The sequence below is a fragment of the Photinus pyralis genome, unplaced genomic scaffold, assembly GCF_008802855.1.
Source record: "Photinus pyralis isolate 1611_PpyrPB1 unplaced genomic scaffold, Ppyr1.3 Ppyr1.4_LG10, whole genome shotgun sequence".
Classification (NCBI taxonomy): domain Eukaryota; kingdom Metazoa; phylum Arthropoda; class Insecta; order Coleoptera; family Lampyridae; genus Photinus; species Photinus pyralis.
In genome coordinates, this window is record NW_022170250.1 from 14,116,128 (window position 1) to 14,188,216 (window position 72,089).

The window sequence follows — 72,089 nt, forward strand, 5'->3', positions numbered from 1 at the left end:
TGGAATCATGTTCAGAAACCCCATTCTGCTCGGAACTGTAGCGCGCGCTCATTTATGCTCATAGCCGCCGGCTCAAATTTGCTTTTAGTGGACGAGGTTACATGAAAATCGAGATGAAAATACAATGCTTAGGATTTGCGCCTCGTGTTGCATAAGCTCGTAGCAGCTTGTTTTTGTTTCTAGTGGACGACCAGCATAAATCATGTTTGTATTTTGCATTCGAACATTTCTGTATTTGATCGTGGCCGGTAAATAGTTACTATTTGATTGATTTTATTCTACAATACATACAGTGCATTGAAAGCAAAGTATGAGCCCTAAAGCTAATAAGGGATCACTTGATTGGCGAGAATAAGAGCATGTTATATTATTGAAATTATATACAGAAATTCAATTCAACTTATTACACATTTAATGAATTAACAGCGTTCGTATAATGAAACCTATTTCATGAATCATGATTATTCCAATTCAAAGGTGTAATGTTTTTCACCCGGTTTTGGATATTGTTTCTCTGCAAGAGAGTGGAAAAATTTAACGTTTTCAAGACAACAATAAATTGTAAATAATCCCAACATCACTCCAACTGTTTGCAACACTTGAAGACGTATAGGTACACGAAGCCGTGCACTTATATCGTAGCGGTGCTCGGCATACATCTCTTCTTCTGCATGAATCTAAAATGAACAAATAAGGTAGCATAATTGCTAACAAGCTACGTTACCAATTCACCAAAGTTTCGTTTGGTTTCTGGGTGATCCCAAGGATAAAACGGATCTCGTGCATCCCCAGATACAATAGGTAGATTTGGATAATCGCCGCAACCAGATCCATCATCTTCATAAGGTTTATACTGCGATGGCATTACTTGGTATTTCTCAATCGCTGCCAAACGCTCCTCTTGTGTCTTCGGAAAAGGAGCGGGTGCATAGTCTTTATTCCAATCTTAACAAATAATATAGGTAATGCCAGTTATATAATATAACCTTAATTAAGATTAACTTACGATTTCTCACTGAAACATATATCATTGAATTATTTCTAGTACACAAATTAAATACATTTCTCATTAAAGCCATATCGACTTTGAGAAAATTCTAAATTTTTGAAACGAGTAAAGCCAAAAGAAGATTATTATTTGACAATAAATATTCGATTCGATAAAATGTCCATGTACAAGTACACTTGATTTATTTGATCTACAAAATGGCAAACGATCTACTCTGCGTACGGTGCCGCGTTTTATTCACGCACTGAATTGTATACCGGATGGTGCACGGTAAGTAGGAACATAGGGATTTAACATGGGAAATTAGTTTTATGCAATATCCTGCCCTCCTGTACATTTTACAGAAAAAAACTGTAAAGTTGTTCAGAATTAAAAGGTGCATACAAAACTGTTTTTACACGTTTTATTAAGCTTTTGGTATACTCGCAAATTTAGAAATAAATTTCAACATTTGTTATTCAGCCCGTTTGTAATGATCACTTATTTAGTCAAATTTTTAGTCTTTTTTTACTTCAATAAAGATAATGCTATCCTAAAAATGTCATAAATGATGAAACTGTATGTAACATTCCATAATATTGTCAATTTTTTAGTACCAGTAAACATTTTGTACATAACCTTTAGTTATATAAAATCTGGAGACTAAATATTTATTTGTAAACTAAGGTCTCTATCTACTGTCAACGTATTATAGTGAGCTTTAAAAATGAATATAAATTTAATTTTAATTTTACAAATTCCCTATCTGTCAAAAGTTACTAAAAAATTGAGGGAAAAATAGGACAGGTTCTAAACATTACAAAAATAGGGCAACTTTCAGTTCATAAAATAACTACCAAAAAATTGATCAAAGTTGATGTATGAAATGTTCAATTTTTTGTTCCTAAAAAAATTATTTAAAAATTGACTAGTGATCGTTACAAACGGGCTTTAGTAGCAATAGCCATGACTTTTGTTGTTTTATGAATTGCGGGGAAATATCACACTCCATATTTCTTTTTATTTGAGGGAAAACAAAGATTCCAGCTTTAATTTTCGCCCCTGAAAGCTTTCGATCAAATCGCTATAACTTTTGTAAAAGCAAATATTTTCGATGTCCAATCGCACTTTTTATTTATTTTTGCTTATTATAGTCAGAATATACCTATTATCTAAATCCCATGTGCAAAAAATATGTTTGTTGACCGTTGTTATAGCATAAAAAACGTTTATTCTCATACTTTTCTTTCCATTTAGTTGAGTTTCATCTCCTGAGGAGTCGTGAGGCCAACTGTACAGTTGTACGATTATTATTTCTATTTTTTTGATAATTAGGAAGAATTTCGCCCCATTTGCTTTTCGCCCCTGGCGATTGCCCATTTCGCCTTATGTATTCCGGCCCTGGTTACGCGTTACGCCAATGAACTGTAGACGGCCATGATTTGGGTGTAACAACAAACTAACTTGGGCTTCACTTTACGATCTGTAATTGTCACTCCCGACTCCTCGCTCTTTACTTCTCTAAGAATCGAACTACTTATGTGCCAACAAACAATGCCAGTAGTTCAAATATACATAACCTAGAAATAAGTGATTATAAATTTGATTATTTTATTGTACTTTTTTTATACCAATTGAATAATGATCCACAGTTTATTTATTATAAATGCATCAGGGTAAGGTAACACATACCATGTTAATAAAATTGATCGTATTTCTCTTTATACAGTGATGTATTTCTCGAAAAACATTGGCGTAGCGTAGTATCGCGATCTGTTTGCGATTATTACTTGGAAGCGCAGCGTGCTAATCCTAACGATGTTCCACCTGTTATTGCTACACCTCACCATTATTTATTATCTATTCAAAGGGGAGGAATTAGTTTGGTGGCTGTATGTATGCAAGAAGTACCACCCCTGTTTGTTATCGAATTTTTGCACAGAGTTGTAGATACTTTTCAGGTTTGTAGTATTTGCTCAGAGTAATGGGAATGTAATCATATTTAATCTGTTTTCTGGTGGAACTTCCCTATTACAATTTTATTTTGGATAGATGTTTATCTCAGTGTTTATGTAGATATGTGTAAATTTTTTACAGTTCATGGTAGGTTTGGACTAAGCAAATGTACACTGTAATACAGCAAATGTGTTCACATTAATTTCGGTTTCACATATCAGTCCGTATGATGTTTTTTACTCACCAATGATGGGAATGCGATTAGTCATTTTAAGTAAAACAGAATTACTTACATTTCCACTACTGTCTTGAGTGTAATTTTTAACTGCAATTAGCACATTTTTAGGATTACTTCTCGGATTGTACAGAAAGCATAATTAAAGAGAATTATGTGGTAGTTTATGAGGTAAGTGTACATCTAGAATGCCTTTTAATCATATTAGTTCAAGCCTATTTCAATGAGTTTCCCTTGAGGATAACTTACTTGCGGTCCTCTCTCTCGAAGCCATATATATTTTTTTTAGCTAACCCTTACCATTTTCTGGAGGTGCTGTCTTTCCAACCACTACATAAAAAGATAATTCGACTAATATACGTGAAAATGTACCGTACTTTTACCCACCAAGAACATACATTTCATAAATGTATTTCTTTTGTTGCTGTTTCTTACCTTTTCATCTTGCTTGTCATGGAGAGGTGAGGGGTTCTAGCCCTTATAAATCAAGACATGGGTCTGTACACAAAGTGTTAACTGTAATATACAATCATTCTTTTAAAGTAGTTAGAGCGCCTAGGTAAAAGTAACAGGAAGTTGGTGAAAATTTGGTCACTTATTCTCTGAGAGACGCACTTTCCAATGGTCAAAAGAAAAAAGTGTTCCTAATGTGCCGTTTCTGAGATATTTGACAATAAAAACAGGGTATTTTAACATGGGCTCTTATGGACAGACTCAGTTTTTCTGAGCTAGCGAAGGTTTTTGTATCAAGACTTAAATGAGATGGGTCTCATTAGAAGCGAAATTTTGTGACGAATCTAAATATGCACGGAAAAGTACATGTTCATGATGAAATGAGGAAGATATTTACCGCCGAAGCGGCGTCTGTTCTGACGCGGTGGCACGCTATGCAGCACGCGTTTCAATCTGATGACTTTTCCACTAGGTCTAGTATATAGCTGAGCTAGGACAATCTTTTCCTTCTTCTGCTGGGCACTTTTCTTCACAAAAGGCATGGTGTCTTTCAGAAAGAACACCAAAACCAGCGATATTTATCAAGGCCTGCACACGTCTTGTTGACACACTGATCGGATCGAGATCAAGATATCGGCTGGGGATCTCTGGCGCCAACATCGAAAAACCAAATCCACTACACCGATTTCACGTAAAACGCCAAATTATTTAGTTTCCCCGCTTTTACATACCTCTCGCATACGTTTTGATTAAAAAGAAATACATTCGTTTAGGATTTACCGCTTAACTGTGAATATTTAGTCGCGGTGTGTCGTCAACATTTAGTGTGCAAAGGTTTGAAACAGGGTCGAAAAGTAGGGAGACTAGTCAAGTTGACTACTGTATATACCTTTTTAAAAATCATGTAAGACGTTTGCATTGTGCTGAGGTACAAAATACCACTCGTACCGTATTTCTAATTATGTTTCCTTCATAACAACATTTTTTTGGGGACGGTTACCGTAAGTAATAGGTAGGCCGAGTACATCACTTGACTTCAGCCGAACGCGCTCTAACTACTTTAATAACAGTATGGATTAAATATATTAAAGTGCATTTTAATAGTTCGTCTGTCCGCGGGTTTGTTTATCAAACCACTTTTTACAGGGGAATTGGGGATTTATTCCAAATTGTTTCGATGTTGGGTGGCCACAGCGTCACAGTATTTGTTATCAACTTACGTGATTTGTTAAAGGAAATAAATGAAATTTAAAAATGTTTCAGAATACCTAATTGTTTCTGTTAAAAAGTGCTGTATTTCAGAAAAAATCTATAGTGCTGATTAAAATTCAGTGTGTCACAACTCACAGATTCATTAGAAGTGATGAACGCTTGAATTTCGCGCGTAAGGTTTTAGTATTTTTTGCATTGTTAGATTGACAGTTTGAATTTCGTTAGTAATTTTTTTCTGTCATGACTGTCATTAAAGAAACCAGTGTCGCCGTTAATTGTTGTGTGCCATTTGCGGTTTATTACTTTTTCCATTTTGAACAATTTTTAGAGTTGATGCACTAAAATATGTAAGAAACCTGACTGTCTAGTGTTAGTTTATAATTTGTGGTAAAACAGATTTACTGAATGCATGATGATACACTGCAATTAAATAAATGATCATCAGTTAGTACCAACTTCATAATTTTTTTGATTTGCGGAAAATTCAAATTGTCCTCACTTCTAATGAATCACCCGGTACGTAAAGAACGTATCAGTGTGTCACAGATATACGTTCTTTACGTATATCTGTGGTTATGTTTTGCTTCAACATAGTTGTCGTACTTACCGTTAAGTAAAACCTCAATATTTAAGAACTGGCGACATGGATTTTTGCAACACTTCTTTCCTGTACAATGGGTGTTTTTGTTAATTCGCCATTTTGCAGCGCCCTGTATATCGCCATCTTAAAGCGCCACCTAGCGACAAATAGTAACTCTTAAAAATTTTTGCAACAAAATTTCTTCAAGTACACTCTTGGAATGTTTCACTCAACTCTTCGATAATTCACGTAACAGAAACAGTTATTGCAAATGCGATAACTAAATTTAACCGAGCCTCACCATTTACAGCATTTTTTCCTTAATTTTTCCCTCGATTTTTATTTTTTTCAGTAATACCTTTATTAAGTAAATCGATACCATTTCAAATTTTGCTATTTTTCTCTTTTGGAAGCACTCCTAACACTGCTCATAATTTGTAACGTAAAATAGTGTCTGGCATTATCTCTCGCTTACATTTTTTTATAAGAAGAATACCCAGAAGCTGTATTTTTGTTACTTGAAATACTAATCCTCTCTTAGTACATAAAATGTCGGTTAGCTTTTAGATGAAATGCTAGATAACGGATTTCCTTTAGCCACTGAAAGCAACATATTAAAGGAACTGATTAAGCCTCCAAATATACTCAGGACTATTGCCAATACTGTTACTGGAAAATCAAAGTAAGGAGATTCACTTTTACATGTCAACCTATAGTCAACAATTGTTCATAGTGTTAGTGATTCATTACCAACCGGGCAGCTCTCTAATGTTCCGTGGCGTCGAACTGGCGTAAAATACACAAACAACGAGGCCTATTTTGATGTGGTAGAAGAAGTGGATGCCATAATTGATAAAGCCGGAGTAACAGTATTTGCAGAAATACAAGGATATGTATGAATTCATGTAGAGTGCATTCCAGATAAACCCTAAACAAGCTGGAGTGCGTCAATTGTGCATGTAATATAATCTATGTTATGTTTTAGATTGACTGTTGTATTAAACTGAGTGGAATGCCAGATTTAACTTTATCATTTGTTAATGCAAGGCTCTTTGATGATGTTAGCTTCCATCCCTGTGTTAGGTTCAAAAGATGGGAGGTAAGGTATATAGATTTTCTCAATGAACAGGTTCACTACATGTGATTAGGGCGAACGGGTTCTATCCTTTATTCCTCCAGACGGAAATTTTCGCTTAATGTCGTATCATATTGGTAGTCAAAGTGTTGTTGCAATTCCCATATACGTTAGACACAACTTGTCAATTAAAACTGGTGAACATGGTCGATTAGATTTAACTGTAGGTCCTAAGCAGACTTTGGGGAGATCTGTAGAAGGTAACTGAAAAAATTGAAACAACATTGCAATTTGTTTTTGTAGGCGTGAAGATTGAAGTTTTAATGCCAAAATGCATTTTAAATTGTTGTTTGACATCAAATCAAGGGAAATACAATTACGACCCCGTTTCTAAGATATTGCATTGGGAGATTGGAAAAATTGACGTGACCAAGCTGCCCAATATTCGTGGAACAGTTCAGATATTCACAAGTTTTACATTCAGATAAGTTAATGATATTTTTTTAGGTTTCTATTGCAACAGGCGCAAATACATCAGACATAAATCCATCAATAAATGTGCACTTTACAATTAATCAACTAGCTATAAGTGGATTAAAGGTGAACCGTTTAGATATGTATGGTGAAAAGTACAAACCGTTTAAGGGAGTGAAATATATCACTAAAGCGGGACGTTTTCAAATCAGAATGTAAAGTCTATACATCTGTTATCAATCATATTTACCCACCTATTCATTTATATGTAAGAAGGTTTATATACTTATGTTAATAATTTTTATTTACAATAAAATTCTATATACTTGTGAATAAACATAAGATCTGATTTCTTTTGTACTAAAGAATCACAGAATGGTACCAATACCTTATGCACGATATTTTACTACACCTTGCAACTGCACACATACCGTGTGTCCCAGGTAGAACGCACCATAGGGAAACCCCATTGTATTTTTTCGTGAAGGATCCACGAGGCTTTTGAAATGAATTTGAAGTTAGCTCCCAACGTACGTTATTGCGCTTGCCTGATGCTAGAAAGAGATTCATTCAAACTACGTAAAGGTAAAACATACTGAGAAGATTTTTAGTTTGATACCATTCATTATCATTGCAAGGTAAGGTACATGAAAAAGCGTCCTTTATTAAAATACGTTTATACTTATATTTATGATTATTATTATGTTCGAATTTCGACTGTTGACTTCCTTCGATTTTTGACTTCCGTCGATTTTGTCGAATTTCGCCTTTCGTCGACTATCGACGAACTTTCGACTGGTCGAATTTCGACTTTCATCGACTTTTGACTTTCGTCGAATTTCAGCTTTCGCCGACTTTTGTCGTATTTCGACTTTCTTCGATTTTCGACATTCGTCGACTTTCATCGACTTTTGACTTTCGTCAGTATCCGTCAACTTTCGACGACTCTCGTAAACTTTCGACTTTTGTCGATTTCCGACTTTCGACTTTCAACGACCTTTCGTAATTTCGACTTTCGACAACTCTCGTCGACTTTCGACTCAAATCGACTTTTGAGGTTCGTCTACTTTTGGCTTTCGTAGAATTTAGATTTTCGACTTCCGTCGAATCATCGACTTTTGACTTTCGTCGAATTTCGCCTTTCGTTAACTTTTGACGACCTTTCACTTTCGTGGAATTTTGACTCTCGTCGACTTTCAAATTTCGTCGACTTTTACCTTTCGACGAAATTTCGACTTTCGCCGAATTTCGACCTTCCTTGGATTTCGACTTCGTCGACTTTCAACTTTCGTCGATTTTAGAATTTCTTCGACTTTCGACCTGCGTCGATATTCCACTTTCGTCGACTTTGGACTTTATCGACCTTTCGACATTCGTCGACTTTTGACTTTCGTCTATTATCAACTTTTGTCGAATTTCGCCTTTCGTCCACTTTCGACTTTCGTCGTATTTCGGCGACTTTCGACTTTCATCGACTTTGACTTTCGTCGATTTTCAACGTTCGTCGAATTTCGCCTTTCGTCAATATCCGTCAACTTTCGACTATCGACGACTCGTAAACTTTCGACTTTTGTCGATTTTCGACTCGCCTTTCGTCGACTTTCAACGACCTTTCGTAATTTCGACTTTCGACGACTCTCGTCGACTTTCGACTTAAATCAACTTTTGAGGTTCGTCGAATTTCGATTTTCGACTTTCGTCAATTTTCGATTATCGGATTTCGTCGACTTTCGACGTTCATCAACTTTTGACTTTCGTCTATTATCAACTTTCGTCGAATTTCGCCTGTCGTCCACTTTCGATTTTCGTCGTATTTCGGCAACTTTCGACTTTCATCGACTTTGACTTTCGTCGATTTTCAACGTTCGTCGAATTTCGCCATTCGTCAATATCCGTCAACTTTCGACTATCGACGACTCTCGTAAACTTTCGACTTTTGTCGACTTTCGCCTTTCGTCGACTTTCATCGACCTTTCGACTTTCGTAATTTCGACGACTCTCGTCGACTTTCGACAAATCGACTTTTGAGGTTCGTCTACTTTTGTCTTTGTCGAATTTCGATTTTCGACTTTTGACTTTCGTCGAATTTCGCGTTTCGTTGACTTTTGACGACCTTTCACTTTCGTGGAATTTCGACTCTCGTCGACTTTCAACTTTCGTCGACTTTCACCTTTCGACGAACTTTCGACTTTCGCCGAATGTCGACCTTCCTTGGATTTCGACTTTCAACTTTCGTCGATTTTAGAATTTCTTCGACTTTCGACCTTCGTCGACTTTGGAATCGACTATTTTCGAGTTTCATCGAATATCGACTTTTGACTCGTCTACTGTCTACTTTCGATTTTCGTCGAATTTCGACTTTCATTGACTTTCGTCGACTTTCGCTTTTCGACTTTTGACATTCGTCGATTTTCAACTTTCATCGAATTTCGCCTTTCGTCGACTTTTGACGAACTTTCGACTTTCATCGACGTTTGACTCCTCGACTTTCAAGGTTCGTCGACTTTTGACTTTCGTCGATTTTCAAATATTTTGGGTACGTCTAGGTAGAGTCGAATTTTCCATAGGGTAGATTATGTGTGGTTACGTAGGGAGTGGGATTATGCGATGAGATGTGGGAATTCAATGATAACAAAGACACGTGTTGATAAAATAATACCATTGTATATTTATAGTAAATTTCTTGACAAGGAGCGTGCATAGAGGATGCCATTTCAATACGCAATGATGCTGTACCTGGGAAAATAATGGCTTGCTTGAATAGAATACTTGACCGCGCCACTATTTTTCCTATGTCATGACTTTATGAGCCATCTGAAGTGTGAAGGATGTAAATCAGACTTTTCAAGTTACCCCTCTTAGTTTAAAAACAGAGTATAAATCTGTGGTAACTGGTATCGTTGAATTTAATGCTGGTACGCTACTTTTGATACTCTCCTTACTTTGACGTAATATGTTTTGCCTACCTAACATTTCTTAATTAGACAACCTCTTAGATCTGTTATAATTCATATGAGTTCGATTTGCTCCAGTAGAGTAGTAAGCATGCATGAAGTTAAAGAGCAAAATGATGTAATGGTTCTAAAATCTGATCGTTGTTTACGTGGATGTAGGTAAATTTAAAATTTAGAAACAACGTGCAACGTCGTAGACTTCAAAAATGCAAGATCTCTCACGATTGCACAAGTAATTATTATGTTTATATTAACGTTAAATGGGTAATGTTTTTCAGTTTTGTGTGCTATTTAAAATTTCGTTAAAAAAATTTGAAAACCAGAATTTCCCAAAAATTATATATACCTATAATACTCCAAATGATTACAAAAGTCGCTTGTGTATTGACTTGAGATAAAAGCAATAACGGGCGATCGAAAATGAGTTGCTGTCGAGTCGCCTTTGGAAGTTCAAGTTAAATACGATTTCCTATGTAAACAAAAATTCCAAAGGTGACTCGACAGCAACTCATTTTTGATCGGATAGTAGGTACACGTGATTATTTACATCTGGAAATCGTCGAAAGCTCTGCAGTCGTTAGATTCCACACAGGTTAACATGTGTTCAAAAATAAGGTCATGTCAAATGGTACAAAGAACCACCCACTAAATTTATAGGACGTTCAAATTTAATCAATAAATACCTTTATAAATAAGAAAGTTTGCAATTCGGTTTACCTATAAATGGTCGAGATGCGAAGAGGGCACTGTGAATGGTGAATGCTGATCGATTAGGCTCAACTTTTGGAACTGCGTTTTATGTGGCTTAACTTTAAAGCTATGCGCATATTCAATTTCCAAAAATGCCTTCTTTATTTGTTGTCCTGCACTGCCAATTCACGAACTCCGATCTATAAATTTGATTCACCTGCAAAATTTCATCGAAATCGGTCCTGGTCCATTCGTTTACGAGATATCATGCTAACGGACGGGCAGACAGACGGACAGACACCGCAAAATTATAAACTCGCTAGGAGCTCGTTAATAAATGGTTCGAATCGAGGAATTGGTTTCAACTTCATGCCCTTTCCAAATTCCTGTAGTTAGGGAAGGTCTCTAGACGAGACCTATGCCTATCTACAAGTGTAGGTCACATCCTCAAATGTGAATTCGAAAACGATGAATATTTCTGTTTTAATTGGGTACGTTAATACATAAATGAAATATGAAGTGTTGTAGTTTCCCTCACATAGAAAAGCAGAAACACTCTCCAATGACGAAACATTGTTAGGTAGCGATTTAAATAATTAAAATCATGTGTTTTTTTAAATACTCGGCCCAATAATTTGATCAAAATAACCATTTCCTTCAACTTTTGAATCACTTTTACGATCTTGATTGTAATTAATCGGCTAATAAGGTAAGACTGATTAATTGATTTTATTAAACCATGTTACCGTCAATGATATATTTAAAAGTGTATTCAGTCCTTGTAGTAATTAATAATAATTAGCTGCAGCCGCATCGGTTGAATCTAATTATTTCTTTAAAAATAGAAGTACAGATTACCTACTTAAAACCCCCTATTATAAAATTTGCTCTCATCAGCAGCAGACTTGAGGTTACTCAGGTTGAAAATGAAAATGTATAGGTACCGGTTTTTAAGATATGACATTTTTTATTGTATTTCTTTTACGATTTCATTTATAACACCATTAAAAGATAGTGTTAATAACGTAAATTGTACTAAGCGTGAAGAAACTACACACCGCTTACAAAAATAGGGCCACGAACTCTGCTTTTAACATTTACTGCCCCGACAAAAAGATTTGGAAATAAATTTTAGTGACTTTTCGACTTGGAAATAATGGTCGAAGAAAGACTGCAATCGCAAGAGACATCAGAACTTACTTTTCTCGTCGTCTCTGGAAGTGAAGGGGACGGCAGAAGGAGTAACACGGTGAAAAAGGTAGGTGGGCACCGCCAGTTCTGTTAGAAACGTCTCGATTTTTTTTCTGCATTAACTATGCAACGATGCTTTTATTTCTCGTTTCTCCACTAAAATTTCTGCTTACCTGCAAGATGCCAAGCGATCATATTCATCGTCGAACTCGTCTTTACATTTGCAACAGGTACCTAGTTAGGGGTCAACGCTTTTGAAAATTCTAAAGATGCTGTCAAACATCTACCTGATCCTTGGCCCCCGTTTGACTACTGTAAAATGGTTAAATGTAAATGGACTGTAATCTTTTCTTGGTTATTAATAAAAATAATTCCATACAAATCACACCACATTAACGTCCACTAATTTATTAGTTATTCAGCTAAAAAGTTATTAATTAAGGTTCCTGTAATAATCCACCACAAATTATGACTTATTACCATGTGCTCTATTATTTCTTTTTAATAGTAGGTAGGTATAGCCAATTTATGGTATTGTTAGTGTTAGGTAACATCCGGAAGTTTACAAAATTACATATAGGTACATTCCTAAATGTCAATCTAGAAAATAATTGTCTCGGATCACTAGTGCACAATTACAATTGCAAATTGTCTACATTTCTAATTTCAGTCACATTTATTTAGTTCTTTTTCTATAATCAGAATATTATTAATGTTAACCCCACCAACCCTTCCCTCATTAGCCGTTACCAGCAAACCCTGAAAGAAACGTAAAGATATTTTGGTAAACTTCAACAGTCAACTCAACACCATGCCACTTAAACAGTAGGTATACAATATCTTCGTTACGGTCCTATAAGATTTGCATGAATGAATGAAAACTTTTTCCAGGCCGTCGCGGCCCTGAGCTTTTTATTTTGTTTCATATGTTCTTGTCCTTTGCTTTGCCCTTCCAAATGCTTTATCCTCTTTTATTACCGAATTTTCCAACTCATGTTGGAATGGAAGGCGCTATTATGGTCACTCCGTCCGTCCGCCCGAGGTTTTAACTACTTACTCTTCTTTTTGCATTCGGTAGCTAATAACTCTGCCACCTCGGCCAAGAAAAATCCTGACGATTAATGTGCGCATGCGCAAATATCAACTTCCTTATTTACAGAGATATTTTTTGGGATTTTCACCACATATGTTTCTAGTAAAATACAAGCATACCGCATATTGTAAAAATCGGACGTGCGCATGCGCAAACTGCGCAAGTTCAAATTTCTTATTTATGCAGATATTTCTTTGAAATTTTAACCACAGATGCTTTTAGTAAAGGCAGCCATATTGCCTATTACAAAAATCAGATATGCACATCGCTGGCCCATACTGCGCAACGTCAACTTTCTTATTTATATAAATATTTCTTCTACATTTTAACCACAGATGCTTCTAGTAAACACAAGCATATCGCATGCTGTAAAAATCAGACGTGCGCAATATCAATTTTCTTATTTATAGAGATATTTTTTGAAATTTTAACCACAGATTCTTATAGTAAAGGCAAACATGTGTGCATGCGCAGACCTTATTTATAAAAATATTTATGCCATAACTTATTTTCCTTTATAGTCCGTTATAAGAACTTTCGGGAAGTGCTGATCAATTCATGGAAAATGCGCTAAAGTTACTCGCTTTAAGGCGAAAACGTTTCTTCTAACACTACATTCTGATTCACTGTTCTACTGTCCGACATTTTCTGAAAGTGATAACTATTGTACTCTTCTCTTTTTTATAACCTCTAGGATATTATGTTCTTGATAGGTCTGGTATATTTCTGTGTGTGTTCTCCTTTTGTAATAGCCGTCTACTATCCTCCATCCATATATTCTTCGGAGGGTCTTCCGCTCCTACCTTACTATTTTCTGCTTTCTTCTTTGATATACCTTTAATATTATCTTAGTTACACGACAGCCTTAAACGGCGCTGTAAGGAAAAGAGCATCAAGTATCTTTTTGTGTATGATTATTTGAGCAATAAATTAGGGATGTTATTAAGTGCGACCTGAATATAAACGCAAGTGGAAACAAGAAGCGAAAGCCCTGAAGCGACTGTCCAGCAGAAACACAAAGTCATATCGTACCTACCCAACAAGCAAAGGACGAAAAACGCAACACTCGGATACTTCCGCCGTGGCACGGGTTAAAGAGTCTAAAGGTCTAAATCTTCACCCAAATCAGGCACTTCGAAACAAGCTGCGTCAACGGTTAAAATGGTCAGCTATCAGCTAAGTACCACCCAAAGTACCCGGAAATCAAGCTGACAAAAAAGCAAGGCAACCTAGTCACCGACTTCCTAATAGTTTAAAATCCTTTGCGGTTGAGGGAGAGGAGGCACCTCATTTCACCAGCCTTTATTACGAGGCAGGAAAGAATCTAGTTGGGTGAAAGGACGAACTAACCAAGCGTAAAGTCGTTCCTGTGCTGCGCCCTTGGGCAGACGCCCAGCGTGAGCGAGATCTCAGATGCACGCAAAATCGTTGCGGACCTGATCGACGGCAGCGGCATGTACCATGCATCCTTGTGTCAACCAGTGACAGTCCAGATTTGAGCCAAGTAGGTATAGCGAAACTACATCTGCTACAAATTCATTTACAGCACCACAGTAAAATAGCCGCAGCAACTCTATAAGCTGCGCATCGACGGCGCAGATCTGCCACTCATACAAAAAAACCATTGACCGTCAATGGACGAATCTGTGGTCAAAGAGATGCCAAAAGTAAAGTGATAGGACTACTAGGTACTACTATAAAAATCCGACCCGAATTTGAAACACACAGAACAATCCTACGTACATACAATTTATCTTCCCTTCGATTCCACCTTACTTCTGCCAAATAAAGAAATGATACGAGGGCTAGAACTTTAATAGTGGCAACTATTTCTTTTCTAATACCTAATACAAAAGTGATACAACTACATACCACCAAGTTTTACAGTCCTTCAATATAGTCGCCAGCATTGGTACAGTTTTCACTTCCCAGCCTCATCGATGGAGCAAATCAGCCACAGCTTAAGCTGAACATGACCAAGTATGTCTGCCAAATGTTGGCGTTCTCTTCGTTGGAGGATATCACTGTTCTGTAAGGAAATGCTGATGCCCCGCAAGCCTTTTGAAGACTTTGATGACACTGTCGTGCTATATGACCTCTGGCACATTGTTTTGAAGACAACGTGACAGCACCTACTTTAGACCGCAAGCTAATACAAGGCTCAGTTCTTCGCGTCACTACGCATGCGCGTGACGTAGGAAGGGCGAATCTACTTGCTCAGAACTCAGAAGTAAGGTAGATGTTTAATTAATGTGTGGTATGTTGGACATTCTTGGTTTCGTTGCGTGGCGTCTTTACAGCAGTGTTGCCACTATTAAAGTTCAAACGCTCACTTGTATAAATAATATCCTTCACATCCGAAGAGAATATTGGCTGCGATGCGAATTCTTACCACACCTGGGAAGGTCCAACTGTAACCAAAGAGATGAGTTCCTTTTTGATTTTACTCTTACCAACAACCTGGGTATTTTTAATAAGGGCCTGTTTTTCAAAATGCAATAAAGACTACCGAGAGTGATACATTACTAAATCTGGCCAGGTGTCACTGAGGGCACACTGATAACACGTAACAAAGGAAACGAAATTGCAGAAATGCTTGCAAACATTGGAGCCCGCAGTTGTCTTATGAACTTCGCACCGAGCATAAGTACCCGGTGAACACAATTAATTAATTAAAGAAAATTAATTTATCAAGCACAGTTTCACTATCCATTGCATGATTTCAAATATACATTCTAAAGGTACGATTCCACGATGAGATTTGTTCATGCGATTTTTGTGTCATGATACAAAAATCTCTGCAGCCATGAAATTTACAGTGGAACCGAAAGCGAGACATACGAGATGCTAGAGAAATGTCACATGATTCATTGCCTCACGCAATTTTATTTTATCAATCTCAACGTGTGAACGTGATATATGACTTCACTCGTCTGAGACTTGTATCATCAGCAGCACGTGAGAGTTTTGTTGTGCAATAGGTATCTCGTGTCTGTATGTATTAGTAGGTTTTCTGAGGTAATATTGGTCAGCCAAGAATCCAAGTGTCACACCAAGGCGCTCTGCGGCAGGAATTGAATTTAGCATCAATGTATCAATTCGACTTTTTTGAAAGAGTTGCATTATGTAGGTATAAGCATATTGTTTCTTTTTGTATACGTATTTAATAATAGACGTTAATTTTAAATCTATAGTGCATAATTTTTAAATGGTGCATTACGGATGTCCAGTAATACTCCATTCTTGTGCCAAATGTATAATCCAATGGATGTCTAATGGATGACTAGCAGATTAGGTACGTAATTTGGACGTACAGTGGATGTTCAAATTATCCAAATAAGGACATACACTGTATGTCCATTGGATAGCTTTGTGTTACTAATTCTCTATTTACTCTATTCACAGTAGATTATTGTTGAATTGTAAAAATGCTGCGTGTACAATAATTTTTAAATGCACAGTGGAAACAGTAAAAATAACTCTGCCTAGACTGACGAGATTAAAGTCTCACGAGACAGGCAATTGAATGAGATTTGTCCAAATTTGCTTCGTAGTGGAAACACACCACGAGATAATTGTTTCATGAGATCAAAATCTCATGATATTTTCGTATCACCGTGGACACTTACCTTAACGTTACCTGGGGAATAGTCATGCTAACCATCACCTTAAAGTTCTTTTCAGCTACCCACGTAGAAATGTTATCGTTCACAATGTTATACCCACCAGCTTGATTAGAATATTAGATAATTTGCAAATTGATGCTACGTACTCTTATATCTTCGACAACTTCCACTAACATAGTAGGTAGCATATTTCGTTGAATTGCAGTAAGCAGAACCGAGTGGAATATGAACATCTTCTAAACGTGTGCGCCTTTAAAATGAAAGCATCAAAAACTATCCCCTTTAAAGCCTTTAAGCCCTTCGACGTTCGACCATTTAAACCTGGACTGCTAGCGTCCTATAATATTTAAGATAAAACTTGAAGCCCACATCTGCAGCGCCATCACTGGGTATGACTAATATGAGAACTAAATCTGAGGCGCTAAATATGAAATTTGCAAGGACAAGTATATAAGTATATCCACACAAAATATTTATACTGTTTAACTTTATAGGTGACGAATTAATTTATATAATAAAGAAATTTGAAGTAGATATAATTTTTGGATAATGATACTAATAGATCGTGAAATAAGCTTTTATTTAACAAATGTACAGGGCGAGTCAACGATTGCGCGGAGTAACTTAATGCCTTGAAGATAAAATTTTCGATAGAGTGCTTTTGTATTATGATATGGTTGAATATTCTCCACATTTTAAAAATATTTGGAATTATACAGGGTGCGCTCACAAAGTAGGGCGCCAAAATGGTACATTTTTTTTAAATAGAACCCCCTATATTTGAAAGCATTTTTGAATTCTACGTGTAATTGTACGTCTTTTTTATTATATGGTTAATATGCGAAAAGCTAGTAGTTATAAAGATAATTCGATTTTTAAGAGAAATTGGGCATTTGCAAGCGTCAGTATATTGTGAAAATTATTACTTAAATTTTGATTCCAGGTTATATATCTTTCATCATGGGTTAAGTAAAAGTCAAATAAATACATCTACTATGAAACATTAAAAAAATAGCTTACAGGGTGTTTTTTTTGTAGATCCAAAGTTACAAAACTTCATATTAAAAAATCTCATTTTTTTAAATGGAACACCCTGTATATTTTTCTGTCATCTTTTAGCACCTCCAAAAACCTTCAACTTTTGATAATAATGTCCTATACCTATCTCTGATAGTTTTCGAAATATCTTGGTTCTCCTGGTTTTTATATTCTAATCTTAAATAAATTATATGTAATTTACATTAATAGTGAGATGGCCATGCAAAAAGTGCAATTTTTATCTGCCTCGTTCAAAGCTAAAATCATATTTATTAATTCATTTTTCTAATAATTCATTTAAGTCTATAAAAACTGGAGAATACATTTGATAGTAAAAACATAAACAAATATCTTGGTTTTTCTACTTTTCATATTTTAATCTGAAATAAGTTCTAATTTACATAACGAGGTGAATATGAAAAAAAAATGAAACTAATGTCACTGACTGGATGACATTAGGAGTTAAATTAAATTTGCTTTGTAGTCAAATGTTTTTACTTATTCTCCAGTTTTTGGAGTTAAAATAAATTGTTTGAAAAATAAATTAATCGATGATTTTCGTTTTGGACGAGATAGATAAAAATTGCCTTTTTTTGCATGGCTTCGCTACGCGTGACTCGTGCCACAAGACAGTCTTATTACAATAGGTCGCATTGTAACATTTGTCTTTCAATACACCTACATTAAACAAGTACAAATTGTGCACAACCCTTGTGCAGGTAAAGCGCATTTTTTTAAACACTCCTACGAAATTTTTTCCATAAATAAGAAAGTTGGCATTGCACATCCTACACAAAACCAAATTTGGAAAATTGCGCTACATTTGATTTTATTCCAAATGGCTATGTATCAAATTTCATTTGAATGCCTCCATAAATAAGAAAGTTGGCCGTGCGCATGCGCAAAACCAAATTTGGAAAATGGCCCTACATGTGCTTTTATTCCAAGTGGCTATGTATCAAATTTCATTTAAACCCCTCTATAAATAAGAAAGTTGGCACTGCGCTTGCGCAAAACCAAATTTTGAAACTGGTGTTAAATTTTCTTCTATTCCAAGTAGCTATGTATCAAATTTCATTTAAATGCCTCCATAAATAAGAAAGTTGGCACTGCGCATGCCCAAAATCAAATTTAGAAAATGGCGTTAAATTTGGTTTTATTCCAAGTGGCTATGTATCAAATTTTATTTAAATGCCCAATGGTTATATTTCTTCCAAACGTCCCAATCGCCCTTTGTAGGTACGTTCCTTTGACACTTCACTCTTAAGATATAAGGAATTATAACCGATCACGACAAGGGATCGAGGAGGAAGACTATGGTTAGTATAAATTCATGTCTTTCGTTGAGACCTTTCATTAGAGTACCTTGAAGGATAAAACTAGTTCGATTCTCCCCCCTCCTCCTTCCTCCCACTCCACCCCGTACTTTGATAAGAGGACAGAAAGAACGGCAGTAGTTTGTAGAAAACGGTTCCTTTCGTTGAGACCTTTAATTAGAATACTCCCCAGGCCCTGTCGCTCACTGATCTCGAAAAAGAGTCGCACGGGAAAGTTATAGTTTGTGCAAACCAATTTATTTCGATGAGACCTTTCATTAGAATACCATAAAGAGTAGAACATGTGTTTATCCCCCATTTGCATGCGTATGCAAAATCTGAGACCAATTGGTTGTCGTATGTAAAAGTTATGCACGTTTTACTTTCAAAAACAGCATCTCAGGAAATAATTCGTGGGGAGGCCCCCCTTTTAGACAGCGTAATTTGATGGCCGTCTGGCACACCTTCAAGGTATAGGCATTGTATTTCGTTTATAAATACAATGGTATAGGCATTGCATTGTATTTATAAACGAATACCATTCCCCTAGAAGTAGTTCAAAACGGTAGAAGTGGGTCCGGACGGACAAAACGTAAACAATAGCACATTTTTTTATTGATTAAAAAATGGGCTAAAAAAGCGATCCAGACATTTGACGCACCCACGCACCATGGGGTTATATATTGGGAATTTTCGGTTTCATATTTGTAGCCCTGCTATTAAATAAATGGTCAGCCCGGCCCGTTGACCAGAGTTGAAGAACATTCATGCAAAAAATTGGCATCTGCAATCTACATTTATACAGATGAACCAACCGGCAGACTGCGCGAAGAGGAGACTGCGTAGGTACTAAGTAGAACTAGAAGTACATACTCGCATTGGAAAGAAGAAGACACCAGCTAGACTGGCATCCATAAACAATCGGGAACGTCGAAATATGTACACAATGCTTAAACTAGTTACTAGTTGAAACTTGAAGCGACAGATGTTGGAATAGGAGTTTGAATACAACGACAGCACAATAAGCCAAAGGTTTGACGTACACTACGCCAAATCTAATGTAAATCTAATAGCATTTAGTTACTTACAACAAAGAATACTTAATAATTAGTTACTCTTTGATCATAGGTACTACATACACGACCTTTGCTTACAGTAGGTACAGAATAAAAAGAGCCTTAACATTTCTGTTTTTATTCTTTTCTATTCCCTCTTGCAATTTTTAATTTAATCGTAATCAATAGCTTCCCTGCACCGTTAGTAAGTTATGGGAAACTTGATTGCATCTATACACACCATGAATATAATTAATTAATACTATTGTGATACTGATGTAGGTATTCACAATTGTGAAATGATCAACCATAATAAATATGTAAATTCTGTAACTGTGAGATCATTTCTGTGGTAAGATGCATGTACATACACTGAATGGCACATGAATACAAAGTCTATGGGTGAAAAATTTAAAATAAACAATAAACGAAACAACACATTTTGAAAGCAAGCAATGACTACCTATGTATGTTTCTAAGTATATTTGAAATTTGCTATTTAAGGCTGGACAGTACACCCGTTCCGTTGCCCGAAAACGCGTGATTTCGTTCCACGATATCTTAATTCTGAGTGAAGTTGAAGAAGGGGTCGAATATTCCTGTGAAAGGTGAATGCTTTAGCTAGACAATAACGCCGGGGTTTACTAAAATGTTTTAAAATAATCTTTTTTTTAAGGGCAACGTCGAGGGCTGTTAGGGTGTCATATTTTGGAAAAGAAAAAAGGAAATAAATTTTCCTGGCGTTATTGCCTAGATATTAAGTTTACGAACGTATCTTAATTTTGGAAATTGTTCCAACTTCATTTATAGATAAGTTATCTTGGAAAAACAACTTAAAAGTTTTCCTCAAAAGCGCGAAAAGATAGCTTCCGCCGCGTGGCTGGTTTTATACAGATAGAAAATGTGCATTATAATTGGACTAAGTTTATGTTTTTACCATCGAACACAAATTAATATTATAATTAACCAAATTTGGGGATTGACAATAGGCAACTTTACATACTCCGTTCTGTATGTACTCAGCATACTTAGGTCTTTACGTTTGTATTTTAAATTCGCAAATACCTGATGTATGGTAAGGGAACGGTAGTGCAATAGGAATAATTTTAATAAATAACTAGATATTTTGCATTTGAAACTTGAGTTAGTCTGAATCAAAAGGAAAGGTATAAGTACCTACATTGAAACCCGGTTTGAATTAAAAAAGAGATACATAGTGCATGCTGGAGACTGGTGCAGCAGATTACCAGCATTTATTGGGTTAAACAGTTAAATGACAGGTCACATGTTAAGCTATTACTGGCCCTAATTGGTAATAATAAGGAACAAAGAATGTGTCCACTGTGCGTGCCGTATTTGGTATTTGACGACAACAAAAATAACACATCACACGCGACATCCTTTTCTGAACACATTCAATTCATTAAATTTGAATTCATATAACGTCTCCTCAATCAATTATTCTAAGGATATCGTTCAGATGGGCACCGAAACCATTGTTCGACGATTTACAGATGAATAATCGGTTCGGGTTAAGAACGGCGAATTCGAGAAACTCGATTACAAATTGATGCGGGATACTTCGAATCGTCGTTACTTGCAGATTTTGGTGTTGGTTTCGGAACTCCCTCGGAAAGTCACGGCCGTGAACTCATCAAGGAATGCCGGCGCTCTTTCTAAATGTAGGTAGCAATCGAAAAGAATTTTTTCCTTCAAAAAATTAAATAATACAGAATTGAAAATTAGTCAGATTGGTACGCTCACTCGAAAATGGTTATCCTTGAAATTTCGTTAATTTCTTTCCATAATTAAGGTTGTTTGAATTGACTGAAAATTAACTGTTAATGACATCTGATTTCATAAAATTTCTTGTTAGGATGGTTAACATTCAACTTTCATGAAAACCGTAGCTATATCGAGACATTTTAAATTATGCGTCTTTTGTGTGCAGACTGAATACCCGCAGACCTTGGTCTACTAAGCTCTATCAGTGTTCTCAGTTCTCTATAGCCGAAATTGATGTTGATAGATTTGTTACAGTTTAACAAATAGTGACTCCGCCAGCTGCCCTCCTAAGCAATCCCGATAAAATGAGTTTCCGCATAATATTACCTTAGTGATATTACCTAAGTACCTACCTACTGTATCTAGTCTTTGAATATAAAATTAGGTTATATTCAAAAATTTAGTGCAATTTGGCTGACTTTGTTCACTAAAGCAACCTTTTTTTGCAATTTTGTATGTTTATGGCAAATTGGCCAAGAACTTCAACCTAAGCAATCTTGGTTGCTAGCTTTTTTTATTAATAACAGATCCCGTTTCTTCGAATTTAGCGACCAAGTCTTTAACATAGGAATGGCTTAATTTTTTTTTAATTATAATAATTTAATCAAAATATTCTTTTTCGTTATAAAACGCGTTATGTGCCAACATAAATTTAATTTTTTGTTTAAACTTCGGTATACAGTTTACAATATATGACCTAGGCAGTGCATTAAAGTAACGGCAAGCATTGTACGCCGGATATCTCTTAAAAAATGTATGTTTTGGTTTATCTAAACAGATTTTACCCTTTGATGTTGTGTTGTGATTGTGTGTAAGATAAGAAGGTCTATCATTGGGGATCTCGGAAACCATAGAAGATACGACGATGGTCAAATTAAAAATTTGCGCAATTACCTAAAGCGTTATTATCATGGAATATGCATGAAAACCAGAAAATTCCGATTACTTCCGAAGTTATACTAAAAGAACCGAAATTTGCCGAATGTTTCTAAAAATTTTTTCTGATCTTATTTGAGTAGATACAGAAAAACAAAAACACTTTCTCATTACCACTTTTGGAGCTCTACATGAAAGCCTTAAGAGATATTTAATACAACGTTTCGTTTCGGAGAAATCATCATTATTTTTTTATATGACTCATGTAAAAAAAGTACATAATGTATTGAGTAATAAGTAGCATTATTTATTACAAATACAACGATGTATGGCATACACAAAAAATACAAAAGTTGGAAACTGTTAGTTTCAACAGGATGGTACACCCGCGCACAACGCCTTAATCGGAGAAATGTTTCATTTTCCAGGAAATTTGTCCGATAGGTATTCTCGTACGATTAAGGGGGGGTTGTGCGAAAATAAAGCTTCAAATGCGAATTTCTCGAAAACATGCCACTTCTAAACTATTAAAGTATTTTGCTACCCGAATGTATGGACGTACGCAGTTTTGGGTACCTCCGCAGATTTTGTTGAAATTGTGTAGACGAACAAATCGCTCCACAATCATAGGTATTAGCCGGTTCTGCACTGCTAGAGCAGTGGTTCTCAAAGTGGGTGCCGCAAGCACTTCATAAGAGTGCCGCGAAATTTTTAAATATTTACTTAATAAGCTTAAAATTACATAAATTAATTAAAAAAGGAATTAAAATAATTATAAAAAATGAATATTCCTTTTTTATTACAATTCTGTTTTTTAGTTTCTATTTTATTTATTTCTATGGTTCATAATTCATTAATGAATTATATGCTGGTATTGCATTACATCAGACTTTCACTTTCTCAATCTTATAACTTATATTTGGGGTGTATATAGGGTGGTATGGGGAATCGAAAACGTCCTATTTTGGTTTTGACCCGTAACCATCTTCAAAGTTGTTGAGGGTGTCAAAATTTTAAGTCATAATGGCCTGAAAAAATTTTTTTTAAATTTCTTTCGCATACACTGGCCAAAATGGCTTAAAAACTCCACAAAAAAGTGCATTACAATTTTTGTGTGAGTTCCTTTGTTTTTGAGAAGTTTTGAATTGAAAAGTTAAACTATTTATTTTATTTTTCTAAATTTCATTTTTCTCTAAAAGTAAGCATTAGAGTGAAAAATGTAAATTACAAAAAGATGTGTCTTGATGAGGTCTACAAAAAAGGCTTCTACACTTTTTGCGTCGGAGTCAAAATAAAGGCGCTAGAGGGCATTTTCTAAATGTTATACTATGGCCAAAGATAATTGCAATATGGCTATTAAACGTAGTCGGAAAGTCAAGTCAGGAGTTTACCTGACAACTAGTTTTAAATGCTTTTTTGTTTAGAAATTTTTTTGTAAAGACTGCTCATCCTTCATCTACTAACTGTAAAAAAGCAAAAAAATAATACTAGGGGTGTCGCGAATTTTGGTTAATAATTTTACACTGGGCTAGAGTAATGCTCATTAGGTAGTGAAAACTTTTGATGCTCATACTAACTTCATGGACTCATTCATATGCAAGAATCATTTCAAACTATCTATTGATCAAGTCCAAATAAAATAACATTAATATTAGATTATTCTTCACGTTACCTTATACATTTCTTAGAATATTTCCCTGAAACGCAGCAAAATGGGTCACATTGTGGGCAGGTTTCAATATTTATCAACATTAAAAACAGTATGCTATACAAGATTTTTATCTACGTATAAAAAATGTGCCATCGTCTGTTCAATCTATTTTCCTTGTAATCTTTAAAGTTCTGCAAATTAGATTACTATCAACAATTTCCGTTTCGACTTGTTAGTTCTTTGCTTTTGTATTTAGTACGTACAGTATAACTCGAATTTCTTCAATAATTATTTCCACAAGGTGTGTAATGTAGAACCAGAAATGTTAATTTAATGATTCCCTTGGCACTTCCAAATCCACTAAGATGCTAAATAGTTTAACTAATACCTGTGTGTAGAGGTCAAACCTGCTACTTCACATCCGTTGACCTGCATTTGCGCTGATCCATGTCTTGTAAACACCCGCATTCAGTATACGCAGTAAAATTAAACCAAAAATTAGTTGTTGGATTTAATTGCTAAACTTTAAAAGTGACATTTCCATAGTGTTATATGCGAGTTATTAGAATTAATTCCTTAGCAATACAAAACAAAACTTTGGTGTATCTTTTCATTTGTCGAACTCTGATTTTAACGTCTGAACGTTTTTTGTTTGAAAAAGGTAGATTTCTATCGATACTTACGATTCCTGAAATGTTATTTACCGCTATGATAGTTGCTATGTTGACTAAGAATGGTGTTTGACAGTGTTTGTATCTGGAGTACACCTGCATGATTACATTTAGGGAAATAAATTACTGTACTTAGGTACTTAGATGTAGGACATTTTTTGTAATAGATAGGTTATGGATTGAGTGTGCAGGTACCAATTTCGTTGGGAAAACGGTATTATGTGATCGCTAGTTGGAGTTGGAGGTATTGACGTGAAGGCAGAAGTCCTTGTTTTATACAAGTTGTGATGGAGCGAATGACGTCAACCTAGTGACTTGGAATTGTACGCGTTTTACTGCTGCTTTTGGGGTAAGGGCGACCAAAGATGTTTTGTTCCGATCTATTTGAATTTGGGACATTTAGAATCAACCCGCGTGTTTAATTGTTAATAAGGTCACCAAAATTGTTCATTGCTTAATATCGTTGGGTCCAGTTACGTCTTACCATAAAGCAATGTTTCAATACGAGCGTGCACTCAAGGTTATATTTGTATATTTTCTGTATAACGTTCAGGCATTTCTGGGAATTTGGAAGGTTGTAAAATTGTGTTCTATCTCTAATCCTCAGGTCCTTTATAGTTTTGTATTGCCGCCCGTCCGTCCGTCCGTGTGCGCTCTAACTCTTTTTAAAAGTGGCCGATTGTGTTGAAATTTGGTGTACGGGTACTTTGGACATTAAGGACGCTATTTTCAGGAAGCTGGTTCAAGAGGAACAAAAGTTATAGGACTTCGAGTGAATCGGGAACAGGAAAAACTGCGGACTCAATATAATAGAAATCAACATATTTCATTCCCTAGGTCATGTATCGAGTTCTGTGTGGTATAGATCGAAAGTTTTAGAAAAGTTTTAGCCAAAATTATACTTTATATATACATGAATTTAGAGTTTTAAAAGGTTTCAATTTTCAAACGCATTATCTTGATGCTGAAAGAGTACATCACGTGCACATTTGATAACCGCATGTGTGTGATTCAAAGATGTTAAATTATTTTTCTGAGCCCACATGGATTTTGATCAAAATACGTCAAAATCGTTATTTATGCACCAAGATCATTGGGAACAAAATTCAGAGCATTATCTCAATGCCCAAGACATGAATTTGATGTATTTTGTAAGATTAAAATGAATTATAAATTATTGTTAAAAGTGATTGTAATACTGAGGATCCTTCGATATTTCGTTGTATCGGTTTATTTGTTATCAAGTTGCTTGTTAGTCCTAATGTGAGAGTTCGAGTTAATTTATTAGGTTTTTCTTTTATTTTTAAGAGATAAAGATAATTGTTTCAGAGATAATGTGGTCAGTGTAATCATCAAGAAAATTGTATTCTTTGGTAGAATTTGTTAGAATTAAGTGAGTATATTTCATAAATTTGAGTGTATACGTGCCGTGTCTAAGAATTGTCTATTGGCTACATTTTTATTGGATATTTAAGCGTTCTGTTCAAATACGACACACGCGAAGTAGAAGGCGCCTTTGTCAGTTTAGAGGCCAACTTTACGGTCCGATCTTTGGTTTAGATTCTCTCTCTCTCTCCCTCTCTCTCTCCCTCTCTCTCTCCCTCCCCCTCCCTCTCCCCTCCCCCTCCCGCTCCCTCCCTCCCCCTCTCCCTCTCCCTCTCACTCTCTCTCACTCTCTCTCTCCTCTCTGCGATATGAATAGCGATTCACTAGTTTCCACATATTTTGTTGTCGAAGTTGAATTGGCCATCAAAGGCATATAACTCACAAGGACGAGCACTGTGCACTTCACCCTTTCCATAAATTTTTTGTACCGTACAGACGGGGCTTCCATAAAGAATGGAATGGACTGTATTTATTGTAAAATGCTTCTAATGTCTTGTATGATTGGTATGAAAGAATATTGACACGAATAGCAAACGTGTTTATTATAAAAATACAAAGTAAATAAATGTATGTTTAATCTGGTTGGCGTAGGCTCGACGCACTACTAGAAAATGGCAAAGTAAGGAAAGGATAATGTAAACAAAGGAACTTACGTGCTGTTTCGAAGTCCGCTATTTACGAAGGCGATGTTGCAATGGCGAAGATTGCTCTTTTCTGCGATTTGGTCGAGGACGATTATTTGTTATTACGAAATCGTCATGATGTGCTGTGTTGACGCTTTGCTTCTTAACAAAGACGTTCAGGGTTGCTGCGAACTGCACGGCGACATCTTGATCGTTGTTGATCGATCAATCGACGCGAACGACGAAAACTAGTCGGCCATTGATGAGCGGCGGTTTCTCAACGATGAATTGGCGAGTGCTTGACGAAGAATGGGACGAATTCTGCGCGACAAGTACACATTTCGCTTCTGCGCGCACACGTACAAGTAGGAATATATACAGGCACGGACAAAATGGTTATGTACATGGTATTTTCATTAAAGGAAAAAGGAAAGGATATTTTATTCTAGTTTGGGGACGCAAAATTTTTGTTACCTGAACCTGACCCATTGTTCCCTAAACTTGTAGTTTAGTACGGTACATTTTGACACTACTTTCTTTGCTTTGAAACCATTAAATTTCCGAGTTTTCGAAATGTTCATAATAATAACAATAATTAAAAAACAAACTTTAGCTACTTCAGCGTTTTATTTTGCCTTTCTTCCCTTCCGTACTTCAGGTCACAGCATGGTTTACAACTAAGGTAAGGGTCCCAAATTGAAGAGGAATCCAGTTACCTTTTTGAGTGAATAGTTATTCGACTATTTTTAGACGTTAACGGGTTGATCGAATTTCTGTCATACCTTAGTGTGGAGTTAGCGTAGAACCTGTGAGTTAAGTAGACCACAATATATCACTCCGTACTTGTATGTTCCTCCCTGGACTAGATTTATCTTCTTTTGTAATTTTTCCGGTGACAAGTTTTCTTGAACACCTGGTTCAGAGCAAGAAAGATACAACGTGCATGCTTTTGGGGTTTACCGCGCTACAACTAACCTCAGTACCTCATAAGAAGGCAAAATGTTATCAATTGAACCTTTCTTAAGGAGAGACTGGCAAGTCTCTGTTCTCACATATTGAAAATTTGAAAAAAAACGAGGTTTATTTAAAAAGCCGATATACTTACAATTAAAAAATTGTACAATGAAGTCTTTAAAACACGCGCAATGAGATTAATGGCACGACGCGTAGCAACACACGTTCTACGTACCCTTCATGGTATTCTAATGAAAGGTGTTATCGAAAACATTGGATTTGTACAAACTATAGGGGCGGAAGGGGTTTAATTTTATCTTTTATGGTATTCTAATTAAAGGATCTGTTTTCTACCAACTACCGCCCTTCTTTCTGATCCCTTATTGGTTGGAAGGGTGGGGAAGGGGGGGCTGGAACTTGTTTTATCCTTCATGGTACTCTAATGAAAGGTGGTCTCAACGAAAGGAATTAACTTCTAGCAACCATAGTCCTTCTCTTCGACCCCTTATCATGATTGGCTATAATTCCTTATATCTCAAGAACAGATTTTCGGAGCAGAACGAGAGGACGATTGGGACGTCTAGAAGAAATATGTCCAGCGGCGATGTCAAAACTTTAAGAGCGAATATCTCAAAAACGGCTTGTCGGAGGAAGTACTCCCAAAGGCAAAATGAATCGTCTGGACGAGACTTATCTATCGAAGTAATATCAAAGGGCAACTTCAGGACGAGCCATATGTACACCTTTTCCAGATGTAGTTCAGAATACGTCAATTGTATTTCAGATTAGTCAATTTAATATCAGAATATTTCAAAAGTATTTGACATTAGGTATTTGAATTTCAGATGAGGTCAAATGTATTTCAGGGAAATATACAATAATTACAATAAATGGGGTAGGGGGTAACAAAATGGTAAAAAGATACTATAGGATAATTCGGAGAAGTTGAAAATTTGCTTTACGTAAATGAAATTGACTAATTCTGAACTACATCTGGAAAAAGTGGATTGGTGATGTCAAAACTTTCAGTGCAAATATCTGCAGAACGGAATGTCAGAAGAGGGTACTCTCAAAGAGTGGATTATCTGCACAGAGTTGTGTACAATTTATACCTGTTTAAGTTGGAAGATTATTGTATGGTAGGCACTGGCTCAAGAAAATTTTGCATAAAAAGCTGTTTTTTTTGTAAACTTTATGGTTTGACATCTAGGCCATATGAGGCGTGTAAAAATTGTAACCTGTAGGTCACATATTACGTTATTGCAGAAATTTCTCGTAGGTATGGAAATACAGGATAGGCACGTTTTTAAACTAACTTCATGACGATGAATTAAGAGCAAAATATTCCCATTAAGATGATGTGCCATTTCGTACCTACTCCGCTAGTTTCACTCTCCAGATTAAACCATATCTGATTTATCGAAATTGTTCCTTTGAGGAACTTGAAAATACAATCAAAGGGGAACTTTTGTAATGATTCGATAACATGAAACTATTAAAGAGATTATTGTTATGACGTGATGCAAGCCAAACTAGAGCTGGATCATTACCACCTATGTTATTTAGGTGGTAATGACTGGATACATTAATTTCCTTGTAAACGTTATACTTTTTTAAATTGTTGTTTATTTATCCATTACATTGATTCACGTCGGTTTTCAAATAAATGACCATTATTTTGTGTTACTAACCTTACTTTACTAACTTGCGAGAAATTCAAACCGTCATCAATGATTTATCACCACCCGGTATACATATCTAATATCTATAGTACGCACAGAAAAACAGATACGATAATCCTATGGTTACCACCACGTGTGTAAGAAAACGTGCCATTCCCTAAAGATATGTTCGAAAATAAATTCAAGTTATCCTCGTATCTATCAGAGCACTGCTGTAAATAGATTATTTTAAGTCGATAGTAAACAAATTATGTGAACGGTTTCTTCCACTGATAAAGGAAGAAAACCAGCAGTGTATACTAAATATTACGCATCATGCATGTGTCCCTATTAATGAATAGAATTTTTCGTACAAATAAATACTGTGCGATGCTCATTTCCGGCATGCCTAACGCCACTCCCGGGGACATTTTTAAGCATACCTGTAACCTGTGTGAGAATACTGTTGCTAATTTTTAATTTTATACCACGGAAAGTGAATCATTTCGTTTATATAAAATGGGTGGGCTTGTACACATACATTACAGCGAGGTATCTACCTTTCTTGTATTTAAATAGATGTATTATATGCGGCCCTTATTGCCTACGATATTTATCGCTGCTATTATAAATACAGGTAATAATGGCCAAGTGGAATTTTTTACAGAAGTTCAAGGCTGTTAAGGAAATTAGTCCACTTTAAAATAACGGTTGTACGTTGTACTGGGGTTGTTATTCAATGGTTGTACTTAATAGGCACTTAGATACTGCCGGTGACCACCTATTTTTATCAAATCTCCGGTTTTACTGGCATCTGCATTTCATGAACAATAATTGCGGATGAAGGCATGTAACATAGGGCATCCTTAAGCTTGTACTGGATGTCTAATCCACTCTATAAAATAGAGTGACGCTATTTAAGTACAAATAACGCTTATGTTATCCATTTTCCACCCGTCTGTCTGTCGGGTCCATCGAGATCGCGGCTCCTGAGCCACCTAGAGACTTCGGGTTGATAGCTGCTATGCCTAGGTATATTTGCCCGTTTACTCATCTGTTGTGTTACGCGGCAACACCTACGAGTGGGTTTTGAAATCTTTTTTAAGGTAAATTACCTGTATATGCCCTATGGCACAAAGCAGTTCCAGCTACAAGTTTAATTAAATTAGATTTCAATCATTATACTTTCATATTTTTCACATTTAACAACACATTTCTCGAATTAGTTCGAACATTATTCAATTGTGCCACAGTCGGTAATTACAAATTAAGTGAAACAATTTAGAATGGTTCATAATGAATACCTACACTCTTCTTCGGTCAATTTACTCAATTACCTTTTATTTCGATCTTGCTGTAAGCGAGTTTACTTCAGCCAAATTAAGTGCATGCATGTGCTTGCTACTGCTTTTCAGTCATTGTGTGTTCAATCTTCAATGACATTATTATTATTATTATCCTGAACTATCCTGTTATATCGTTTATATCTCCCTATTTGGATAGTTATTATTTTCATAGAGTAGGACCAATAGAAATATAACTCGTTTTCTGTATTTGTTAGGCAAATATACGTAGCGTACCTACTAAACATTCTTGGAATCTCAAATCGTTGCATTTTTTTATTTTTGTAACAGGTAGGTTTAAGATTTTTAACCTTCTGATGTAGTGCACCATTAATTAATCATTACGTGTAGTGCGGCTTATAATTACAAACCTTGGAAGGTAATTACCAAAAATTGTTAGATATAAAAATAGTATTCCTAATTATTGCGTGCTTTTACTGTTTAACTTTAAGAACGTCTTTATTAATAAATTGACCCAATTTTAATGTCTCCATTTATTATAATTACTGTAAAAGAAATCTAATTGTTATACGGCCAAGATTAATAAAAAAAACCAAAAGGCTTGTTTTTGTCTTAATTTAGAAGCCCCGTAAGAGTCTTTAAGGAGCATATTGTGTAGTACCATTGAATAAATTTATTCAATGGTAGTACACAAAGTGTACAATGGTCACTGCATTGTGTTGCTATTCTCATTATACGATGGTGTTATCATTATATTATAACGGAAAACGTAAAACAGATTAAAGGCAATTATTGTGAAAGTGAATAATAAAATGAAGTTTTTTAAAACGTGGCATTGACCCGTATAGGTATAATAAAAATATTATGTAACGTTGGAGGAATGGCAGATAATAATTTTATAATCTCCTTTAATGGTGCAATGAATTATTTACTATTTACGAAGTCTGTATCTACGTGCTGACTGCTGCGTTTTGGTTTTGAATCCATTTACAAGAAAATTTGCACGACAAAATGATAAAACCAGTTTCGGGCAGACAAAACGCAAACAATTACACTTTTTTTAATTTTTAAACAAATGCGCTAGAAAGCGGACCTGCGCCTAATTATTACCTGGTATTATACATAGTCATTGAATATTTATTTTATTCAATGGCATAGGGCAACAATTATATGTCTACAAAATTTTGACCAAAACATGCATTTTTTCCTAATAGCCGGCTCAAAAACTTTGCTCAACAAATCCGGATCTTTGCATTTTTTAGCAATCATAAAAAGGATGAAATTAACAGAATTGCCTATAGGCTTCTTGATATGGCTTTTCTACATTTTTACATTTGTTTCAAAATTCTTACTCTAAGATGGTGCGTTCCTAATTGAGGGTGCGAAAAATACGTGCGAGATTTTTCCGAATCTAAAATTAGTTTTTGAACAAAACATTCCAAATGCAATTCTAGGTCGGTCAAAAAATGATCAGAATTTTATGAAATCTGATGTGTACATTCTTTATGTATATAGTTTGTAACAAACATGGATATTTTTAAAAAAGGTATGCACTTTTCATCGTCAAAATCGTGTTCGAATATCTTATGATTGCATATGCAGTGTGTCCAAGTCCCAAGATAAGAATGAACAATATGGGCAAATCGGAAACCATAAGAAATACACAGGTTTTGTTGCTAGCCCTTACATTTCGTCTTTGAGAAACCATCGTCAACTACATATTTTGATATGGATCGGAAAAAAGTGCGTATCTAGTGTATTGAGTAGCATTTTTTAAATTACGAATACGATGGTATATGGCACAATATGATTCTTTATTAGTGTGCGTTTACAATGAACGTATACGTAAGAAATACATAAAACGTAAAAATTTCGCAAAGTTGAACTGTATATATAGAAACATACGAAGGAGTTTACAATGAACGTAATTTTTACGTACGTATATGTAAGCGATATGTAAGTCTTGCGCATAGTCGCAAAGATTGAAAATGTTTCAAAGTTACGTACGATCAAATATCATACTACTTGTAGTATGATCTTTGGTTTATTGTAAACAGTGAGGTAAATTTACGGAAACGATACGAATATGTACGAGTTACGTTTTATGAAATATTTACGTATACGTTCATTGTAAACACACAGGTACCATAAATGAATTATTTTGACATTTTGTCAACACCTGCGACACAAAAATGTAAAAATTTAATAACAAGCTTTTTTTCTGATTGACAATTTTTAACATTTTGGTGTAATAGGCGCTGAAAAATGTCAAAATAATTCATTCATGGTTCTTTTAAATGGCATAATAAACAATCATATTGTGCCATGCATCGCTGTATTCGTAATAAACAATGCTACTCAATGCAGTAGGTATGTACTTTTTTTTCCAATCCATATAAAAATATGAAGTTGATGATGTTTTCTCAAGAACGAAACATCGCAATGAAAATCTGTTTTGGGCAGAATCGCGCATGCGCAAGTGTATCAAACTCTCATTTCCGGCTAAACGGCTGAACCCATTGAAACCAAATTTGGTACACATATTTATATACTCGTACATAAAAGGGCAGAATTGCGCATGCGCAGGTATATGAGTTGTCCGAATTTTTAAAACATCATTTTACTAAGCCCAAAAATAAACATGCAACTTTTTTTCTAATTTAACTGACTGTGTATCACTTATGGTTTCCGATTTTTCCGTGCTGTTCAGTCTTATCTTGGACACACTTTATATTAGGGAAGTATTTTTAAACTACTTAATATGTTCTGTGGGTAGGAATAATTTAAAATCTAACAATTGTTTCGTTGTGACCGTATGTGTAAAATTTTCAAAAACTAAATGTTTCATATTCATATCCAAAGATCCGAATTTTTTTCCCCACTCTGATTACAGAATTATTTTGAAAACCAGAAAGGGTATACCTAAAAATCTAAGCAAAGCTGTTAATTACATCCTCGATCCTCCTATGTGGGTTATAGTTGCTGATTAGTTTATTTCGAAAACGCTCACGAATTCAATTAAAAACTTTAATAACAATACAATCAAATCCAAATTCAAATCAGGGTTACCCTCGCTTAATCACACTAGGATAGCTCTAGGGACTTCATTGATTAAAACGAAGAAAAAAAAGAGCTACTGAAAATATTTAAAATATTGTACTACCACCTTTCACGGAAATGAAATTCTATACTAAGATTGTTATGTAAGGGAGACCACACTAAGGGCATACGGTACAGATATGGAATATGGTCAGGCCTTGCCATTTTTGTCATAGCATAACCTGTCTCATTGTATTTGTAATATACAGGAGTATAATATTTGCATACTGAGTAGGGTTTCGAGACCCATCACGTAACAGTAGATATTCCAATATTCAAAATATTCAGGAGCCCTGAAAAATAATCTCATCTACAGTTAAAACAGATTCATAAACATGGTCATGCTTCGGCTAGCCACCATTTTCGAACAGAACGGCCAGGTCTGAGAAAAACCATTCAAGAAATCTACTGAGTCGCTTCTACAGTTCAGGGGAAATGATTCTCATTCACATACCCTGTCTGTTTCTCTGAAACGCATCAGTAGCAGGCACACCAAGGGGCCAGAGGTTTTGCTCCTTTTATTTTGGCTCGAAAACTAATCATGTTACATTTCAACCAAAAGTATCATCAATTAGTTAATAAAAGATTATGGCAATACTCAATAATATATTCAATAAATTCAATAAATATTTTACGCACCCAGATACAACAAACAGAAACCGCCGATCCATCGTACAAGCCGACAATATCATAACTGATTTTCAAAATAAAATTTTATTCGATGCTTGGTCATCAGTGGAGTGCGCAAACCTATGTTTAACTAATAGGTACTCATTTTTATTCAACGCATGCGCTATTTCAGATATGAGTCGACATGTTACAGATCTACGTGGCGGCGGTGACCCTGTGGACGGTCATCAAAGCTAAACCAATGCGTGTCTGGTAGGTCTTAGGTAGGTGTTGAATCATTTTAAGAATGAACATGTTCGTTCAGCTGTTACAATTGTAACTGAAGTCATCGCAAACATTCCTAGCAACTTCAGTTTTTGCCCAATTTTTTTCCATAAATCATACTCTGCTCTAAAGGTTTTAGACTTGTACTAGAAGAATCTTTCGTTAAAATAAAAAAAAAATAGCTCTATAAACAAAGTTGATATTGCACCGTGTGCGCATGAGCTCAAAAATCGTCAAATTTATTTTCTGCAAATGGCAGAGCTATAAGCTACCGAATGCAAAACGAACGAACTAAATATCTACTGTACGAGCAGTTAAGGCCTCGGATGAACGGACGGAGAAAGCGGCCATAATAGCGCCTTCCAACATGTGTTGGAATGTGTTGGAAAATGCGTTAAAAATCAGTCAAATCCGTTATCTACTTTTTATGTTTACGTCAGTGGCGTACGCCAACCTTTGCTAGCTAATATTTCTTTTAATATAAATCCATAGTGTAGCGAGAGTGTTATTTCATTCACCTACGAGATCTATGCGTTTCTTCAAGCAGATGTGTAGCAAGGCTAAAGAGCGTTCGCACATGCGATAATTAAGCACCCGGAATTTCTGCATTGAGTTTGCCGTTTGCGAGAACCATCCTGTATAGTAACGATTGGTTTGGGTTTTGTTACATAAAAATTTCGAGAACTTTCCGCAGTGTCGTGGAGACAAGGAGATGCCGTAAGTACTTAGTCCACCTACGACCGTTCATGTTGGAATTTTGGAATTATTTTTGTAACCACCGAAGGGTCTTGTCATGGCGAAGATGAGGGACAATTAAAATTTTTTAGTTCACCATAGTAAGTAAAAGCAAGCATAGACCAAGTTCCGAAGCGAGTGGTTTTGCTCGTTATCAATTGGCGGCGTGCCTGCGAAAATTAGATAAGCGCCAGCCGGCTCTGAATCCTGAATGAACTTACAATTAACATAAAGTTAATTAATGTTAAGAGTTCATGAGCTTCCATTCAGCCTTTTGAGTAGGTATGTATAATTGGAATGCACTAATTAAATGGGTTACACTAAAGGAGTTCGCGCTTAATTAACGAAGCGATGGCCATATGTTCGGGAATTTCAGTACGAACAGGAACCGAGTAATTAATTTAAAATCGAATTGATTTGTTTCGATTTCGTATTGAATAGGTACACGACAAGTTGGATTTTCCCTGTTCCATCTCCACAAAATTCGGATTTCTTTATAAGGTACGGTTTGTGAGGATCTTTTGCCACTTTTGGGTGTTGTAAGTAAGTTACATCTTTTTGCGTTCTACTTGCCGTAAGTAAGTCCTTAATATCTTTTGCCTTTTGGATTGCCGTAAGTTACGTTTTTGCCGATAATATTTGTTACCGTACCGTATCGATCCTTTTGCCGTTTTGTTTTAGCAGTTTTACCGTCATTTTTTCATTTCCAGTTTATACCGTGGCATTAATTTCTCAAGGAAATTTGCTAACTTAACAGGCTGAATAATGGAGTGTTTAGCAATAACCAGAGGTTTAATTATTATATTATTACCCGAGAAAAATCAAGTCCTGAAAATGAGTTGATGTAGGTTCCTGAGTTCAATATGCACCCTTGTTACAGACCATTTTAATATATCCACTTCACTTGGCAAAGCTCTATTAACAATTTTCTTTTATAAAAAGTCCAATTTGCTATACGCTGCATATGCAAAACGTATATCATACGGCTGTTAAACAGTCAAATCTATTTTGATGGAATTTTTCAAACTTTGACAACGCAACAAACAAAAGTGTATTTAATAAATATCTGTCACTAATGCAGTTTAGCAATTTTTGGAAAATTACATAATATATTATACTTAGGTATATGCTACCAGGCGAGGCAACGAAAAACATGTATCAATGCGCCAACGCCGTATTATATTTTCTCTTCAATATTATTTAAAAATTGATGGCAGACGTTTATTAATAAAATGGGAGTAATGGGGAAACGCACAAGGCACGCCGATACTTCCCTGCCTCATTACTCCGTCTCTCTGACCATCTTGATAGAAAACAATCTCGGCGTCCTGATGACTTTGCAGCTCATGTGCACTGGGCCTTAATCTATCGCCATTTTATCACGCTTTTGATCTGGAGTGGTTCCCGTTGCAATAAAACTTTCGAGTGAAAAGCAAAAATAATCTTTTTCGTTGATAGTATACACCTATAATATACCTATATTGTTACTACACGACAATAGTATATTGGAAGACAAGTGTTACAATGTGATCTATTGTAATACGACTATCTTGTGGCACGAGTGGCGTAGCGAAGCGGAGCCACGAGTGTCCACAAGATAGGAGTATTACAATAAAGCATTGTAACACGTGTTTTTCATCCTATTTTTTCTATTTCGGGGCTTTAATTTAATTAAAAAGTAATTATCAAAAACTACAGGAAACTTTAAAATTAATATGTCTTAAGTTGGCAACACCATTTACGTTGGCAAATTTTAAGTTGGCAGCGTAGATAAACACAACACTGACATTTTGGCAACTTTAAATTCCGTGAATGTGTAATTTTTTGCTCGTAGATAAATTTATTTATGGTGGATGTGTAAACTGCTGATTTGGAATGTATTAAGTTCTTCGTGTACCAAAAATCAAGGAAAACACATAAATTTTACGTACGTAATTTGATTTCACATTTGATGATTTGACGTCTTGGCGAACTGCCAACTTAGAGATGAAAAGTTACCAAAAACAATGTTACAATGGAACTCATTGAAACACTGTTTTTGCCGAAAACAGTTGCACAAAATTCTCATTGTAACACCGAAATAGAAAAATAATTCTTATCTATTATCATGTAAAAATCACACATGGTCAATGATTGGGTACATGGACGTTTGGCAAAAGCAAATTATCTGCAAGGTCATGTTATCTCAATCTCGTCTAATACTACAAATCAACGCTGGAATGTTGATTTTCATCACGCATAGGTATAGTACAAATCATAAAAGATAAACTATTAATTAAATGAAATTTCTATCAGAAGTTGTAGGCTTCTTTATTTAATAGTGGAGTTCTCTAAATTAGCAAATTGGAAGTATTTTTTCTGATTTTGAAAGCGGCTTGCATGCTACCTACATGGTAAATTTGCGTACACATTTACAAATTTCGGTATTCCCCAATGCGATAAATTTAGACAGTACGAACTCTTCAACTTTTTGTGTCACTTCTAATTGTACACGTGGGAGTCAATTTAGATCGTCGTAAAAAGGGAAAATTATGTGAATTGCAATTAAGTATGCACATTGCATGTATACTTTTTTGGCATTGGTGCTTCTGTTAAAGTAGGCCATCATACAACAATCTCGAGTTATCATCTTATCTGTTGTCTATTAAATATCACGATCGAGTTACTATAAATAACGTTTAAGATTAACACATTTAATGTAAAAATAATAGTTTATCTCACTTAGTACCTCTACATATGACATTCCAACTACGAAATAAATCAGTCATTTGTGTACACTAGCACTACACTACTTCTTATCTTGTTAGCTTATTAAATATTTGTGCACAGCATCTACACATAATACTGGTTTATATTTTTTATGTATATGTCGAGGGTGGATAGATACCTCAATATCTGTAGAGTATCGATTTGAGTTGTTTGATACGGATATTAGTTCCGAATGCAACACATGCAAGACATTCGAATGTCTGTCACAGTTACTTCCACTGTACAAAATCAAAGTAAGTATCCCAAATTGGAGTAATAGCTACTTGTAGCAATCGTCTAGAAATAATTCATTTCCAGGATTGTTTTTGAAAAGCTAGCGCCCACGAAACAGCCAGAAACTATTTCATACTACGTTAAGTGTTGATAATTGCAGAACTAATTTGACTCCGGGAAATGAAACATTACAGACTCTAAACTTTACCGGACTCTAATCAAATGCAAGGTTACATAATCTTTGAGCTTTGATTTGATTTTTGTATTACAACTGGAGAAATTGCACTGCATCTTTTGAATAAAAAGCGAAGTCAGTTTGGTGCATTCCATCACCTTTTTAATGATCTAACAGGATAATTTGCGGTTTTTTTAGTACATGCGGATGAGCATTGACACATTCGACAATATTACTAATAATGCTCTCATAATAATGCTTTCTTAATGGGAAACCGCATTTCATTACAATAGAAACTAATTGTTACATGCACAATAATCACAAAAAGAAGTAAAAGTAGCGTTGTAAGCAAAATTGACGACAAACTAAATGTCCCTTGAAAAAACTGCCAAGCTCAGCCCATGATAATTGAAGACTCATACTATGCTCATGTAAATACAAATAACTTTATTTTAAAAAAATGAAGTGTTACAAATACTTCCATGTTAACATTGGAAATGTTTATGGTTTCGTATAGCTATAGGTATGTGGTATATGGCCATCTGGGTACAAAGATACGAATTTCGTTCAAGCAGAAAAGATAACGATGTCGCATCAAGTACGATTGTACCGTACTCGATCGTCGCGAATACTGTAGTACGGTACTTATGAGTGCTCAATTGCTTAGTTAATTCCAATCTTATTATTCAGAAGGGTAACGTTCCCAGTGAATAAGGGTTAGTTGAGATTTACATAGGGCGTTATACAGTTGTTATTTCCAATGTCTCAACGAAAGGAATTAATTTCTACCAACCATAGCCCTCCTCCTCGACCTCTTATCGTGATCGGATATATTCCCTTATACCTCAAGAACGGATTGTCGGAAGAGGGTACTCACAAAGGGCGATTGAGACGTCTGCAAGAAATATATCCATTGGTGATGTCAAAACAAAAGCTATTTCGGTTAAAAAAAATGCGATTTATCTGCACAAGAGTTGTGCACAATTTATACTTGTTTTATTATACTATGCGATCAAAAATGAGTTGCTGTCACCTTTGAAATTTTTGTTTACATAGGAGATCGTACTTAACTTGAACTTCCAAAGCCGACTCGACAGCAACTCATTTTTGATCGCCCGTTAGTTGTTATGTTATGGTCCGCTTGCAATAGCTATTATAAACATGCAACCCAAGCAAAAAAGTTAAACTGTTAATTGCACCAGGGGCGGATTTAGGCAGGGGCTTTATGGGCTGCGGCCCAGAGCCCTGCGCTAGCGGGGGCCCCATGCCGATCACTACAATAGGTATTAATAATAATTATTTATTATACAAGACGATATAAAGGGATATTTTAACCATTGAATGAAAGATGTTAATTCACGAGATGGTTAGTTTCCTTTTATCGTCGTGTATAATATACAACTTTATTTTACAGCAGAAGCCATACAAATCATTGTAAAGCTTCTGACAATTCTGAATTTAATTTAGAGACGTCAAAAATAGCAAGCTTAGGGTCTGCCGTCGCGATCGTTTCTATAGAAACAGAATTGTAATATGTTCTGAACGTCATTTTAATCGTCCAATTGAAATAAGTATGACAGATGTCATTAGAATGCACTGTCATCTGTTTCACTTTGTCTACCCTTACGGTTAAAGTGATCACTTTATCAATCGTTACAGTTAAAGAACGGATTAGTCTACTCATTCAAACCTATTAAAATGCCAATTTAACATACGCTCTAAAATAAAAAGGATAAGTCCAATAAGATGCTAAATCATAGATTGTGTGGGTGTAAATGTAACCAGGCACATGCCTGATCCTATAAATTCGTAGAATCTTAGATTTTATGTCATGTCATGTACGTCAGAGTTTCTTTTTATGCTATATTTAATAATTATAGTAAGGTCGCGGTAATCCTAGGTCCAAAAGAAAAACAAGATACGAAGCATCATACACGTTTTCAGTAGGGGAAACACTTGAAAACTCTATTATTCTATTTTCATGTAATCACCGTACAGGCAATATTCTACGCTACTCACCCCAAGGCACCGTATTGAAAACCACTCTGATTCTCACAGGCCTAGTTCTAAAAATAGATCAGTGGTTTTTCGCTTAGGTTTGGGAGCCTTTCTATTGGTCAGTTTGGAATTTAGCTCCAATATGGCGACCGGAACCAACGACCAATTAAAAACGAGATACCCTGTTGTCGCCACTGTTCTAAATTGAGTCACTGTAGTAGTAGCTAGCTCCTTTCCCGATTACGAAAACTTTGATTTTTAATTATATTGTTGCAATTCAAAATCAATAATGGAAGTTTATTTATTTATTGTCTTTATGGCTCTATCCCCCATTTACTAATAAGTCTGAATTCAATAATATGATCGTGTCCCCATTTATCAAACTAAAATTGGTACTCAGCTCAAATTCAGCGGAGCAAGTAAAAAGTGTGCAGCATACAATTGATCCATAATAAAGTTGGGCCGATAGTTTTAAATTGAAATTAATAAGTTTGAAACAATTTGTCAAATTCAATGCGTTACTCATCAAAACAAATGAGATCGGTGCGACCTTAAATAATAATTTTCGGCCTTCGCTATAGTTTATTTGACTTCATTATCTCATCAACTACAAACGTACTATCATTTCCCTAGCCCACAATATGTGTGTTGTACATTACAATGATATGGTCTCTCTACGTATGATGTGCGGATATTTTGAATTTTCAATGTATTGTTTTACGGAAATTAGTTTGCGATGCATTCCACAAGAACGCAATATGGCTCATTTACAAAATTGAGTAGATCTAGGAGTAGATACATTCTATTTTGAAGGGCAATCGCTATTTTGGTTTTCATTATTCGGTACCTATTTAATCTATGCATTCTTTAACCGAGTGAAATCAGCATTTGATTTGATACATCCGTACCAAAATACACGTGGTCAACAAAAATGCATCAAATTCATTTGACATCGAATAAAATTAATGTCTTTTAATGTGTCCCTAACGAAATCGCAGGAGACATCATAAAGGTCAAAAATTATTTAGAATATTTCTAACTCGCAACAAAAAATTGAAGTAGTCGATTTTTTTCCTCTAGCAAAAGCTTAATAAAAGTTTTCTGTGAAATAATTCCTCACTTTTGATTTTAATTTTCTTTTTTTGCACCCCAACGTAATAGAAAAGTCGTTTTAAAAGCAGTTTTTCTTCCTTCATATATTACGGATACGGATCTAAATAATTGGACAACACAACCAGTGCTAATACGAGTAATAGACAATTAAAATCACTTCAACTATTTAAAATTTGCATCACATTTTATGTACTTATGTCATTTATTAGCTACACAACCAACACTTGTTGCTAAACACAGATAATTTTAAAATAATTGTATTCCATCGCATAACATGTTGATTGTTTTCAATAGTCTTTGGCCGTTTTGACTACCCCTGTTGGACTTATAATTATTTTTAAGTGTTTTAGCAATTACTACAATAATCAATTAATAAAAAAAATTATAATTGCGGTCAGGGCAAAAACTGTTAAAAAAATTTCTTAACATACACAGTAAATAGATAATTAGTAAAAGGCCTAATGTATTTATAATTAATCTATTGGAATTGTTTATTCATTCAATAAAAATGCTATTGGTTAATAAATTCCTATTTATTCTTCAACCAGTCATTGGCCACTCTTTTTTAAGATTATTAAATTAAACATTGAAACATGAACAACGTAAAATATTTATTTTTATCACACTTACATTTACACTTAAATATGTATATTGCACTTACCCTTAACGCATATAGGATAAAACGATGGTTCTTGTTATAAATTAAATCACATCTATTGTAGAATCAGAAACCGTTCAAATTTAACTCATTTTCTTTTGAAGTTTTTAATGAAACGGCTATATACCTAGTAGCAGATTTGCTCTTTGAAAGCATATGATCGGATGCCAATAATACCAAACATATGATCATTTCTGTAAAATACTCACGTAGGGTGAGCTATTAATGATGGTACCTACGTTCCATTATGGTCCCAAATTTTCGATGTATCAAATTCGTGGGCCACCATAGGGATCTCGGAAACTATAAGAGATAGGTAGGTAGTTTAAATTTGGCAAGGTTGCGTATTTTGATGCTTAACAAAATGTAGTTTGGAACTGAAAAATTCCGACCACTTTCGGAGAAATCCGGAAAAAAACGAAATTTTGCAAAACCAGTCTCAACATGAAAAAGTTCAGCTCACCAAGTTCTCGCAGAATTTCCATTTCATTTCGATATTTCGGCGAGTAAACGTGCGAGTTTAATTATATTGTGACATAAATGAGCATGCTGCTTTTTAATTTTGCTAGCCACTTGTAATAATACTTCCTCGCTTCCTGTCTACCGCTGAAATTTTTAAATTGTTGGGATTGATTCTCCGATTTTCAGCTCATCAATTAATTTATGGTAGGCCCCATACTTTTCTTCTTAAGATCCATTCTCTCACCCAACACTTCTGTTGTGTTTCACATTATTGTATAAAACTACTACAGCCGCGGCAACACAACGATGTCCTATTGGCACCAAAACGCCGCATTTGCGGAAGTTCAAAGGGCTGCTAGTGTAAACACATTTGTGAGAAATTCCGACAGCAATGGCTCACCCAACTTGCCCGACAGTTTATCGCGACACTCATTGCTGACAGTGCAAATACATGTTCTTCTAGTTTTTCGCGCGAGATTGACACAAGTAACTTGCTCTTCTATCTGCACCTTTACAAACAAGTGAATCACAATTCAATTGACCGCGATTGTTGTCTATTAGTAAACGCACTTACATATAAAACTGGGAGTATATTGCTACTGCATACTCCACGCCGTAGTATCATTGCAGAACTGTTGCATTGAGAGTGTGAGAGTCTAAATTGCGCGTAAAGGCGTGGCGAAGGCTTGTGGTGGATCCACGGTCTTCCCGGTAATAATATCTATCTTCCGCTCATCTTCAACCGGAAATTCTACCTATAAGTGGAATAGTGGATATATCCCTTCGGCAAATAATCATGGTGTTCTTAATCCTTTTTTGAACAAAATGAAAACTGACGCAGGTTCGAGGTCCACGTTTGGTCGATTCTGATTTCCTTGCAAAACGGGTTCTTACATAGCTTCTCAATTTGTCTCGCTATAAATGTCGAATTGCTAAAATCACCATGCCACGAGTGTCGCTCGTGTTTATAAATGCGCTTCAATTCTAGAAACTATAACTTTTGGAAATAATTAGTTGTCTTCCAGGAATAGAGCGTAGAATTAATTGTTCGGGGATATTAAGATTATTTTGCAGCATCCGAAGGTTCTCGTCGTTATTTAATATTAATATTTTCTAATTTCAGTTCCGTTTACCGATTAGTCGCGGTTTTGTTTGCAATACTAAATGAAACCCAGGATAAAACGTGCAATTAATTAAGCATAATTACCGGTAGCTAATTAGTGCTGACCGCGCGTAACGTAGATTTTACTATAAGCGCCTGTTGTCAAGATAGGATAGGCAACCAACTGTTCATCGCGGGGCGGAAGTACGTTCTCGCAGCTTTCTTTAGCATATTTATTCTACATTTTAGCATTGAATAATAATTCAATGATTTTAGTAACAAAAAAAGATAACATATAACTGTTAACTGTTTTAATCGAATTTATTGGTATTTTATTTGAACTAAATTGGTATATAACTGCCTTACTCTAGTCCTAATTTGAGTTATATATGTATTTTGGTGGTGAACACGTATAGGAAAATATACTCTTAAAACTGAAGATGTAAGTGGTAAGATATGATTATTTAGCGTATTTTGATTCAATATATGCCTATCCATAGACCCAAATGGGCTGTAACTGATATTTATTTTTCTTAGACTGCTGATAACCATTTTGTTTACAACGCGGTGTGGTGTGGATTGAATGAAAAACCTGAACACATTTTCAGCAATTTGGCAAATTTTTGATGCATCGCTGATACGTGCAACAATCCTCCACAATTTTTTCTCGTTAAAAGCTTTGAATGACTCTGATGCGAACATCGTATCTGCACATATGGAACATTTAACAGACTTAGCTATTTTTCTTGTAACAAAACCTGAAATATACTTGTACCAGTACGTACTTAGTTACGTCTATACCTAATAGGCCAATAGGTACTGCCGTTATCTGGTAAAGGATGTCGAATAATAGTTCTACGTGATTTTAAGTTAATGGTAAAGTCGAAAACGCTCGGTATTGCATTATTGTATAACACCTTCGTCGGTACCTTTCTAAAATCGGCTTCATTCCCCGCAAATGCACTATGGTGGGATTAAATTTTTCTCTTCGAATGGCTCTGATCCATTGGCCCTTTAAACTTTTATCCGTTGGAAATCTGCATATTATTTAAAATTTTATATAAGTACAAAGTACATGTTGATACGCACGAGTTAACCTAAGTTTATTGGTTTATTCTCAACAGAAAGTTATCTGTTTACTAATTCGAGCTAATCAAAAGAATGATTAATGAACGGAACATCTAAAATAACAGCTTATTTCATTATATTGCATATCATCTCTGCGATTTTTGCCCCGCCGTGCATTGTGTGTTGCATACTGTGTTGACAACACCTTAGATAGTTATTGCAAGTCTCTGGGTGAGAGCGTTATGATTTATGAATGAGGGATCTTTTGCATTTGTTCCGTATTTTGAATCTTTTGCATCTTTGACGTTGGTTTTGAATTGCATTGTCGTAATTACTTTTATTTTTAGACTATCCGTCCGTGATCGACCCCTGTGTACCCATGTGGGTTGACCGTCTCTCCGACTTAACTATCTGTGACTTCCGAAATCACTTCACCGACCTTGACCAGAAGCAAGGAGTAGTCACTTCTGGTGGGGCTCGAGATTAACCGTACTGACTGCCGACTACCGAAGATTCTAAAAGATATTTAAAATTAAATTCATATAATTGTAATTAATATATTCTGTAATTAAAAATGTATCTTTTTATCCAACTTATTTTTACCATTTGATTCGAAGTAACCTTGCAATGGAAATATAAGCGCGACAGGCAGCAGAAATTGAAGAAAACCCAACGGCCAAGATAAAGGGCTAGAGTAAAAAGAAGGTTAGGTACATGTTTAAACTGTGGTCAAAAAGGACATTTTAGCACTGATAAAAAGTGTCCAGACCATTATGGTCTGACCATACAGTGACATGCAAGCAATGTAGTAATGAAGGACATGCCACATAAATATGCCAAACAAAAAGATAACAACACAACGAAACAAGTGAACATGAATAATCAAAATTCAAATGTAAAGATAAATACGACTTGTATTAGAATGATGATTGATTCGGAAGCGCATTGTAACGTCATCGGTCGAAGTACATGGGATTCCCTGAAAGAACATAAAATTGCATGTAATTCAAGAAAAGTGTTCTTAGAATTAGAACCATGTGGCTCCAATAAAGTGGAAGTAATATAGGCCGTTGCAGACCATAATTGAATACAACAACAAAAAGCTACTGGGTGCAAAAATTGTAGTTATCAGTAAAAAAGCGGCTCCTATAATCTCTCCTATAATAGGCACAAAATATTACATTTGTTGAGAGTTTTGTTATACCTAGGCTCCTCTGTAACCAATTTGTATTTCAATGTCATTGCAATTGGTTAGACCACCAACAATACCGATTTCTAGATGATGTACTCCTTGAGTGAGACCAACGATGTATCTCTATCCTTCCCAGTTTTGCATTTTCTCTTGATTTATTGTTAAACATAATAGACCATGTATAATGATCAAGGACTACTTAATTATGTAAACAAGTTTATCGAAAAGCTGTACAATATTTGACTGGAGATGCACAAAAGTACCTATTTCTTTTACCATTGAATAAATTACTTATTCAATACATTTACTGCATTTTTCTATAATGACCCCTTCTGTAAATTACTTGGTTCTAAGGTAATTAGTGGACTAGTCGATCATGATACTACAACTACAAGTCTATGTCCGGCTGAGATTTTTGGCTTTCACCGTACCACTGTGAATATAGTATATAGATTTGGAACTTCAATAATAAATAGAGGCGCAGTTTTAATGTCTGCTCCCAACTAGAGCTAAAGCTTAACCTAGTTACACTACTGTCCTAGATTTTGTATCGATTTCGGAATTTCGCAAGAGGATTATCTGTTCTAGTTTACTAAACACTGATCGATACCAGTAAAAATTCGTTGTGTTTGTGGAAGAAATGTCTTACTGTCAGTATTTGTGTATTCGTATTAATTGGGAAAAATTAACAAATATGTAGTATTTAGAGGAAAAGTACAGTTGCCGTATTTTGTAGTTGCTTGCTGCGCTCGGTAATATTTTGAAATCAAATATAATTTCCTTTTCAACACTATTTTTCTTTTAGAATCCGTTCATACGAAATTTGCGAAGTTGTTCTACTATTTTTGACATTACGGCATTTGTGGGGTAAAATTTTGTAGCAAAGTATCGTGACAAAAACGACTCGAGCCCGTTGCTTATCGAACGGAAAGGCAACATCCCTCGAAACCGACCACAGTGCTGAGTGCATCTGTTCTGGCCCACCTGCCCACCCTCTCCCCATTTCCTTCTCAATTCGGCTATATACGAGAAACTGGCGTAAACTTTACCACCCTTGCATCAGTTGTGTTGTGGCCTGTCGAAAATTTGGTAGCATTGACGTCATTAGGATTTTCCTTTTTGTTTGTATAATTATGTAGGCGCAAAACTTCATAATCACTTCCGAATGCAGAGGTTTTTCTTTCTTAGTGATTCATACTAAAATAAATTGAATTTCATTAAAAAATTCACACTTCCTGTTACTATCCCGCTGTTATCTACAGACAGATAAAATTACGCGTTTTTTAACTATCATCAGCAGGGAAATGGTGTGTAATTATAAATGCCTTGCGTAGGTAGGTATTCCGGCATTTTGAACAGTCACTGAACACCATAATTATGATAATGGTAATTATTTGTCCTCATAATTCGATTAGTAATTTATAGTAGATTAAATATAGGGATCAAAGGTTTATTTAATTACTATCTGCGCTATACAAAATAATTTCAAACCTAATTAATATCACTGATATGTAATGGCATTTCATTTAATGCAATCAGCTCAGCTGATATAATTATCTTATCTCATTTTGGGAGAGTATTATTATCACTTCTTGAAATTGAAATATGCATTTCTCCGAGTGGGAACTGTTTACTTTTGTTTGGTCTGGTTTAAATTATAAATTAGCAAAGGCTGCCGCTACGACATATCTTTTAGGCTTTCGTTCGTTATAAAAACATCGACCGTTAAAACAATGAAATAATAGTATATTAGGATACAAGTGTATAATCAAGTCTTTAAAGCACGCGCAACGAGTTTAAGGGCACGACGCAAAGCGGAGTGCCTTTAACGTTGCAAGTGCTTTAAAGACCAATTATACACGTGTATCTTATAGTATTTTTTATTATACCTGCAGTATAATTTAAAAATAGGTAATACAATGAAATCATATTGACGTTCTACTCGAATACATGTCTAATTAAGTGGGCTGGGCGTTTGTAATTTCACGATTGCCATGGAAACGTCACTTGACGTTTGCTTATAAAAATCGTCGTCTTTGTGAATAAAACGATTTCCGTTGAAAAAGATAATACACCGTCCATTAAATCGCTTGTTGTAAAATCTAAACAAACGTTGGTAGGTGTAAAATCGCAATCCAGTAAAGCCTATTAAGAGTCTTCTTTACCTAAGCGCAACTTTTTTACATTATAGTGTATAGATGATTATAGCTGCAAGAGATAAGATGAATTTCTTGCTTTGTCAACTCCCTGTCTTGGTCCTTAGTTAGTTTCCACCGACACTGTGCAGCGGCGCGACTTGTTACACTCAAATTGATGATTTACCGCCCGCCAAGATACAGACTTTATTTACAAAAATTATGATTTCATTTTTTGGGGTCATGCTTAGAAGTAACTTATCTAAAAAACTGTCGGTTTACTTTTTCCATAAATCGTCTTGATCGAGAGTAAAAAAATAAAACAGATTAGCGCAATAATCGGTGCGAAACATCTAATCTTTAAACAATCGGTATTCAGTTGCTATAAACTTAAAAAAAAAATAGTCCGAACATTTTGTAGATAAAGGTCTAAATTTATAAAATAGTTCTTTAAAAAAATTGTTTTTTGAAAAACAACTAGAGTTTTTATGGCGGGCGCTCTTATGGAAATTTACATTGGGTGCAGTGGGTACAGAAGACTCTTAATTATCAAGCATATGAAAAGTTGTTTCCATGGATGAATAGGAAGTTACTTACGAATAAAGTCTTAAATGCATCGATAATGCTGGCATATATGAAGGAAATGTCAAAGGTATTTAAATCTTCTATCTTTTGGTGCATTCATTAAAAACTTTAAAGCAATGGTGTGATTAAAAAGTGGAACAGATTTGGAAGCATACCCTAAATTACGCGCGTTTGTAAAAGCTTCAACCAAAGGATAGGTACAAGTCAAAGAAATGTTCTGCATTTACAGAAAGCGACTTAGGAAGATTTTTTATTTCACCCAGATGACAAGTTTCAAAAGTCATACTTGAAGTATCGTTACTTAACAACTTTAAAGCACGTGTGTTTTAAAGGCCTTTTTTCGCACGCATTTGAGTGTCTAAAACGGAGATTGTGGTTCAGGTATAATAAAAAAAATTATCAAGGATACGGGTTGGCATTTAAACAAATTTGAGTGGGTCAAAATCTCTTTTCAATCGGACCAAAAAATACTCAACCATTTCGGTAATTTTAATATACACTTTCAGTAGATGGCAAGAGGTTTATGCTTTGCCGCATTGATAAAATAAACTTCCAAGATTTTTCAACGCAAAAACCTACACAGTGTCGGACTGGCCAGGCAGGATACCGGGAAATTTCCCGGTGGGCCCTTCCGATTCGCCTTGGGTGGTCCCCGGGCCGAGACCTCCGCATAAACAGAAGATACTGCGGAACATATCGATTTCCGGAAAGTGTATTCCTACATCGCACCAAAGTTGGACTGGGTCAAGCATAGAGTGACCCGGTGACCCAATTAGTTTACTGACCCAGTGACCCGGTGACCCAGTTGACCCGGTGACCCAGTTTGACCCGGTGACCCAGCTTGACCCAGTTTGACTCGGTGACCCAGCTTGACCCGGTGACCCAGCTTGACCCGGTGACCCAGTTTTACCCTGTGGCCCAGCTTGACCCGGTGACCCATCTTTACTCGGTGACCCATCTTGACTCGGTGGCCCAATTTAAACCGTTGACTCCTAGGTTGATCCAGTTGAATCCGGTGACCCAGTAATTAAATTATTGTTAGGTATCATCCAAAACAATTTCAAGTAACTTTTAATTAAAAAAAAACTTCCTCAATAATATTCGCCAACGAGCACGTAGCCCAATTTCATTCAAGAGAACTAATACCTAAAATGCATTTGTTTATAGTTTGTAGTCAAGTAGTCAATGAAATTATTTAGAGAAAAGATTTATTTGGATTAAGCTAACTAGTAGAAAATAATTAAATGTGAATGAACACCTGTAAGCAAACTGGTAAGCCCTGAAGCAAAGACATGAAGGAGGGAACTGTTTAGAAATAACATGACTCTAATACAATTTGGGACATGGAAAGTTTTTTACGGCAGTATTAAAGCAAACATAACAGAAATGGCAGTTGTCAAGCTATCGAGTATTATTTTCAGCAAACCAGCATTAAATTTCATTTATTTCATAATCTGTAGACTTGAACCGAGGTCACTGACTTAACTGCTTTATTCGATCAGACTGGGTCAAATTGGGTCCCCGGGTGAAATTGGGTCGCTGGGTCAAACTGGGTCACTGGGTCAAACTGGGTCAAATTGGGTCAAACTGGGTCACTGAGTCAAGCTGGGTCACTGGGTCTAACTGAAAAGAGTATGACGTGACCCAGCGACCCAGTTTAATTCAGTGACCCAGGTGACCCAGTCCAACTCTGCATCGCACATTTAGCATCGTCCTTGTTCCATAATACAGCGATGGGAATTGGGGTAACAAGTGCCGAACTAGAGAAGGAAGAGAGAAAATGGGAAGATCGAGAAGAAGTGCGGCGATGTTTATTTTTAGGAAATACATGCTGAAGCTGAATAGGGCAATGTGAATAATAATCGATGGATCAATTTAGATTATACAGGGTGGGCCATTAGTAGTGTGTAGGTGGAAATTGAATATCGCAGTTATCATAAAACTGAGATGGCCGTGACTATGCAGTGGTTCATTAAACGTACTAACATACGCCGAACGGGAAACGGCTAACGTTAAACTTCTTTAGTGTTAAAAGAAATCTCTCGCATTTTCATATTCTCTTTTCTTTTTGAGACTTCTTTGCATACAGTTCCTTTCACGTATCCCCATCAGAAGAAGTCCAGTTGTGTACGGTCGGGAGAGCGCGCTGGTCAATTTAAAGGGCCTCGTCGACCTATCCACTTCCCATGAAATTGCTGATTCAGCCATTCTATAACATTTTATAGCAAAATGAGGTAGGGCACCATCGTGCTGAAACCACGTTTGTTCTACAAGGTGCATCATTGCATTTTGTAGAAGAGCAAGTAGAAGAGCAAAAAATTGAATACTTAAAAATTCATAATAAAAAGCACCGTTTAAAATATGTTATTCAAATTCAATTCTTCTAACAAATTAACTTAAGTAATCAAGTATCAACAATCAACAACAGATGTTGTTTCATTTTATTTTGTTTTAATATTTTCCAATATGGCTTTCGTGGATTACTATTAAAATTGATTCATTTATTGGTTTAAATGCAAAATTTTATTTTTTAAAATGCGCTATGAAAAACAAGAATTTTTGTTTTGTTTTGTTGGGGGTAAATGTTTTATCATTTGAATTGGTGTTTATAATTTTTAACGGCCTACTGAATACTGATAGGCTTTAAAAATCGAAAAACACTGAATTATTAGAAATTGTTGAATTACCGACATGCCTATATCGTTGGTAATAAAGTCCTTCATTTTATGCAATTTTGAAAATTCACGGAGTGATTCCTTTTAACAAAAAGAAAATTAAATTTAGCCGTTTGGCGTATGTTTGTACATTTCATGATGAGTACCACTGCATAGTAACGGCCTTCTCAGTTTTATGATAACTGCGATATTTAATTTTTACTTGACATCTACTTTTTGAAAAACCGACTAGATACTTATAATGTGTAATACATAAAGTCACACTAAAATTGACCAATGAATCGAAATATGTAATAATCTAAAATAATACACAGGGAGTTCCGTTTAAAAAATGCAACTTTGATATTAATCACGCTGTATAACAATGGAAATTTCGTTGAAAATATAAGTTGTAACCTTAAGGGTCCTTCAATATTCCCCGACAATAAATTTTAATTATGTGCGTTAATAATCCCACAATCTTCCACCCACACACTAATGGCCCACCCTGTGTGTGGTAGTGTGGGTCTTTTGTTCCTATTCCCCGGTGGGCCTTTTGGAGTCCAGTCCGACACTGAACCTATACAACATTTTGGGAACAAAATGTACCTACTTCCAATACTGAATAATGAATTTCGATGCATCTAAGCAATGACTTATGATGACACAGATTTTACGTTTGTGGGTAATAATCTGATAATGACAGCTTTATGCTGTATTTAACCTATTATAACAAATAGTGATAACCTTATAGAGATAATAATGAGTAAAAATAACGTTCTATCAATTCGTTTATAGCTTTTGAGAATTGCAATGCATATTCTTGATACAGATATATCGCACTATCGCTAATTGCGATTGCTTTATATTTGTAGATAATGCATTAATTGAAACGTTCACAGTTTTTATAACATTCAGGGTCAGGGTAAATTTGTTGGCATGGATCCAGTCTGGGCAAGCGCCCACTTCCTCTCCAAGCTCAGCAACACCTCGAACAAAGCAGCTTGAGCCTCAGGTGTGTGGTGACGATTGAAATCGGCATAGTCTGGCATCATACAATGAACGTCAGATGCCGCAGTAACATTTGAACGCCATGTACCTATATAAACAAAAGACCGTCTTGCACATATTCAAAATATTGCTGTATAACTTTAGTTTCCGTAATTATATTGTTTTTTGAGAAAGCCTGATTACGATACACACGTCTTTGTGTTTAAAGACATTAATCCATTATTAGATAAAAATCCGAAATTATTGCTTTTACTTAAATTGATAAAGCATTGTAAAATGATAAAGGTACATGTGTTGTTTTTTGTATAGAGTGTCCTTATGAATTAAATTTTGTTTTTGGCGGTTTGAAGTCATTTTCAGTGAGAAATGGGGAAGTGACAGTCTAATTTATTTTTTAAACGTTGGTATTAAAATATCTTATTACCAATGTAAGAAAAAGGTAAAAACTGCCTATTTTAGATATTTTCACGTAGAATGCAGTGGCGCACTCAAAAAATATTTGGGTCAATGCGGGTCAATGTGTCCCAGATTTGAATCAAAATTGATATTTTTTAAAAGCATGCAACATCTTGTATATTTTAAGGTTGATTTTTTGCATTCTTTTCCCTGATGACATGATGATTTGCCTATATTTTTTTGTATAATTATACCTCAACCTCTATACTGTGTCTAAGCGTATATTTCTTTTATTACTGGAAATAGAGATAGGAGAAAAGTATAAGAAGCAAAAATACTCTACTTTAAATTTCTGATAACGCTACATTAAAAAAAAAACAGGTGGTGTAAAAACAAAAAAATAGCATCAGAAAGTAAATGAATTTTTTTTCAAATAGAACGGTGATTTTTGTGTGTAATATTCTTAAAGAGCTTGAAATGAAATTCTCTTTACAATGACATCAAACACGTTATAATTACTTTAGAAATTAAAGCTACACGTTTATAGAACCAATCGCAATAGCAATGGAACTTTAAACAAAAACATAAATGTAGGAAGCGAAGAAAACAAATGAAAAGCAGTTACAGAAATAATTATTATAACTTAAGATAAATTTAAATACATTGCACTTGCTTCCTATGTATTATCATTACATCGAAATCTTAACATTTTTTTATCATTCGTGTAATTATTATTGTTGCATTGTGGTTCTTATAAGTTATAAGATTTACGGTTCACTAACTAATTTTGTGATAGACATGACAAGTGAAAAACTCTCTTTTGCTCTTGTTTACTGTTACACAGTTGCTGTGATTGCCTTTAAAAACATTACTGTTGCCTTAATTTCTAAGGTAATTATAACCTATTTGCTATCATTGTAAAGAGAATTTTAAGCTCTTTAAGAATATTGCAGAAAAAGTAACCGTTCTATTTATAATTTTCTGATGCTCTTTTGTTTTTATTTCACTTGTTTTTTTGAATATGTAGCTTTATCGGAATTTTAAAGTAGAGTATAATTTGTTTTTTACACTTTTTTCCTATTTCCTATCTCCAATAATAACAGAAATATATGCTTGGACATGCAAAATCAATCACACTGTATATAAAAATGAATCCCTATTTCCTTGGTCACGCTATAACTTCAGGACAACTTTACCGATTTCATTCATCTTTTTTTAAGTTCTGTAATACTTCGTAGAAGCTTCTTACGGAACACCCTGTATATCTTAACGTACATTTTTGCATTCTTTCTCCTGATTACATTGATGTATTACAACCTTTAAACTTTAGCCATGAACCAAAAATGAAAACTTTTTTTACGGTTTTGAAATAGTAGGTCATTGATTCATGGAGATTTTGTTTTGTTTATTGTAGCCATGGTAGACAACCAATCAATAAAAATAGACGGTAGAAACATTTTTTTAATTTTATTTCATATTTACAATCTGTTCCAGATGAACAATAAGTAAATGTAGTAAATAGTGCACTAAACTACAACATGCAGAGAGCTAATAAAATCAGACGCCGCTCTGTCCCGACGTGCAAAACGGCATAACTAATTTATACGTAAAAATTTTGTTTTTCTAATAAATGGCGTACACGCCCCTGATCACCTGATGCCCTCGATATGATATAATAGATTTATTTTATATAAGTACCAAAATATAGGTTGTGATGGTTCAATGTAGGTAATCGGGAAAAAAATACAAAAAATTGACGTTGCTTTTAAAAAAAATCTTTGTACAGATCCGGAATAGGAATTTTCTTAATTGCGCCCGACCATAAAATACTATACATAATTGAATTCAAAATAAAATGGGCTTTAAGAATATGATATCGAAATATCAGGGTCGTATTTAAAAAGTGAAGTTGATGACGAATCCGCAAAGATGAAACGTCCGATTAACAAAATAACAACATTAAAAGTTGTTGTGTTGTGGAGAAATGTCATTGGTTTAGCTGTCAAATATTAACACCAGGAAAACATAATGTAAAATACGATTTCTTCAAAAGATTTCAAAAACCAACAAATTTTTCAAATGCTGTTCGACAATTTTGATCTTTAACTCATCAATTATATACAAAACACATTTATTGTAATTCTTTCCATTTTCGTTGTCCAATTTTTTTTTCGAAATTTCAAAAACTAATTTCAGATTCGTGATTTTCATGTTCAAAAACCCCCAGATACCAAATTGGTAGGAATTTTCGAAAAATTTTGGGAAAATCGGAATGGGCATGCTCCAAAACTCTTATGGTTGCTGATAAAAAAATTAAAGAAGAAATGCAAATTTCACCACTTCTTCGAAACATGTTGGACCCTCGGTTTATTTGGAAAAAGTGCTTGTTTTGATCGCCTCTACTACCCAATTTTTTTTACATACTTAGGTGTATGGAAGGAATGGTATTCACCTTAGAAACTTATCAATGAAACCATAAACAGCATTAAACCAGGTCAATTCTTGAAAAATTGTTCGTGATTTCTGACCACCCTTTGGGAAAATAGTCACTTCACATACACTTAACAAGAGGTTTTCGGAGCAAGTATAAATGTTTATAAGGGTAAATTTTTATTTGGAAATTACGATAACAATTTTATACTAGTTGGTACACGGGTAAGATCAAGACTATACCTAAAACAACACCGTTCTGGTGTAATTTAAAGAGATTTATAAATTTAAAGATTTTCACTGAAGTGAAATGTTTGTAAGTTTCCCATGTATTCGTAAAAATTCGCATTTTTCTTCGAGATTCATTTTTTAAAGGAATAGTAAATATTACAAACTACCTACATGATGATACCCATTTTCCAATTTATGTAAGTGTTTAAAAAAATGTGTTTTCATATACAGACGGACAAAGGGGCAGTTTTTATTTTTGGGAATGCACCAAAAAAAGTGCAACATTAGCGCAATGTGACATTCAGCGAAGTGGGAAGGCTTTTGAGAAATTCACATTTTTATGTGACTCTTAATTTCGAAAAATTGAATCAAAATTCTGAAAAGAAACCCAGATGTTCGAAATGGTTTAATGAATCAATGTTGTGAAATTTGGACCGCCACCGTGACGAATACCTGCAAACTTTTAGGAAATCTGAACCGAGTTCCGGTTTCAAAGGTCAGTCATCTAAGTGACTAACATGTTCAATGATTTATTATTCGCACGAAAAAAAGGTTTAATTTACATAATTGCCGTAATTCACTGATCCAAAAGGAAAATTCTTAGGATATTCTCGATATCGTGTGAACGGATAATCTTTTTACAACTGTGTTTAACAAAGGTGAATATTCGCAAATGGGACGGCTTTCTTTGTATTATTTCGTAGGAGTCGCTGGCTTGCCACCTTCATTGTACTTACCCGTCAATCAATTGTGCATTACAATGCAATCATAAATTTTAATTAAATGTCGATCAAGTGTGAAAGTGGATGGAATTTAATCAACCTGTGTGCGTATATTAATACCCACCTACCTACTAATTTCATTTTCTTGGTAGTTTAGATACTACCTACTTAGTCATTTAGAATTTTGAGTCATTTTTCAAATGTTTCACATTTTGTCAAGAAATACGTACGTAGTTCAATATAGCTTAATTTATTGTATAATTCCATACATAAAAAAGGCACTATTGGTTTCTAATAACATTATAGGTAGAGTACGAATGTATGAAAATTGAACACATGGCAAGAACCACATTGTCGTTACGATCGAAAGAATGGAATTAAAATTATTTCAACGCCCAAGGATAATAATTACGAAACTTAAACTAAACTAATTCTAAGAATCACATATGTATGCATTACATAAAAAAGAAATTATACCATAATAAATACACAATGTATAAATATACATCATATTATAAATTCAGACCTATCACAGAGATTTCGTTTCGAGCTGTTAATTATTTAACGATTATCGTAATTACATTTAAATTATGCATTATACGTTAAAACTGAATGCAAGTAAAGTCAAGGTTCTTAGGGGGAATGTTTGTCAATTACATAATATTAACAGCAACGAAGGATCTCCGACTTATTAACTAAAATCAACCAGAGGTGATTACAAATTCGTCGTTAAAATTAAAAAAAATAGAAAATTCAATGGGTGGCAGTATTAACCATACCTACATCCAAAATGCATTTAGGTACAACATTGTATACAAAATAGAATTGGAATGACGGTTATAAAAATTGAGCGTGATAATATCTAGAGTAAGGGAATAATTTATCACAGCCTGACTCTTTCCAGAGGTGGCCGCGCGTCTTTTCTAATTACGACAACAGTCTTTTTTCTGCAATCACAGAATAATTTACAATAAATGGTCCCTACAATACTGACAAAGTATCGGAATGGCATTTAAAAGCACTAACTAGCACGCACGCACAGGTGGTGAATTTGGAATTGGGGCGTCTCATTGTGCGCTTCGGAATCAATTTACTTAAAAGGCACGAAGGGTTGTTTCGTTACTATCGGTTACGTCTAAACCTGCTCCTTGCCCTCGAGCTTCTTGGCCAGCTCCGAAATTACCTCCTTGTAGATGAGTGGATCGATGTTTTTGCCCAGCTGGTAAAGTATAAACCAATCGCCGATCAGGCACTCGTTCGAGATGGTCTCGATGTTTGTGTTCGAGGCGAGACGAGAACGAGCGCGTAACAAATACAATCTTAGTTGGGGGCCGGCGACGACGGCGGCCCTGTACAAAAGCGAAATTCCGGAGAGTACACTTAAACCGATAAACCAAAACCATAAGAACACGTAAATTTTTTCATTCACGATGTTAAGCGGAAGCACGCACAAACCGTCGAATTTCTGCACGGACCCCGATGGACCGTATTTGTGGAATGTGCACTTTGTAACTTTAGGGAACACACGTGCCATGGGATCGTCTCGATGCTCCGGTTCCAGTTCAGTTAAACGTATAACATCACTTCCGTAGGTACTGAATTCACCGTCAAGGAAGAAGTCCATGAAGAAAATTTGTCCGACCACGTTTATAAAATTAAGAATTTCGCATATAAAGAAGCGATAAGCGTAAAAATTTTGCATATGCAAGTTGGTTGCGAAATAATCAACTAGTAACTTTTTACGGTCAGCTTTACAATCCTCGTTGACAATAGGACAATTGAGGTCAAGTACGAGCATCTTAATCCGACCACCTTCCCATGTTTTCCACAGATAACGTGGAATATAAAATAACATCGCTTGAAAGAAGAGCGTGAAACACACCCATTGGTAATACTTATGGTACTTTACTTCGTCCTTTCCATCCACGTGGCTTGCCACTCCGGGTTGTACAAGATCTTGACCAACGCGACCTGTTAGCCTATTCGGGATCGTGAAAGTTGAGTAAATCCAGCAGTATGTGTCCATAACATTTAAAGGAATTTCATCTACGATACAATCGATAGGATCTCCTATATATTGTCGACTCGTCACTAACAATGAAAAGGCTATAAGCAGGATAACGGTAGCTTTGTAATGCAATCGGAATACGTTATTGTCGATGCAGACTGTATCGATTTTTAACAGCCCCTTAACGGAGCCGAACACATCAAACATTTTCTCACTTTCAAGCACACAACTTATTCACAGAACGTGTAATTACGAATTTAATTATGGTTTAGGGTCGATTATTGTTAATTTACTTTACTATGCATTTAACTGTGAACTGCAAGCAACTAGAGAAATTTCGAACCCGCTCAAAGAAACAGTGGGGGGGAATGGACGTGGAAGGGAGCTTTTAGTTGGCCCCTCCCGTGTAGCCTCTATACCGGTTTCAGTGGAAAGCAGTTTAGAGATATGAACATATTCGTACGCTTTCGTTTGGCTTCGTACAAAGAATGCAACCTGCAAGAGATGACCGATGATGAATGCGGGTGCGTCGACCATTATCAGCTTTTGTGACAATATTTCACAAAATCTTGAAATTTTCAGTTTAAAGTATTTGACGTGAAGGCTACTTATAATCACAAGCTTATGTGGGAAAATTAATTTTCGTGTGTAAATTAGGTCGGTAGAAACTAGAAACCAAATCAGTGGTGTCGCGCCTCGCGCTAATTAGGACTTTACTTGCAAATATATTCAAAGACGCATCCGGAGGAACAGATTGGTAGCGTTATTCTTTAATTCAAAAAATAGCTTCAACAATTTTTAATCTTTTTATTAGCATATAAAATTGATCAAATTTATTTTTTGAAAGTATACCTAGGTATGATAAAGAAGAGGTAAGGGGCTCAGGAAAATCGAACATGCAATTTGAATAAAAATCTAAACTGAGTCATTTACTGAAGAATTCAGATGAATTACCTATAACTATATTGCCATAGGAAATGGTAATTGGCATAAGCCCTTATAGTGCAGCGGAGAGCCGGCGCTAACTCGCTTATTTGAGGTAGTTTTTTTTTTCGGAGTAGAAAGAATTGGGACCCACACCATTTTGTTCAGAAATGTTTGAACCTTCAGAATCTCGCTTTACGACATTTTCCCGTGGTCCTGACAAAAGTTATAGGCCGCTAAAGTTGAAATTTACTCATTTTCGCGCGCGCGACTAGACCACCGAAAGTATTTATTTTCTCAGCAACTAAGCGATATACATCAATAATTCCTTTTGTAAAATGAAAGTACATTTATAGCAGAATCTAAAGCATTCAATTTACCTACCTTGTTATGCACAGTTTTTAGAAAAATGACCGTCAACTTCCAAAATTCGTGTAGCAGATGAAAAGTGCGCACTTTGAACTCTCATAACTTTTTATTTCACGATATCGATTTCCAATATTTATAGCTCATTCGATGCTCCAAAGCATTGTGATTATTTTATTTTCTATAACATTACCGTGAATTTTTCATAATAAAAAAGTTACGGTCATTTAAGTAAAAACCTACCGACCTCGCCGAGTCGGTAATCGCGAGTGAGACGGAGAGGGAAGGATAGTCAGCAGCGTTCGCTAAACAAGGAGCGATGCGTAATTTACTAAGAAATTTCTCTCCGAATACCAAAACTAGCTATTTAGGCCGTTTAGTTTACAAATGCATTCCGCGAGTTGCATTGTAAAATCTCAAACAATTCATTAACTCCATGTATCTCAGTTCTTTGGTGAAATATATAGGTACAAATAGGTACCTTTCCCTGTAAATTTTGGGGGTTACTCCACATCAGGTATCTCTTGTGCTGTGCTGTATATTGCAAGATCAGCAGTAACAACGGTATGATTTTGTCCCAAAGATTCAGGCTTGTTTTTTGATTTCACTAGACGATGGTTAGGATGGTATTGTAGCTCGCTGGTGGAGAATTCAAAAACGGCATAGGTATATTATATTGAATGGTAGATACCGGAACTTACTTAGGAGGATTATCAGCAGGTACTTAGGCTGTTAAAGTCAGTTATCTGGTCGTTATCTAGTGATAGGTAAACCTGGTGGTCAATCATTTCTAGACATGCCGTCTGCATGATCTCGAATTTAAACTTAACTTAAATAATTTAAATATGTAGTCATCTCAATAGTTTCAAAACTTTTATAAGTTTATTTTTCCCCCCGGTTCTTTTGAAATGTGTTAAATTCAACTTTCAACTTTTAATGTAATAATTCAACCCTCCGGTTGGTTGTCTTAACAAGGCTTGATAATAATTCGTTTTGAAACTTAGGACAACCTTTCCGGTTTAACCACCCTTCAGGTTTTTTCACTTGGCTTCGGCCAGTTAATAATTAAAAAACAACATGTTCGTCTTATTCGTCTTCAACGTTTGTAACTTACCGTTTTCCTGTTAAATTTCACATCGCCTGATGATGGCAGTACGCCGAAGCTATAGTCGCTTTTATTTTTAAAAACTTCAACGAATAAAAACTATATGAGGAAGGTTTAGAGAGTTTTGATCACACAATATATTTCAACCCCCATTTCGAGGAGCGATGGATCCAAACACCAAAAAAAAAAATCCATGTATTCGTTTAGGAGCCACCCTCAAAAAAGTGGTAAAGTTTCTTTTTTTCTCAGCAACAGTTACAGAGACTGGTGGTGAGTCTTTGAATAGGTTTTGCTGTATGCCCTTTCCGGTTTTGCAAATAATTTTTCAAAATTCCTACCGCAAAAGGACACACCCCTCAATAGGGGTGCGAAAAAATGTTGATTTCGACGAAATTTGGTATCTGGTGGTTTTTGAATCTGAAATTAGTTTTTGAAAATTCGAAAAAAATAATTCCACTGCAATTCTTGGCCGGACAACGAAAATTGACAAAATTCCACGAAGTTTGTTGTCTAGGTACATACTTACGGAACAAAATTATTGAACAGTTTTTTTAAGGTCATTTTTCAAACAAAAGTTACACTCATTTGCAAATTGGTCTTTCGGGTCAGAAAATGTTCTCCGACAGTGGCATAACAAGTACAGTAAACGTCAATATTACATGTTCTGCTAAGGGTGTCTACCTACATTTCACAAAAATTTGTCAAATAAAAAATGATAATTTTATCACAGCGAGCAACTTCGACATCAATGAGGAAACAGTCACAGAATAAGAATAAGTAGGCCATATTCTGTGGAAACAGACGAAAAAAATTCAACGCACAGTCTTTTTTCAAAAGCGAGATACATCGACAGAAGAAATCCAAATTCCTCGTTTACCTATCACTAGATAACGACCAGATAACTGACTTTAACAGCCTAAGTACCTGCTGATAATCCTCCTAAGTAAGTTCTGGTATCTACCATTCAATATAATATACCTATGCCGTTTTTGAATTCTCCACCAGCGAGCTACAATACCATCCTAACCATCGAACTTGCCTTACATGGAAAAAATTTAAAAAGAAATTGTACGATTATCTAGTCAATGGGTGTTTCTACAACATACAAGAATTTTTTATATCTTCCAATATTTAATTGTTTGTTTAACTGTTCGTTTGTTTAATTAATGTTATATTGACTTGTTCCATACAAATGTTATTTGTCGAAGGAATTAAATAAAAATGAATGAATGAATGAATGAATCGTCTAGTGAAATCAAAAAACAAGCCTGAATCTTTGGGACAAAATCATACCGTTGTTACTGCTGATCTTGCAATATACAGCACAGCACAAGAGATACCTGATGTGGAGTAACCCCCAAAATTTACAGGGAAAGGTACCTATTTGTACCTATATATTTCACCAAAGAACTGAGATACATGGAGTTAATGAATTGTTTGAGATTTTACAATGCAACTCGGCGGAATGCATTTGTAAACTAAACGGCCTAAATAGCTAGTTTTGGTATTCGGAGAGAAATTTCTTAAAAGTAAAATCTCTTACGCATCGCTCCTTGTTTAGCGAACGCTGCTGACTATCCTTCCCTCTCCGTCTCACTCGCGATTACCGACTCGGCGAGGTCGGTAGGTTTTTACTTAAATGACCGTAACTTTTTTATTATGAAAAATTCACGGTAATGTTATAGAAAATAAAATAATCACAATGCTTTGGAGCATCGAATGAGCTATAAATATTGGAAATCGATATCGTGAAATAAAAAGTTATGAGAGTTCAAAGTGCGCACTTTTCATCTGCTACACGAATTTTGGAAGTTGACGGTCATTTTTCTAAAAACTGTCCATAACAAGGTAGGTAAATTGAATGCTTTAGATTCTGCTATAAATGTACTTTCATTTTACAAAAGGAATTATTGATGTATATCGCTTAGTTGCTGAGAAAATAAATACTTTCGGTGGTCTAGTCGCGCGCGCGAAAATGAGTAAAGTTCAACTTTAGCGGCCTATAACTTTTGTCAGGACCACGGGAAAATGTCGTAAAGCGAGATTCTGAAGGTTCAAACATTTCTGAACAAAATGGTGTGGGTCCCAATTCTTTCTACTCCGAAAAAATTTTTTGAACGATTTCGCGGCTCTCTCCGCTGCACTATTACGTATTGCTGAAGTTAGCTTGGGATTCGGATTTCGAATTCACAGTTGACTTGCTAAGTTATACCAAATTACGAAGTTACCAAAAAAAGGATGTAAAACGCATATAAGCTGAAAGCAACATAAATGAACAGCTACTCATAACAACAAAAGTAATCTAACTAACCCTTATACGTAATTCCGTCTTATTCGTTATCGTTAACGTTTATAATTACTTTAGAAAAAGTGGATTAAATTAGCACCCCTAAATCGGGACCCCTATTTATTAAATCGCCAAAATATTGTCCTCATTTTGTGGTAATTTGTGCGCTAATCCCCAAATGTTGTGCGTTTTCCGTTTACGAGAAAATCAAATTTTCTATTAGAAGTCCAACTTAAACTGGAACACTCACATTTTCACATTTCAAGAATATTGACCTACTTTTGTTAAACAGTCGTGTTTTAGATTAAACGAAATAAATTCTATTTGCACACAAATTAATTTTCAGAACGTAATACCATCGTTCAATAATAATAATTATTTATTCAAAATAATAATTTGGGATTATTTTATTATAGTATAGTATAAGTATACATTCATAACTATTGTGGTATTATAGCTGAGTAAATAATTTTGTATTGCTATCTGTCTGTCCGCCGGTCAGTCCGTTTGTATGTCCGTCTGTCTGTTCGTCTGTCTGTCTGGCCGTTTGTCTGTCCGCCCGTCTGTCTGTCCGTCTGCCTGTACGTCCGTTTGTCCGTCCATCGGGCCGTCTGTCTGTATGGACGATAACTTTGTGTAGAAAGGTCCGGTCGCTTTGAAAATTGATAATGTTCTTAACGATATAAGAAAGGTAGCTATTGTTTTTCGGCTACGTAGACTAACGGGCTAAAAAGTAAAGTCGAACTGTCTAAGCATAAACACCACACATGTTAATGATTCTTGAAGGAATTTTAATTCCCTACAATCATCCACGGTACGGTACGGTAAAAGTGAACAGGTAATGAGCTAGAGGAAAGGTACGACTGAAAATGTGAGATTTTTGAAAATTGCTCACCTTTAAGACCTACGGAAGCGCTGAAGGACCAGGAGGTGATATTTTCTATTCAACACAACCGGCCCACTGCGAACTCGACCTGCCGACATCGAACTCGGCTGGCCGACTTTCAACTCGGTCGGTGGACTTTAAGCTCGACCGGCCGAGTTAGAGCGTTGTCAGCTTCATTTAGAGAAGTGGTTCCCAAACTCATTTCCGTGGCGCTCCCTTTATTAAAAGTAAATTTGCTCACGCCCCCTATTAAAAAAAACTGCTGTTACTACAAACGTATTATTAAAAAATTACGGCGTTTTATGGGCAAGGAACACCAAAAGCAATAGCTGATTAAGATTATATTGAAGCTAATACCAATACCAATACGGCGCCCCTGCAGAGGGTTTTAAGTGGTTCTATACTACTCCGGCATTTACCTTACGAATTAGGAAAACTGCAGGAAAACCTAATTCGGAGTAGTCCTATAATGAACAAAGCCTACAGCTAACATCTACAGCACTATTGAGCCCTCTCGAAACCGGGGTAAATACTACATACACGCTATTGAGTAACCAAAATGGAATCGAGCCATTCCCCAGGTATTACAACACATACATCAGACAAAACTAAGAGCTATTATACCTGGTCGGGCGGTAGAATTACCCAGGCCCAGTGGGGTGCCTGTAGACGTGGGCTAAAGTTGTTGGGTTTCGGAACGAGTGAAAATGTTAGTGTTAGGTTCACCAAGGCCCGTATAAAATTGAGTAACTCGATCCCCTCTAAACAAGCACACTTCCCTCTTGATTACTTACAGTCCCAAATAAGCAAATATAATGAAATACAATGAAATAATCGAGAGTGGCTAAAAAGCACAATACACAAATATGGACAGCACAGATACACAGCCCTACCGACAATGAAACATGATTGCCAATACCAACAATGGTTACACATTAAGAGGTACAGGTGATTGAATCCAGTAAGTACATAAGTAAAGGGTTCACACATATTTATAGATTAATTGAATGAAGCAAATACCTCACCTGATATAAATAGCAAAAGCACACAGCAATGATTAAGGTATAACAAAATATTTCACGATAAGCAGTACTTTACACTTAAGCCGGTTACAAGAAAAACACCATGAACACACATGTTAAATCGTATTTATTGACTAGCCCAAGCCACGCGGTAATTTGATCTGCTAACACCCTTAAAAACCACCCGAAAATCGCCCATTCCCTGCATTTCACGCATTTTTAGGAAAAAACTGGACTGCAGGTGTTTGAAATGGTATACACATGTGGTCTTCCGAGAAATTCCATCCGCCTCATCTTCGCTCTCTTTCCCTTTTCTGTAATCCCACCAGATTTCGGTTGGCAGCTGGTGTAACTAACATGATGTGTAGGGTGCTTCGTATAGACAATCATATTCACAGGACGTTGCTAAGGTTGGGGCATCTCAACCCTATTATTTTTTGCCTTTTTTACAATTAGTAAACATTGTCATATATTCCAGAGGTCATTTTATATCGGACTCTGCATGACATTTGAAGTAGGAATGACAGATGTCATTAGAATGCACAATCGTCTGTTTCACTTTATCTCCCCTAGCTGTTAAAGTAATCACTTTATCTATCCTCCCGGTTAAAGAGCGAATGTTAATAATACGTATTATCTTGCCGCTTTATAAGTGAGATTTACAATTTAACAGCACCGTGTAGCGCAACTACAACGCCGCCGCCCTTCGGTTAACCATAGAAATAAATAAAAAAGAAACAATAAAAAACAGAATTGCAATTAAAAAATTAGTAATATTCCTTTCTTATAATTGTTTTAATTCTTTTTTTTTAATTTAAGTAATTTGAACTTAATTATGTAGGTACCTATTACAAAATTTTACGGCACCCACTTTGAGAACCACTGCATTAGTGTGAGTTTTTATAGTATTAAAATTAAAAATTAAAAGATTTGGTAGAAGCCGAGGAGTTTAAACTCGGTCAGTCGAATTCAAAGTCGGCCGGCCGGGTGGAACAGAATATATCACCTCTTGGTTTTTCAGCGCTTCCGTACCGTAGCTTGGAAACGACGGGTTATTTGGAAAAATGTCTAGAAGCAAAATTGTAGAAAATTGTATGAGCTTTCGGTTTTGGTAAGAACATTTTTTCTTACGATCCACCATTTTCGATATACAGTGTGTCCCAGATCGCGTGGGATTGCATGGGTATAACTTTCTTTTTATTAAAGATAGTGAATTGGTTAAATGGACAATGTTTTGCAGTTTTAGATGCTTATTTAAAATTTACTTGAGGAAACTCAAAATGTCGATCAGGTTCGAGGTAAATTAAAAAAAAACTAAAATTGCTAATTTATTTTAATGTCTTATAGCATCGAAAGTATAAGAGATATAAAAAAAGTTTTATATAAAAGTTACTGTGTTTGATACGCTTCATTTAGACTTGATGTTAAAAAAAATGCAAGATGGATACTTTTGAGGAACATTTACCAATTTCCTAAAGTTAAATAGGTGCCATATTGGATTTTTAGATTATTTGATAGATTTTTTAATTCTCTTTTCAACGAGCTATTTAGCATAAGATTAAAAATAAGACACCAGTTATATCAACAGTTTTATATTTTAATCAAGTAGGCTGTGATGAATTTAAAAAAAAACAAAACAAAATCTATTCGAAGCAATAAAACAATGAAAATAATTACACCAGATGTTTCAAATATCCGGGGCGCACTCATGTGATACTGGCCATTATTAGTGAAACACACTTCACGATAGTTTACTTTAGGCAACGTGTTGCAAGTGATGTTATAACACGCCTTTAGAACGGCTCAGCGCAGTTGTGTACGTTATTATTATTATTATAGTTGTAGGTACTTCCATAAACTTTATTCTTTAATATACAATGTACACATGTGATCTGGGCAGCCAGCTTTTGTTGGTAGGTGCCATCAACCAACCCTTTCTGCGAAACATACATTGTCTAGAAAATCCTTTAAGGAAGTTTATTGGAGAATTTGTAAATCATGGTGAGCAGTTAAAGTTCCATCGAAGATTACCGGTCCAGTTACACCTACATGACTTCTCATTATCGATTTGAACACTCGTACACTCCGCAGTGTGTGAAACATAAGACTCATCTGTCCATATACTCGGACTGACTGGTAAAACATGCAGTTAGTTTCGATATTCTTACGGATAAACCACCTACAAAATTTGACGTGGGACAATGCATCAATGGTAATACATTGTGTAAAGTAAAGCGAAGTGTCTTGAAATGTGTTTAACTGGATAATGACATTTTTTCGAGGGGATAGTTTGTACTTATACCTACCACCATTTTGTAGGTATGTAAGTATGGATAATAGGATAGTCAATAAGTGACGTCATAGAAGTCGAAAAATTTTTGTAGGCCTATTTATATGAAATTTTGGGGGGAGTTGTAACGCCCAAACGGACCAAACCCACCTCAGATGAGTGCGCCTCGGATATTTTAAACATCTGATGTACTTATTTTCATTATTTTGTTGCCTCGAATAGATTTTGTTTTGGTTTTTTAAATTCATCACAGCCTACTTGATTAAAATATAAAAACCGTTGATATAACTGGTATCTTATTTTCAATCTTATGCCGTGATAGCTCGTTGAAAAGAGAATTCAAAAATCCATCAAATAATCTAAAAATCCAATATGGCGCCTATTTAACTTTAGGAAGTTGGTAAATGTTCCTCAAAAGTAATCATCTTGAATTTTTTTGACATCAATTCTAAATTAAGCGTATTAAAGACAGTAACTTTTATATAATTTTTTTTTATATCTCTTATACTTTCGATGATATAAGACATTAAAGGAAATGACTAATTTTAGTTTTTTTGAATTTAGGTCGAACCTATTCGACATTTTGAAATTCCACAAAGAATTAAATAAGCATCTAAAACTGCAAAACATAGTCCATTTAACCAATTACTAAGTTACCCATGCAGTCCCACCCGATCTGAGACACACTGTATATCCGCAAAACTGTACCTTCATCCCCCCCCCCCCCCATCGACGGCACCGTAATCGTTCGGAACTTTATTACACAATCATCAGGGGACCTTCAACCACACATTCGCAAAAAAATTTTAACTATACGAATTATTTTTACTACTATTTCCTAAAATGACTGAACTATATGGGCTAAATCGGTTCAGTCGTGTAAGTACATGTGACGGACAGACGGACTAAACACTGATTAATAAGCTACCGTTTATAAGTATTTATTTTAAACTGTACGTAAGCCAGTTTTGGATGTTGCATGTTGCAAAATAACAATACAGAACTTGGAAGTTGAAAGTGGTGGGATAGCACACCTGCACAGCGCTTTCAAACGATCTTTTTACTAACAGTGTGATTTGTGCTAACAGTGTTGGATGAGAAGCTCGAGTAATGATGGGCACTCATTGGAAAACAGTATGTGATTAACTGATTATCGACCATCGGTGAAAACTCTCAGAGGAAAAAAAAACGATTTGGGTCATTGTTTCAGTTTTCGCTTTGGAAACGCGAGAAGGTCGATGAAGGATTTTCCCGGTAAAGACCAGCATTATCATCATGACCTATAAATAGCACCCATACTATTATAGATTTTTGTTGACTTGAACTAAAGTTGAGTTCATAAAGTTACCATATGAACTCATGTTTAGTTGGCATAAATGTATTTGTAGAATTGCACACTATAGCTGCAAACAATTATCGATAACTAGAAATTACCAGAAAGTCTAATCCTTTGTTCCCTGTTCCACGTAAAAAGGTAAAAGCACCGATTATCTTAGAAGTGTCATAATAGAACATTACTTGCACATACCTATTCGTTTGCAAGTTGTTTACGCATAGTTCAGTCATGAAGATAATATTACGCGCATTTGTAACAATAGTGTTATCACATAATCCAAGCAATATGAGTTTATTTTAAGAGAAATGAGGTAAACATGGTTAATTAGAATAGAATTTTAAACAAGTGCGTTGACGTCAATGGGTGATAAAGTTTATGTTTTCCTTGTGATATCATTCTAAATTGTTGACTTATGTTTGATGGTGACATCTACTTTTAGGATGTTTTCAAATCAGAGAACTTCCAAAAAACCCACCGCACCCATATGATACTCCCCATTTACAGATAACAGTGAGTTTTTAAACATGATTTAGTATTTAACTAAAATATTTGATGTGGAGGGGGGTATTATGCAGTCAAAATTTTAATTTAAACAAATAGGTACATCATACGTGGTTAGCCATAAATTGTAAGAATCTCGTTTTAAAAATTCTTACAGGTCATACGGTTTTAACAACAAGAAATAAAAAAGTACCGTGTGTTACCAAAATCCTGCCAAAATCTTAATAATATTGGCGTTAGTAATAAACCAGTAGGTACCTAGTGATGTAAAAAATCCGTCTATAAATAATAAAGTTGGGTTTGCGCATGCACAATTCGTTTAAAACGTGTAATAGAATCAATAAGCACAACAGACCGCAAAAGTTTAAAATTTGAGGATTTTTTGCTATAACTTTTTTTGGTGCATACCTGGACATCATAAGCATAACAAACCAAATAGCGAAAAAGGTAAAGCAAGAGCTGTTAACATAATTATCTGATCGCCGTAGGGACGGACGGATGGACAAAGTGGTAAAAAAAACAGGCATTGAGTTTCAAAAACAAAAGTTGCACCGATTTCCGGATAAACCGAAAGTGATGTCCGTTTGAATATGCGAGCAGATAGATCGTAATGTCACATATCAAATAATATTTGACACATTTTTCATATCTCGCCAAATAAAAGAGATATTGAGGTGACCCTCTTATCTAGAACGCACTGTATACGTTTGTTTCTAAAAATTTTCCCCTTCCATCTGATATTTCGACTTTTGATATTGTTGTTTCTTTTGCTACTATTTCTGCTTCCCCTATTAATATGTCGTTGTCATTGTCCTGAAATGCATAGTAGCAATTATCATCCAAAACACCTTCTCGATATTTTCCCTTCTATTGGTAGTATTTCTCTATGTGTCAATTATGCTTGTTTTGATAGTTGTAAATCTTCGAATGTCATTTCTGCTTCTAACATTTTTATTCCGTCTGCTATCTTAAATCACATAATACGCATATGCCCAATGTTGTTCCGTGCGCATGGAGCAAGAGTTGCACGGCTATAGTTCCGTGCGCACGGGGTAGCAGTCACTGCGTAATATACATATAAGCAAATTGAACCGCGGGTGGGTTCAGCTCCAACTTCGATACGCCTGTGTTATGTTATAACTTGTTGGTGATAAATAATAATTACTGTTATAAATTAAACCATTTTAGGACTGTTATACATTTATTATCAGTTAATTGTAAATAAATAAAACTACGGAATTAAATTTACGTTACAATATAGATAGTCTAAGCTTATATTTATAAACAAAAAAAAATTGGTACTTAATTATTGGTAATCATTTCGACTTCACTATTCCGGCCATGATCAAAATGGATCCTCTTTTTAAAACTATTCCACCCTGTTACGAGCAAAATGTGACGTCCCAACCCAACTATGCTGGTTTTATCGATAACATACAGAAAACCGTTAGACAAGAGCTTTCTTTGATTGCGATTGGTTTTTAGGAGAATTTTTCGAAAGAAAAAGAATTCCCCTTGTTTTATGGTTTTGTCCGCGTCTGTTCCTGGTCTAAGTCGAGAACGAAAAGAGACAGCGATATCAAACCTTCACCAATCGATTTATACAAGGATCAGTGCTATTGGATATGAGCCGGATTAAAAGTCTGGTTTCCGAATACGAGCTGAGTAGCAAAAAATTCCCCTCCTGAAACTCGCATGCGATTCTTCGTATCTTTTTGTAACCTCCATAACTTTTGACGCCACTAAGGAGCAACTATAAACTAATTCACATGTAACATAATTGAAAACAACTGAAGAGATATTGATCGGGGTGAGTTTTAATAGATCCATCACCGCTAATTATACAGTGATATACAGATACTAGAATGCTCTAATAATCGTTTTCTAATGACTTTTACAGTTCATTATTAGACGTTTGAAACAATTTACTTTTTATAAAACATATTTACACACGTCCGGACGTCAACAGCCGTCGCCCAAACGGATTGCGGTCAAAAAGGTGGCGCTCAAAAGGACACGATAGCTGTCAAAAAATGTGAAGACAGAAGATCGAACAGGAAATGTGGGAGACCAAGTTATTTAGTTGATTATTTAGAAGTTCACGCGAGGTCCACAAAATTTAGGGATGCTGCGTCATGAGGGGTAGAATTGTTTGTGACGATCATATCAAGTTCAACCTTATTTGAATATAGAAGTGCACATGTGCCTAGTAATTCTCTTGAGTATCGGTAGTCATACATCGTAATTCCAAGTTGTATAGCTTATATAGGATCTGATTACTGGTTTATTGAAGTCATTCATTATATAAGAACAAATAAAATATTTGTGTAGATCGTCTGGAATTGTAAACAAATAATTAAATTAAACTTAATCTGTGTGGGGTTTCCTTATCCGAACTGCGGTATTTGGGTATCATCCGGATACGTTTTATTTTTACAGTTATCACTCCACACTAGATACACGTGTTTGCTTTAAAAGTACTAGATAAGACGAGATTAAATGATTTTTTATATAAATTTCGCATTAACTCTGCCAGCGATGGCGCGTTTGGGATAGGTAAATTTGTTCAAAAGCAAAAGGGTAACCAAAACCACTGTTTTAGGGGGCTATGTATAAATATAAATCGAAAAAGAGTGAATTTTTAAACACAAACTTAGGTATATTGAAAATTTATTGTGTCGAACAGCTCATTATGTTTTATAAACTCATCGATTGTTGCAAATGAAGGGAAGCCAATAGTTTTATTGTTCTGGTAGTGATTGACTGTGGTTAATTACGGTATCTAATTATTACGATTCAATAGTATCTTATATACCAAGGTAGAGAAGTCTAATATTATTGGCTGAGCACCAAGATTAAGGTAGTAAGAAGGTAC

General features: G+C 35.4%; 4 protein-coding genes across 4 annotated transcripts; 1 reads left to right on the top strand and 3 right to left on the bottom strand.

Moving 5' to 3' along the window:
- Positions 1-352: 352 nt before the first annotated feature.
- On the bottom strand, positions 353-1,200 carry LOC116162423 (NADH dehydrogenase [ubiquinone] 1 beta subcomplex subunit 8, mitochondrial). The gene is made up of 3 exons (XM_031476038.1): positions 1,007-1,200; positions 725-945; positions 353-677 (listed from the first exon to the last, which is right to left on the bottom strand). Exons 1-3 carry the CDS (start codon positions 1,077-1,079, stop codon positions 462-464), a joined length of 510 nt encoding a protein of 169 aa, XP_031331898.1. The 5' UTR covers positions 1,080-1,200; the 3' UTR covers positions 353-461.
- Positions 1,201-2,491: 1,291 nt separating this feature from the next.
- Positions 2,492-7,287, top strand: LOC116161571 (AP-3 complex subunit mu-2). Its single transcript, XM_031474959.1, has 9 exons — positions 2,492-2,664; positions 2,718-2,949; positions 3,291-3,350; positions 5,985-6,106; positions 6,158-6,317; positions 6,410-6,523; positions 6,573-6,759; positions 6,803-6,954; positions 7,007-7,287. The coding sequence occupies exons 1-9, from the start codon at positions 2,630-2,632 to the stop codon at positions 7,190-7,192; spliced, it is 1,248 nt and encodes a 415-aa protein (XP_031330819.1). The 5' UTR covers positions 2,492-2,629; the 3' UTR covers positions 7,193-7,287.
- Positions 7,288-8,373: 1,086 nt separating this feature from the next.
- LOC116162375 (micronuclear linker histone polyprotein-like) lies at positions 8,374-9,275 on the bottom strand. The gene is made up of 3 exons (XM_031475990.1): positions 9,128-9,275; positions 8,743-9,075; positions 8,374-8,618 (listed from the first exon to the last, which is right to left on the bottom strand). Exons 1-3 carry the CDS (start codon positions 9,273-9,275, stop codon positions 8,374-8,376), a joined length of 726 nt encoding a protein of 241 aa, XP_031331850.1.
- A 48,264-nt stretch (positions 9,276-57,539) lies between these two features.
- LOC116161426 (innexin inx2) lies at positions 57,540-58,845 on the bottom strand. Its single transcript, XM_031474762.1, has one exon. The coding sequence runs from the start codon at positions 58,702-58,704 to the stop codon at positions 57,625-57,627; it is 1,080 nt and encodes a 359-aa protein (XP_031330622.1). The 5' UTR covers positions 58,705-58,845; the 3' UTR covers positions 57,540-57,624.
- Between the last annotated feature and the right edge of the window lie 13,244 nt (positions 58,846-72,089).

Excerpts from the sequence above, each read along its gene's own strand:
- LOC116162423 (XM_031476038.1), bottom strand. The coding sequence starts at position 1,079 with ATGGCTTTAATGAGAAATGTATTTAATTTGTGTACTAGAAATAATTCA. Across the intron at positions 946-1,006 it reads ATATGTTTCAGTGAGAAATC|ATTGGAATAAAGACTATGCA; the intron begins GTAAGTTAATCT and ends TTATTTGTTAAG. Across the intron at positions 678-724 it reads AACGAAACTTTGGTGAATTG|ATTCATGCAGAAGAAGAGAT; the intron begins GTAACGTAGCTT and ends TGTTCATTTTAG.
- LOC116161571 (XM_031474959.1), top strand. The coding sequence starts at position 2,630 with ATGATCCACAGTTTATTTATTATAAATGCATCAGG. Across the intron at positions 2,950-3,290 it reads GAGTTGTAGATACTTTTCAG|GATTACTTCTCGGATTGTAC; the intron begins GTTTGTAGTATT and ends GCACATTTTTAG. Across the intron at positions 6,107-6,157 it reads ACTGTTACTGGAAAATCAAA|TGTTAGTGATTCATTACCAA; the intron begins GTAAGGAGATTC and ends AATTGTTCATAG.
- LOC116162375 (XM_031475990.1), bottom strand. The coding sequence starts at position 9,275 with ATGAAACTCGAAAATAGTCGATTCCAAAGTCGACGAAGGTCGAAAGTC. Across the intron at positions 9,076-9,127 it reads AAAGGTGAAAGTCGACGAAA|TCAACGAAACGCGAAATTCG; the intron begins GTTGAAAGTCGA and ends GGTCGTCAAAAG. Across the intron at positions 8,619-8,742 it reads ACAGGCGAAATTCGACGAAA|TCGACGAGAGTCGTCGAAAG; the intron begins GTTGATAATAGA and ends TTAAGTCGAAAG.
- LOC116161426 (XM_031474762.1), bottom strand. The coding sequence starts at position 58,704 with ATGTTTGATGTGTTCGGCTCCGTTAAGGGGCTGTTAAAAATCGATACA.